Source organism: Artibeus jamaicensis, unplaced genomic scaffold (assembly GCF_021234435.1).
Source record: "Artibeus jamaicensis isolate MK-2021 breed Jamaican fruit bat unplaced genomic scaffold, CSHL_Jam_final contig_477, whole genome shotgun sequence".
NCBI lineage: Eukaryota > Metazoa > Chordata > Mammalia > Chiroptera > Phyllostomidae > Artibeus > Artibeus jamaicensis.
The window spans coordinates 2,773,389-2,845,477 of NW_026521854.1; the positions used below are offsets into that span (position 1 = coordinate 2,773,389).

General features: G+C 42.5%; 1 protein-coding gene and 1 pseudogene across 1 annotated transcript; both read left to right on the plus strand.

Annotated features, from left to right (window-relative positions):
• The first annotated feature begins 9,718 nt into the window (after window positions 1-9,718).
• STC1 (stanniocalcin 1) lies at window positions 9,719-21,144 on the plus strand. The gene is made up of 4 exons (XM_037152827.2): window positions 9,719-10,068; window positions 12,065-12,207; window positions 12,892-13,103; window positions 19,346-21,144. The coding sequence occupies exons 1-4, from the start codon at window positions 9,951-9,953 to the stop codon at window positions 19,614-19,616; spliced, it is 744 nt and encodes a 247-aa protein (XP_037008722.1). The 5' UTR covers window positions 9,719-9,950; the 3' UTR covers window positions 19,617-21,144.
• Window positions 21,145-31,090: 9,946 nt separating this feature from the next.
• Window positions 31,091-31,486, plus strand: LOC119054779 (thymosin beta-4-like; annotated as a pseudogene).
• The last annotated feature ends 40,603 nt before the right edge of the window (window positions 31,487-72,089 follow it).

A 72,089-nucleotide genomic window follows, 5' to 3' on the forward strand; every position in this document is an offset into this window, starting at 1 on the left:
GTGCTCCTCCTCCCCTTTCTCAAGGCAAGAAATTAACCTTCAGTCAGAGGTTGAGCCATGCCCTAGCAAGAAGCAAGGCTCAACAAGAGCAATTTCAATGGGACAACAAAAGGGACACAGACAAGGGCAGCCTAGATGGTGCTATTTAGGTGTAGTATTTCAGACAGCCAGAGCAAACTGAAGGAGCCAGCAGCAATTACCAGAAGAAGCAGAGAAATTCCCAAATCCCAGCCCTCCTAAATATCTGGGTGCAACCTGGCCTGACAACCAACCCCAAATCACTGGTAGCAATAGGGACACCCCAGCTGGAAGAGAAAAGCCATTCAGGAGAGCCTGGGCTCCTCCCTTCCAACTCTGGTCCAACAGTCAATTTGGAAAAGTTTGGATCAGTTGAAGGCAATTTTCAGGAACCTGAAGAGAGAAACATGCTTTCTACTGTTTTTCTAAATATACTTATATCTGAACAAATGTGTCGTTTTCTTCTACACAACACTACTTATTAGAATTGTGTTCTCAAGAGTCAGACAGACCCAATATTGAATGAAGACACAACTTCTTAATGATGGGGCTTCCATGAGCTTCACTCTCTTTGTAGGTACAGCATGCATAATAATAGCTGTGTTACACCCTGTTATGAAGATTAAATGAGATATATCCAACCTAGAAAGTCCTGTAGATACTCCCATAATGATGGGTCTAGCTAAGAGGCCAGCTGTAAAGAACGGACTGTGGGGTTGTGTAGATAATAAAGCTGGTTCACAGCAGCACCCAGGGAAACTTACAGAAGGCCAGTGGCAGTTAATGGGTTTAGAAGCAGCATTTCCCAAAGTTTGTTCCAAGGAACACTAGTCCTATAGGACATTAAAAGTAGTACTCATCTTTTAAAACACTGTCTGAGTAACATATTTAAGAAACATTAAATTGTACAATTTAAAAGCTTTCCTATTGTAGGATTTCTGAGTGACTTTAATATGTTGATGCTCATGGAAAACCATGCCCACAAAAATGCATTTGAGCATGGGGTCCTTTTTCCTTGGTGCATTTTATAGGACAGTTGCCTCTTGGAACTGCTGGTTTAAATGAATGGATCTCAGGGTCCTGTCTGGTAACTCCTTCTTAAACCAAAAGCTCAGAAGCAACTTGTTCATTCAGCACTATAGGACTGTCAATGTAAGGAGCATCCAAACATGTAGCGAATATATCGACATTTATTTGAGTCAAACTGACAATTTCTGGGAAGCAAAATCTCAGCAGATTGAGAGGATGGAAGTTTTGCAGCTGATTTTATACATTAGAATAAAAGGAGGAGAAATAAAGAGTATTGACAATGAAATCCATTAGTGGAAGATTAAGGAGATGAAAGAAAGCAAAGCAGGAAAATCTCTGGGATTGGATAACTAGACAATGTAGAGGAACACACAGTTCTTTTACACTGGCTGCTACAGGATAGTGCACAACCAACATTTATAGCACAAATGCAGGCAACAAACAACAACCAGGAGATCTGTGGCCTCGGCTCCAGTGCCCGGCAGAGTCTAAAGGTCTGGAAAACAACATTTCTCTGATATTTCAAAGGTATGTTCTCTTTGATGCAAAAAAAGACAATAAACAAGCTCATATAAGGTCAAGACTGACCTTTGCTGAGGCAGCTACAGGCCTAGAATGTGACTAGCCACCACAACCCGCTTCTACTTAGGAATTTTGTGTTCAGACCATCCCATGTGGTTACTTTCCACCTCCATTTGCAGAGCCTGCCATGCTGGTCTCCTCAGGCTTGTCAGCATCATAAGGTGCCCAGCGACTCTGACTTCTTCAAGCTCCTAAAGATGATTGAGAACTGGGGAGAAAATTTGCTGGTTCCAAAATAAAAAATGCAATAAGAAATCTGAAACATATTTAAGTAAACATGTACAAAATCTAACATTATGCCAAATAGTCAACTGCTGTTCAACACATCATATATCATTACATAAAAATATATTTTTCATGGACTGTGGGTACATCATAACATGTTTGTTATACTGTGATTTCAGGGCTCCATTAGAATGAGAGCCTATCAGTTTCCAAGGCTGCTGGTGACCTTGATAAGGGCCCTACCTTTAAACCCCATACATACGCCGTATGATGTACAAACAAACGCATACACACCCTGGGGCTGAAGACATTTCAACTAAGAACCATGAGTACAGCAGTCACATTCAGTCACTTAACAGTGAGGTTTTCGGGGTCCCCCTGACCTTCCACAAGCCCACAGTGCCCAAGGAGTCTGGGGGTTTAGATCCTTAACCATGTGCCAATCCTTTTTGGCAATAGCCACAGAACCCTACAGCAAGGGCAGCTCCTTCTCAACAAATCTACCACCGCCCTGTGAAGAGCCATTCAAGGCCCCTATTTTACAGCTGATGGCTTTGCATTCATGGCTTCTAAAAGGAGCTGTGGGCTTCAGTGGTTCTTGCCAATTCATGGCAAAAGGCAACATTTCAAGGAGTGTGGGGGGAGGGGTATGAGAAGGACTAAGGACCTTCTAAAAAGGACTCATTTGTTTGAAAGGAGACAGGCTAGGAGAGGTACAAATCCTCAGAGCCGTGTGGACAGAGACTGAGGGACAGAATGCAGCTCCTCATACCCCGTTCAGGTCCCTCACTCCAGTGTGAGGGAAGCCAGGTTGAGAGGAGGATCTTGTGCATGAGGACAGCTGAGTCATAAGCAAAGGGATTCTGTAACTCTGTGTCTTTCTCTAGGGTCTGGAAAGACATCGAGACTCATAGGATAAGTCTAAACAATCAGTCCATTTCTCTACCTGAAGAAAATAAAGAGAGAGAAGTTATGACTAAAAAGCACCAAAACATTGACCCTTCCTTCAAATCGATCTGTTTTTCAAGGTCTGTTCAACATCATAATAAGAAAACTCTTTTCTCTCTTCTAACGTTTGAGTTGAACAGTGTGGCTCATTTCTCATTGTTTTCCGCATCTCCAAAGTCTGCTGTGAGTGATCTAAACATCAAATGAAGAATAAGTGCCCCCAGTGGGCACACAAAACCACACACACACACACAGGAAAATGCCCTTCCTTTGTTAATCTAACAAGAGAAACAGTTACAAACAATGAATTACAACAATGCAAAAAATATGAAAATAACCAGCGAGATATTAAAATTTGCTCTCTGAAAAGAATAATGCTCCCCAGCGCCACATCTTTTGAGCTAAATGTCCCTGTCATAGCACAGCGACTGCCCTGATACATTTTCGCCCTTATTTCCCCACTTCCTCTGAAGCTCTGGTTTTTTCTCTCCCTCCACCTTCCTATCATTGTCACTGGAGAATGCAAAGGGACTTGTGTGAGAAAACACTTGCCTGACGACCAGAGAGTGTGTTTCCTTTGCACTGGATTTCCATTTATTCCACTAAACTTTCTCACAATTAATTTTTTTAAAGGGCTGAGAGAGTTAATTTCCCAAGCAGCTGACGAAAACCATGTTCCATGAAAGCAAACAAAATGGCACTTGGTGACCATTTTTGCTACCATTATAAACCCTTACAGTTTACATTCTGACTTTCCATTCTGCACTTTATTACTCCGATAGAGTCATCAGAATATGTTGATACTCCCATGATACTCCCATCCAGGGTCAGGAACTGGTTCATCTTCATTGCACTTTAGCCTAAAGCGTATTAAATGCAACTTGATTATAAAGTGCATTTGGATTGCCATAATAAATTTCTTGGCAAGATTTCTAAACATCAAGTAAAGAAATCTATAATCTCCTAGTCTGGCCTCTTTGCTGACTTGCCAGGTAAATCTGTATAAAAGCTGTTCCCCTCTCCACACCCCTCATTCTCAGCCAATAAACTAGTAATAATAGATTTGTGTAGTCCTCAGGAATGGCTACAAGACACTGCTTTATACTTGGACAGCATTTTGCACATGACAAGCTGGCTTTAGGTTAAATATGTCAGATTGATGCCTCAGCAAGATTGTTGGGGTGGATTTTGTTTTTATTTCTATTTTACAAACTCATTGGCATCATCCATCAGTCTTAGTTGTTACAGGTCAAGTTCAGCCACGTGTATTTGCTGCCTTGGGTTCAGGTGCATGCTGCCATGCTTTGCCCCACACGCACCGTCTGCAGTCTCACAGAGCGAACACCGCTGCAGAAACAGACAGCTTGAGGAGTACGCGCCCACAGATGATGGGCGGGGTGGCTGCGAGTGCTGAGCCCTGACCTCTAACTGGAGGGGGTTGCATGAAACTCTGGGTGGAAGGTTTTCTCACGTGTCTGTGGGGTGACAGGCCTGCCCCACTCCAATTCTTGCGTCTAACAGAGTACAGAGGACTTCGTCACAAAGGTGTTTGAGGCAGGACCAAGAAGCCAGAGAGCAGTCATGCTCTGGTATGCTGCTTACCCCCCAACACCCACACTCCCCTGGAAGACTTCCAAGCAATAGAATAGGCACCCAAAGTGTCAGAAATAGACAAACTTGACCTCTGCTCGACCTCTGTCTGAAGACCACAGGGAGAAAGAATGCTAAGTAAAAGAACAGGTCACAGACATTTTGTTTCTTCACTAATGAGGAGTGATGCTCACCACCCCAGGGGAAATAGAATCCCTTTGTTAAACCAAGGATCTCAAAGTAACGTCATGTGTTACCTGATGTACAGTCCTATCTGTCCTGGAGTTAGGTACAGATGCTGCTCTCCCCCAGCACTGGGGCAGAATACTTCAGGAATTGCCTGCAGCTTGTTTTCCCCTCAGGCAGTAACAGGGTGGGATGCAGAAGGGTATATGCTACAAAACTCCCAAATGTGCCGGACATGCTCACCAGCTAAGTTACAGGTGAGGGACCTAGACGACAAACGTAAGTGATCTCCCTACAAAGCATCCTGAAACAATGGTCAGTCTAATGGAGCCAGTAATCTCCCTACAAAGCATCCTGAAACAATGGTCAATCTAATGGAGCCAGGATTCACAACTTTTCTTTTCCAGTGTAAGAGAAACCTCTAGTGGTTGGTTGGTTCGAGCGCCCTCGTGTGTCCCCGCAGCATAACGTTCTTTCAGGTCTGCCAAAGGGCTATCGCTAATGGCAGACTCAATGACACACAGATCACATCCTCTTCATACTTGTTTCAGGAGCCTTGTGCGACACCGAAGACTTGCGGGTTGCCCTAGGACTATGAATTTGTCCTCCCTGATATACAGTGACATCGTAACTGGAAAAAAAAAAAAAAGAGAGAGAGAGAGAGAGAAGAGAAGCCGGTGAACACCGGAGTAGAGGCTAATTTCAACTTGCCTGCTCTGGTTTAAACCCATCTATTTCTTATTCCTCCTGCCCCTCCCCCACCCCGAGGGGCAGCGCCTTCGGCACACGTACTCCTCCTTCACCGCGGTGCTCACGCCCCCGAAGGACCCCAGCTACTTCTGCAATAAGCAGATCCCAGGAGACCTAGCTCCCCCCTCCTCACTTGCCCATGGGTAAGCCATTCTTCTCTCTGGACCCGACTCTTCCTGTGGGAAGACAGGGCAGCAGTGCTTCTCGCAGGATGAGAAACATCTGCAGTAATGCCTGGCCCAGAGTAGATGGACACCCTGTAAATGTTAATTGAATCCAAACCTGTAAACTCGATTCCAACCCACTTGCTGTATTATATTTCCAGAAAACAGACATTCTTCCTCAAATGTAACATTCATGCATTAAGAAACAGCTTGGGAATTCATGGAGCACAGGGAAAGGTCAAACATTTCCCTGCATTTCCCACACCACCTGCCCGCTTGCCAGGCACTCAGTAACCCTCCACAAACCCCACCCCCACCCCCGGGGCAGGGGGGGAGAGGGAGTTAGCCCTCCTGCTCTAGTCTCTCACTCTCTTTCTTTAGCAGAGCTTAAAGCAATTTAAGGCAAGTAAAGAGGCAAGGATTCACACAGATAGTTGAGACTGCACACAAAAAAACCTAGTATCTTCTTCATATAAAATGGAAATGAAATTTTCCCCTCATCTTCCTCCTTTCCCTTCCTCCTTTTTCAATTAATTATTATTATTATTTTTTTTAGGTTAGGAAGGCATGACTCAATAATCCAGCGTGCAGTCAGGCCAGAATTCCTGAAAAAGAATGACAATGTCACTCCAACCTTGGTCTCTATATCAGACCAACCTAGATGGGTCTTGTGCTCTGTTAACAGCAAAAGAAGTATTTACACACCACACTCCTGGTCTCCTCTAAGCAAAAAGGCATAGAGCTGTTCACTGCTTAGCCTGAAGCCAAACGCAACAAAGCCTTGGAGATTCTTGGCTTAATCTTCTCATTGAACTCTACCAGCCTTGCTCGGGCACAGCCAGGGCATCACTCTCCCTACCCCACTCCAGCTTCAGGTGTTGGCAGCTTCTCCCACTCACTTCTTTGCACTTTCCTTACTTCAGGGCAGTGGCAAGCTCCCCTCCCCTCCCACCATGCACCTGGGGGCACCTCCAATTCACAGAGCCAGGGTTGGGAGGGTTCTTCATCTGTCTAAAGCCGGTCAAGGTTTTTGTTTGATCAGTCCCGTCTGCTACCTTACCAGAATGCCAGACAGTGTCTGCCTAATGGAGGTGCTAGAGAGTCCTGTCAACTGAAAGTCAGAACCAATAAGTGAAGAAGGAATGTACATCATCTCCATTGTCATGAAACTGGGAAAAAGGTTTTTTTTTCCAATAGCGTCCTTAGGTTAATTAAGAATTTCCATTTCATTTAAACTAACTTTCTTATTTTTCTTCCCTTCCTTTCTTACTGCTCTCATAGTTGTCCAGGGTCTCATCAACACATACTGATATTACTGACTATTCCTGTAACTTTCATTCTTTTCTTCCTCCAAACTATCCTAAGTAGCATCAAAAGATTTCTCCAAATGATAATCTCAACACATCATCTAACAATTTCTACTCAAGAACCCCTGCTGGCCCCTGTTGCTTGCAGGATAAAACCTGAACTCTGAAGTCTGATATTCGAACTCTTTGGTATTCCCTCACACCCACCCACCCCCAGGAGAAGTTACAAAGGAACTGGACATCCCCTTCAGAGTTCCCAAGACTCTTCTATCATTGCTATATTAAAGTTCAAGACAAAACTCAATGACCGTGGACATTCAAATGTCCATGAACTTCTGGGAAGACACCTGACCTTGGGTATCTCTGCTTAGACTCCAGGTATGTCCTTTGATATTCTCAAACACACTGACATTAGTTATATTCAAACCAATATAGCTGACCACTATTGCCTTTCCTCAGATGACAGCTTATCTGTTTGTCACTGGGAGACACTTTGCACACCCAGTAATGAACGCCCAGGCACATGACTGAAAGGTAAAGAAATAAGGAAGAACGATAAATTAACATCAGAGAAAGCACAACGCACATCCTGACACTTGTGGGACCATGGGTTCTCTGTGAACACAGGGGAAAGAGAATGTGGAAGGTGGGGAGGAAGTCTCTGTCATTTCAAGAAGCCGATAGGCCAACATGGAGCAAGTCCAGTGAGAGAAAGCAACAGCACAGCATTTAATGGTGAAGAACGGTGAAGAGCTGAGGAACAGAAACCAAGATCCTTGGAGGGAAATGCATGCATCCATCCTCTTCCTCTTTTTCTAGAAGAGAACATTCAGCTCTTGTATATATCACCATACGTCTGCCTAAAGCAATGCGATGAGCCACTGAGACTTCCATATCATGACCTTCTTTAAAAAGAAAGTACCGTGGCTTTTCCTGAAATTCCTAAAAAGCAATAAATAACACCAGTTTGCATCATTCTCTTGCTGATTCTTCCTTGAAGATCCTTGCATGAAGCCTTCCCCCTGTCTCTAGCCAATGTGGACCATGCCCTTCCCTTACCACGCAAGGTTTGAACTTCTTGAACCTCCAGGAGATAGGACTGAGGTTGACCATCGTCCAAACTTGACTGCAAGCACCTCAATGACAAGAACCATCACTTTTCTTGCCTCTGTATCTCTCCTCTTTTACTCTCCCAACTGACCTCTTATGGTCTACTCACTCAGCCTAGACCATACTTGAGAAATAGCGATCAGGTTAGTTAATACAAATGAAAATGTGCTGACTGTATCGTGGAAACTGGAAATTTCTTTCTTTTTCTTAGATCTTTCCTTTACCTAATTTTTTTTCATCTCTCTATGCTTTCCAAACAGCCCTTTTATTTGCAAGGGTGGCCACACTTACTGAGCAAGACCACTCCCCACACACCTATAGAGCTGATTGTAGTTAGCAGAGTTGGCTCTCTTTCTTCAACCTTTGTGGGAGGTTTTAGCACTTAACCTGAAACTGCTGGCTGGCTCTGTTTCTGTGAAAGATCATCCTGCCTGTGTCTGTGTGAATCTCCAAATGGCCCTTTCTCATTTACCTCCTGAAAATTTTTAAGATTTTTTTGTTCTCTTTTGTTTTTGTTTTGCTTAATCCCCACACTTCACCCAGCCCTTAAACACCACCTCTCCACCCTGGTAAATCCTGCCCTGGATTATTCACCTCCTTCACAAGTTAGGGACAAGATTCACTGTTGCCTACAGCCCATTTGTAAGAATATAGGCGCTTCTACGCTAGGCATGACTCGTGATGCTGCTGTAATTTCCCCATTAAGTTTAGACCTTATCTGTCTTCTCTCCTACACATTCTGGGCGTTTTGCACCCATTCTTCTCAGTCCTGCCACCCCCATCCCTCCTCTAACCCCCAAGAAATGAACTGGCTTCCCCAGTGGGTTTAGACTTGCATTGGCCAGCTTATTGTTTCAACATGACTCTGAAGTTGCTGGGCTTGAGTGCACAGTTCATTCGTTTTCCAGACATTCACGAGGTCTCCCTGCTGAGTGTAGTGTATGTAGGTGTGCACGTGGGTACCTATGATAACTAACAGTCCTGGGAGTTTGCAATCCTGCTGGTGACTAAAGAGATGGAGTCATGTTTCATTGTGTTACGAGAGAATCATAGTGTTAGAGGCCCAAGGGATGCTAGACCCCAACCTTGACTTTTCGCAGCTTCGAAAACAAAGGCAGAGCAAGGTGAAAGGAACCAGGGTCATAGAGCTAAGCAGTAGGGAAGCTGGGGTCACAGCTCAGAGCTGTCCCTGTTCATGGGGCCCTTTCACTCATGTATGTCCCTCCTTGAGGGCTCCTAGATGTGGGGGAGAACTCAGGATTCTCACACACAGCCAAAACTGCATCACAGACCTGCGCACATGTATATGCTGAGAAGATGGGGAGGTAACATGTATGTAGATTACAACACAGAGAATGTGCTATTACAATTAGAGTAAAACCTCTCTAACGGGGCTGAATAAAAATGCGGAGAGCACACTCCCCACCCTGCCCGGCCTCGCTGCCCATTCCCATCCCCCCAGCTCATTTTTTTTAAAAAGATGGATTTCCAAAACACCTGGCTGAGATTGTCCTATGATTTTCCTTTAGTTCAAGCAATACAATGTTATCCTTGAATTCTGTGAAAATAGCTTTTTCACACATCTATGCACACACAGTCACACACACATATGAAACATTGGCAGCAGGTACTTTTAATTTGCTGGAAAATATTTCTAAGAAGTCAAATAGCTCCAGCCCAATGAGCGTGCCCTCCGATTGGCTAGCCAGACCAGTTGAGGGACCTGATTGGTCGTTGATCCTAAGGACCGATAAGAACGGCTTATAAAACCCCTGGGTGCAGCTCCTGGGCCCCCAGTTTGCAAAAGCCAGAGGTGCAAGAAGCAGCGACTGCAGCCACAGCAGCAGCCACAGCAGTAGCCACAGCTGCAGCGGAAGCGTCAGCAGGAGCAGCATCAGCAGCAACAAAAAATCCTCATCAAATCCTCACCTAGGCTTTCAGTGTATCCAGATCCACATCTTCCCTCAAGCCGGGAGAGGAAAAGAGGAAAGGGGGGGAGAAAAAAAAAAAACCCAACAACTTAGCGGAAACTTCTCAGAGAATGCTCCAAAACTCAGCAGTGCTTCTGGTGCTGGTGATCAGTGCTTCTGCAACCCGCGAGGCGGAGCAGAATGACTCTGTGAGCTCCAGGAAATCCCGGGTGGCAGCTCAGAACTCAGGTAAGCGGCAAACCCAGGACCGGTTTCTCCCCCAAAGAGCTGTCCTCATTTGCCTCTCGCTTTTGCAACTGTGTCTGTGACGGCTGATCTTGATAATAAATGTGTTTCATGCCTGATGGCAATAAACTGCCGGTGTAATCCAATAGCCTTAGGAAGTGGAGCTCCTTTGTTTAATAAATTGCACGCAACTAACTAACGAAGAAGCTGGGCGCTGTGCTGAGGGTATTTCATTGCATAAGCCTAGCCTGATTGCCTGAAATCTGGCACGTACCCTTTTGGGGGGGAGGGGGCGGGGAAAGGCTTGAATGTTGGCATGCTTCAAAGCGCTCTCTATACTTTCCAGAAGCTGAAGCTGATCTTAAGGTGAGACATGATTTGGCTCATGCCCCTCTTTCTTCATCCGTGAGACCCTATAACTTGACTTCCCCACCCCTTCGGAGAACACACGGAAAGCTCCCCCTGCGGGCTGATTTACAGAACCAGAACCTCAAGTCTGACAAATCCAGAGCAGATTCAGAGAAAACCCTACACATCCCACCCCCAACACTGCTCCTTCTCTTCCTCCAGGCTCTCCTTTGGGCTCCATTCAGTCGCTCTTGCAGCCCGTGGCCAGCAAGCCCCTTGAAAAGGGCTATTTGTGAAACGTAGCAGCTGTTTCTCCAAGGGAAAGGTCTCACTCTGCCCCAACTCCTGGAGCAGTCAATTGTGTGTAAGGTTGGCCTTCCAAGGAAAAGAGTCCTTAGGACGCCGGCATTGACACTTCTGCCTTTTGACTTTGCTCAACCGCCTTGCTCCTCATCCATTGCTGCCCTCGCTCCCCCAACTGTCAGCAAATATGGGATCGCAGGTGTCCAAACGCTGCAGACGACGCTCCCCTCGCAAGAGCAGGTCCCTGCCGAGAGAAGGGCTTTGCTTCACTTCCTTTTGTACTTAGTTGCTATAGAGATGCAGTGATTCGCAATTCGAGCTTGCCTAAAACAATAGGAACCCCAATGCATATTAAAACTGCTTAAAGCAAAGTTATAATTTGAACCCGTAGAAATATATAATTAGGGAAATGACTTGTAACATCCCAGAGGCTGCGGGTGGTGGGAGGGGGAGGGGGAGTCTAACTGAACCATGCTTTTGATCTCGGAGGAGAATCCTACGGTGTGAAGGCCGCAGAGCATTTCTTGCAGAGCTGCCTGCCAGAACACCCCCCTTCTGTAGGAGAGAAATTACTTTTATGGGATCTTATCCAGAACGTAGAAAGCCTCATGCAAGTTCTTTGCGGTTTTCTCCCAGTCTTGCACAAGGGGTGCCTTGGCCTTTTTATTCCACACCTGTGTTTCTCTTTTCTTAAAATAAAATGACTTTTAACATGAGAGACATTATATATACCTCTAAGCACTGTCCTGGGGTGGGGGTTTGGGATGAAACAAGAACAGATCAGATTCCTTTCTGCCAATATGAAGGTAAGTTAAAAGCCCTAATTGGGAAGGGACTCCGGGCTAATTCTTCTCTGGCCATTTAGACTAAAATTCCACCCTTATTACTCTGGAGTGCCTTTTCGGGAGCCAAATGAACTCCCTGGCCTTTCCACCTCCTCACGCGGAACCACCAGCCATCGCTCTTGCCTCCTCTGCTTTCAGGCTCTGAGTGATGCCGGCTGGCTCTGCAGAGCTGCTCCCAGCTCTGTGCGCGCCCAGTCCGGCCTTCCTCTCCAGCCACCCAAACCGCGTGGCTGTGAGGAGGCAAGAGCGTGTGTCTCAGTGGGAAAGCACATTCCCTCTCCTACATGTGCCCCAGCTCTTCCAAGCCAGAGGGATCTGCCTGCCCCACCCTTTCTCACCCCAGCCTCCTCCCTGCTCTGAATGGGTCTATCTCCTGGCCCCATCACAGACATCTACAATAAGTTCTCCTGACCCCGTGTCCTTGAGTTTTTCCAGCAGACCAACTTGACCCCTTGGGACCACCTCACCATCTGACCCAGATCGGATGGCCTTGTCTCTTTCAGCTGAAGTGGTCCGCTGCCTCAACAGTGCGCTGCAGGTTGGCTGTGGGGCTTTTGCATGCCTGGAAAACTCCACCTGTGACACAGATGGGATGTATGACATCTGTAAATCCTTCTTGTACAGCGCTGCTAAATTCGACACTCAGGTAATAAGACCTTGACCTTTTACTCCCACTGGCTGCTGGTCTTTAGCAGTGTGTTAGACTATTGTTCTTAGGAACCAGTCCCATAGGGAACCAGTCCTCCTCCTTAGCCTCCCCACTCCAAATCCTCGTCTCCAGTGTGTACACACACACACACACACACACACACACACACACTTTAGGCCAGAATATATGTTGTGTATAAGACCCCCACCCACCCACTCTAAGACCCAGTTGCACCATGCTGACAGAGGCTGTCTGACAAGGAAGCAGTGATGAACAGAAAACCTCTGCCTCTTCAGGGGGAAATACAAATGTTCTTCTAACAAAGAAGTTATATGACCTAGCATCCCAGCTTATGGTTTGAGTTATCAAGGTCTCAGTCCCAAGAATACAAAGACATATCATGGCTATTTTTAAGCTGCAGGGTGGTTGTTTATGGTTTCTTTCTTCTTTTTTTTTTTCTCTCTTTTGTCTCATTTCATTGCTGTGGAACTCCACTCTCAAGGTAGTCTCAGGGGGTAGGGACGTTTTTTATCCTGGCCACGCATACAGTTTTCTCACGGCAAGGACACGCAGATGGCCATAGACAGTGCCAAGAGCCCCCTTAAGTTTTACACGTTGTATGCCCTGTCCTCTGTCATCAGCTTGAGCTAAAGCTTTTCCTCCTACCCCTTTCCTTGGCAGGGAAAAGCATTTGTCAAAGAGAGCTTGAAGTGCATCGCCAATGGGGTCACCGCCAAGGTCTTCCTTGCCATTCGGAGGTGCTCCATTTTCCAGAGGATGATTGCCGAGGTGCAGGAGGAGTGCTACACCAAGCTGAATGTGTGCAGCATCGCCAAGCAGAACCCCGAGGCCATCACAGAAGTCGTCCAGCTGCCCAATCACTTCTCCAACAGGTATGAAATGAGTCCACTTTTCTGCAGTGAGGGTGGAGGAGGGAGTGGCTGGCTGGCAGAGCCAGACACAGGAGGGGGGTTCAATTGCCACAGTCATACTCTTATTTTAGCTTGCAGCCTTCCCAGCTTTTGCAGGAAAAATGTGTTTGTGATTGGTTGTGACAGCTCAAGCAGGCTGGGTTTATTTTTTTCCCTGTTATAGGAAAAGTCTTCCCATGCAGCTAATAGAAAGCTTCATCTGCAGCATCCCTGGGTACATTTTCATGGTCAGTTTCTTGCCATACGCCTGAAGGGAATTATGAAGTTTATGGAAACAAGCTTTTGAGACATCAAATTTGGCTGAATGACTGTGCACAGTACAATTGACCGTTATAAAAACCCTGGTCAAATGTCATAATGCAGTCTTTTAAAGCTGCACACATTTTGAATCCACCCCAAGCCCAGTCAGGCATTTCATTAGGTGGCCCAGAGCAAGCCACCCTTTCCCAGGACTGCCACTTCCTCTGTGAGAGGTGAAGTGGCTGGACTGGACGACACCCACGTTCCCTTTCAGGCCAGGGTTACACCCCATTATTCTAGACCGAGATTTCCTGTGATGACGTTCTGGTGACTGCCCCAATCACATGCTCATCCTAGTATTCTAATGCCACCCAAAGCCACTGTACTGGTATTACCCCAGGATCACACGTCTCTGTAGCCCTAACACACTGTCCTCACCAGCCTAGAGTAAACACTTAGCATGGGGGATGGCTAACATCCTCATTGCATCACCTCAAAAGACTCCCAGCAAGACCCGGGCTTCTCCATCTGTGACCAAGTTAACAGAAGTGATGATGGGGCTAATGTGGAGGTATAGCAGGGGTAATCCAGCCAGCGGTCAAGTTCAGCCTACCGTGATGGCCCTGACCCTGAATTAAAATTTGACTCCCAATCCCGAAGCACTATGATTCTTTAACTCTCCAACCAAATCCGCACGTGTTAAGAAAGATCAGTCCTGTTTGTGTTATTCTGACCACCTGAGAGCTAATGCAGACTGACCCTGATTAATTTCCTAGCCATGTTCTGCCACCCTTGTTCAAAAAGTGACCACAACCTAGTCTTTTGGGGGCTTCCCAGTGATTTAGGCACATACGGAAAGGCACCTAGAAGATGAGAAAAGTAGCTCCTCCTCAGGGAAAGTTGAAGCCCCTGACACTAAAACTTTGTAAAATGTCCAATTCACTCTGAACTACAGGTCAGTGCTCTTCAGAATTTGGTATCAGTTTACAAACATTGTTTGTTCGGTCCTTGGAAGCCACTCTGTCATGGGTCCTAACTGATGTCCTCACAACAAAATCAAACCTAGCATTTATCTCAAGTAGCCTGTCTCTTTATATTGACCTTGGTCTTAAAATTCTCTCCTAGGAAGATTCTTATTATATCTGGGGAGAAAAAAAGAACCTGGCTAATTGCTGGAGACCCCTTTTACCATAAGGAAGAGAAATACAGAATTTTTAGTCTGATGTGGGGCTACAGAGAAAGGATATTATTTGTGTAGTAGCTGGGGGACAGGGATATGTTAGCAGAGCTATTATTACAAGCTTAGCTCATTAAGGACCTGGTGACAACTCATGATCTATAATATGGCATGAAAGCCATTTTGAGGTGGTACTAAACTCTGTTTTAACTGAGGCGGCACCTTCCATCATGGAGGGAGAGGTCTTTTAGAAAGGATGACTCAGATTCTGGACTGGTGATCCTGCCCATCTAAGAAGAGACTAGTACTCCTTTTAATCAGGCCATTATTACTTTCAATAACTGTCTCCTCATCACCTCTAGAAAATGGTCACAAGGAGTCTTGTTATCTCTTACTTTAATCTTAGGGGAATCGCAAATATTAGGAAAGTGGGAAAAGTGGTCACCCCCTGGGAAACCAGGACCTTCCATGCAACTTTTACCTTTCTCCAATTATTTCACTTCCATGGGCTAATATTATTCCTGCTGAGAACTGTAGAGATTTCCGGTTCCACTCTGGGCTTGATTTGCTCTATTTAAGCTCCTCGCCCTCCTGAAACATCCTGCTTTCCCAGCCTCTGTCCCACCACAGATACACGCCAATGCACGCCAACTGGCACCGAACTGCAAAAGGAAGTAGTTACAGGTTCATTCCACTTTCCTGTGACTTATCTAGCCTGAGACTTGGGCCTGGGAGAATCCAAAAGCCTGTGACTGGACCAGGAGCCAGAACAGGGAAGTTTTCCATGAGCGAAATGTACTGAGAAGAGAAAGCATAGCTCGAGTGTCCCCTGGCTGATTTTGCAAACAGCACTTCCAACCAGGAGAAAAGCAGGCAAAATTGATCAGGCAGGTTGAACAGCGGGAGGCTTGGGAAGAGTTAGACCAATCCACATCCAGAGTGGGAAAACTGACAAAGCTTCCAGCTCTCTAGGGCACGGATAGGGAACAGGAAACAGAAGAATAATATTGATCAAGGGAAACAAAGGCCTATTTATAAACCCCACACAGAACGTTCCTAGGCAGTATGTGTGTATTTGGGTAAGCATGGCTGAAACAGTAGCTATGGAGAATATCTGATCTTATTCTTTCATGAGAAAAAAAAAGTTAGCAATGGAATTTTTAAAGTAGGAAGGAAGAAACATACTTTTAAAAGTCCCTCTAGGCAGGGTGGCCCAATCACTTAGCCCGCTGGGTCTTTGCAGCAGACCCCACCCCCCCATAAAGATGAGGAAAGAAATCTTAAATAGTTCTGACTCTTCCCGCAAAGGTAGGCCTAAGACAGAGCTTCAATGTTTGTTTGTTTTTTAATTGTTTGGTTTATTGTTTATTTGTCTTTTTTGTGAAATTGAGAAGGAACATAAACAGGATGTCACAGCTAAAGATGACCATAGAGGTTATCTAGACTAACTGCCTCATTTTACTGATTAAAGAACAGAGGCCGAGAGAGGGGAGTGACCTGCTGAAGGTCGCACAGCTGGTAAATGACAGAGTTGGGCCTAGAACTCACATGGCCTTGAGCCAAGCTATTTGATTTCTACTTTAAAAATGGCAGCCAGGCTACATCCACAATCTAAAAATAGAATACCAACAGAATTGAATAAATGTGCCCTGGAGTGAGCAACAGTTAGATTTGTGTACATTCTCTCCTCAAAGAGAAGACACAGCTTACTTGGTACAAGATAGTGCTCACTAAATTAGTGACAATTGCTAAGGCAACTTTTACTGGAGGCACAATCTCTTCACTACTCTCACGTACTGGCTTATAGACAGGAAAGGTCTATCTCATTGACTCACACAATTCCAGAGGTGAATGCCTTATGCCAGCTCTTAATAGAGATGCCCAGGGTTAAGCTATGCTCGCTCTGACAAATGGAAAGGCGGACAGATTATTCCCCACACTTGGAGGAGTGGCTACTGGAGCTAGGAGCATATTCTACTCCAGGGAGCTTCCTTAGCCTGCCCTTGTTGTGTTAATAAAGCTCCATGAGAGGCAGCTAAGGGTAGATTTGGGGGGAGTCACTAAGGGCAATCAGGTCAGCAAAGGCCATTGTCAAGAAACACCAAGTGCAGATGTTCCACCTGGGCTAGCAGAGAAAGCAACAGGAAAGACAAAAGCCCTCAGAGAGCGAGAGTAGGTTTGACGAAGTGGGGCCAGAGCGACTCAGCTGGTCCCCAACAGGCCAGGCCAGCTATAGAAGTTGTGTTTCCTTCCTGGTGTCAGACTTCTTCAGCCAGACAAGAGCTTGCCATGTTGATCTAAGGAAAGACCATCTTCTCCAGCCCATTTGGGAAGTCATCTGGTGTGAATAGTTCTTTCTTGAAGTGGAAGGTTTAACTTCTGAGTCATAAAGTCCATATTGGGGGACAGGAAAGCAAGGGTCAGAAACTTCATTCTCTAGGATCTAATCACCCTGTGAACTGGACACAGAGGTCCAGGGGGCCCATGACCTAGCAGAGCTCACAAGTAAAAAGACGCCTGGGGACCTATGTGAGTATGCAGACTTCTGAAGCTATTGGTACAAAGTAGCTCATCCTCAGTTTTTCCAAAACCATTTTTCTACCCACTACCCTCCAAGTGAGATCTACTTTGACTCATGTGCTCTATAGTTCCAAAGGGTTGGAAAATGTGTTTCTGTGCCAGAGAATCTCAACTTGAAAAACAGCTGTATATAACCCCTCTGCATGGGAAGGATGGAGCTAGGACTGTCTGAGAGCCAGACAGGACACTTCTCTTTCAATCTCCAAATTTATTCTGCTCACTCACAGAAGGGTGACTGCTTTCATTCATTACCCATATTCCACACTATTTACTACTCATCCTTGAAAGGACCTCTCTGGGGGGTTAAGTCATTCTGGAAAGATGCTCGATTCTATGCTCTGTGAGGTGACATAAAAATAAGCAGCTTTCTCTTCACAGAAGATCTTATGGCCCCAGTGACCCTCAGTTTCCTCTGAGGAAAGGGTCTCTCCACAGAAACTCTGCAAATACCTGTCATCAGGACAGTCTCTTATTAGTGAACATGGAGCTAATGGGTTTTGACAACCGTCACCACCTCAAAATGGAGCAAACACATCCCAACTCAAATTTGAACATCCCTGGACTGTCTTCCCAAAGCACAGGATGAATCATTTATATGTTGTAAATATTAGACACTATAACTCTTTCTGAGCCATGACATGTAGCTGCAGTGTCGAGATGCTTGAAGAACTTGCACCAAAGATGAAGGTAACTTATACCCAGCACAGAATTTGGGCTAAAACTTACCAGATGCACAGATAATTTTTCTTGTAGCAATCTCACCTTATGGGAGAGAGTTATATTTTTAAAGCTCCATTGCCTCTGCGGTCACAAAATTAAATCAACAAATCAACAGTGAGTGGGCAATATTGACCTATGATGCTGACATGAGAGGAATACAAAGAACAAGGACACAAACCCCGCTTTCAATAAGGTTAGAGTCAGACCAGGAAAACAAATGCAGCAAATGCTGACCTGTGTGAAGCTAACCAAATATCTATAAAATGCCCCCCCGCCCCGAAAAAGGAAGGGCCAGTTAAAGCTAGACCAGTGAGAGAAGGCTTCTGGAATTACTGAAGCACGAACCATTAACAACCACTGATCTTTCCATTTACATGTCCTCATTGCCTGGGATTTGGCCCTCTCACTACAATATACCTTTCAGGAATTTTGACAACTGAAGACAGAAGATTTCTTTAAAGACAGAAGTTCAGTCTGAATATGTACTCATATGCCCATATACCTGAACACACACCAAAAATAGGAAAATTGCAAAGAGGCATCAAAATAACCACAAATTTTTGTGTAATAGCTGTTTTTTACTTTTATTGAATTTATTGGAGTGACATCAGTTAATAAAACTTCATGGGTTTCTGGTGTACAATTTTATAACACATCACTTGTATACTGTATTGTGTGTTCATCACGCCAAGTCCAGTCTCCTTCCATCGCCATTTATCTCCCCTTTACCCTCTTCTACCTTCCCCTAGCCCCCTTCTCCTCTGGTATCACCATGCTGTTATCTGTATCTATAAGGTTGTTTTGTTTGCTTGGTTGAGTTTTTTTTTTCCTTAATCCTTTCACTTTTGTGACAGCATGGGTGGACCTAGAGGCCATGATTCTAAGTAAAATAAGCCAGTCAGAGAAAGACAAATACCATATGATCTTACTCACATTGAACAAAATAAACTAACAAACAGAATCAAAACAGACTCATAGAGAAGAGACTGACAGCTGGAGGGGAGGGGTGCTGCAGGGCTAGGTAAGAAAGGTGAAGGGATGTTCCATGACTATTAATATGTGTGGAGTGTTGGGCTCAGCTCATGATAGTTGACTTAAGTCCTGCTTCTACCAGTGTGTGACCTTAGAAAGTCACTTCAGCTATCCTGCCTGCAAAATGAGGTGATGAAATAGTCACTAAATGATCTCTCCACTCCCATCTAGCCCTATAATTCTGTTTCTAAAACTTTTTTATACATTGCTGACAGCCTACTATCCAAAGTCAGGTCCCTGAACCCTAAACATGGAGATAGACCTGTCTTGCACTGTGTGGTGAATCCAGGAAGCACTCACACTAAGAAGATGGCACAAAAATCGGAAGATGTCTAATATCTACTTGGGTCCACCAGGTCTGGCCATTCGGGATGGCATCAGCTGGAGCCCCATGTAAGTCTGGTCTCACCTGTTCTCACTGATGATGTGTCCCATTTTCTCTTCCCTACTGCAGATACTACAACAGACTTGTGCGCAGCCTCCTGGAGTGCGACGGGGACACTGTCAGCACAATCAGAGACAGCCTGATGGAGAAGATTGGGCCCAACATGGCCAGCCTCTTTCAAATCCTGCAGACGGATCACTGTGCCCAAACACAACCGCGAGCCGACTTCAACAGGAGGCGCACCAGTGAGCCCCAGAAGCTGAAAGTCCTCCTCAGGAACCTTCGAGGTGAGGTGGCCTCTCCCTCCCACACCAAACGCACCTCTCACGAGAGTGCATAACCCGGGAGAGGTGTGCATAACCTCACCAAACTAGCATCATTGAAGGGTGTTCACACACCAACTTTGAGTGTACTGTGCCTGCTTTGATTTTTTTAAAAGTAGTTCCTATTTTCTAGCCCCCTTAAAGAAAATTGCATGAAACTAGGCTTCTATCACCAATATCCCAACATTCCACCATGGCAGCATTCCCACAAACAGAATTCTCTGTGATCTCTCTGCCTCTCCTCAGGAGGAAAGACCCTCTTTGATTCCTTTCCTCTACCATGTTTTTTCCCAGCTCCCCTCAAAACTACTCTCAAACACACAAGATTCATGTAATCCCCCAGTCATTGTAATTTGAAGATGTGGAGCCCTTTAGAATGGTTGCCCCAGTAGAGTTAGCTGATAAGAAGCAACTTAATTTAAATGCATGTCTTAAGTGCTCATAAAGATGTTAAATGGAATTCGTGTTATGAATCTGTGCTGGCCATGGACGAATATGAATGTCATGTTTGAATTCTTGATCTCTCATGAGCTAGTGTCTTAATGGTCTTGATCCTCCAATGTCTAATTTCCTTTCCGACACATTTACCAAATTGCTCAAGCCTGGCCATCCCCCCAGGCTTTGAGCCTGCCTCTTCTTGCATCTAATGAAAAACAAAAAGCTAACATCTTTATGTACTGTAACTGCTCAGAGCTTTAAAAGTATCTTTAACAATTGTCTTAAAACCAGAGAATCTTAAGGTCTAACTGTGGAATATAAATAGCTGAAAACTAATGTACTGTACATAAATTTCCAGAGGACTCTGCTTAAACAAAGCAGTATATAATAACTTTATTGCATATAGATTTAGTTTTGTAACTTAGCTTTATTTTTCTTTTCCTGGGAATGGAATAACTATCTCACTTCCAGATATCCACATAATAAATGCTCCTTGTGGCCTTTTTTATAACTAAGGGGGTAGAAGTAGTTTTAGTCAACATCAAAACTTAAGATGGGCCTGTATGAGATAGGAAAAACCCACAGGTTTATCTGAAGGACCCCAGGTAAGATGTTAATCTCCCAGCCCACCTCAACCCAGAGGCTACTCTTGACTTAGACTTATCCTGAAACAGCTCTGTCACATCCAACTGGGAATGACAGGAACCAAAAAGAACATCCCTTTGGCTTGGACCATTAAGAGTGCAATAAGGCCTACTATACCCTGGGACGTGGCAGTTCTTGACTTGCCACCTTTCATCAGTGCCTGGCGCTCTGGCAAACTGATGATTAGGTGGGAGACTTTCCATGAAATCAAACAGGAATGAGTCAAGGAGCCTTTGGGTCTTTAGTTTGGGGGACTTGGGGCTGAGGGGGTAAAAATAACCCTGGGCTGTCCAGCCTTAATAGACTTCTCTTACATTTTTGTCCTGTAGCACGCTGCCTGCCAAAGTAGTCCTGGCAGCTGGGCCATCTCTGTAGGATTACAAAAGGAAAAGACAAAAAAAGAGGAAGGAAGGAAGGAAGGAAGGAAGGAAGGAAGGAAGGAAGGAAGGAAGGAAGGAAGGAAGGAAGGAAGGAAGGAAGGAAGGAAGGAGAGAGAGAGGAAGGAAGGAGGGAGAAAGGAGGGAGGGAATAAGGAAGGAAGGAAGGAAGGAAGGAAGGAAGGAAGGAAGGAAGGAAGGAAGGAAGGAAGGAAGGAAGGAAGGAAGGAAGGGAGGAAGGGAGGAAAGGAGGGAGGAAAGGGGGAAAATGAGCTGGTGGTTGGATCATTTCTGCCATGATGTTTACAAGATGGCGACCACCAAAGCCAAGTGATTAACCTATCTATGAACAACAGTAGTTTCTCAGGGTCACTGTCCTTGAACCCAACAGTCCATTACGAGCATCACTGCCCTGCAAGGTCAGTGTTGACAGAGGAGGAGGGAGCAGGGGTAGGACTGTAGGGGCCACTCCAAACTCGCTTAGGTAGAAACTATTGGTGCTTGACTCTCACTAGGCTAAACTCAAGATTTGATCAAATTGAGTGATAGGGATCCTGGTGGGAGGAGGGAGGGCACATATCCAGAAAAATGAAAAGCAATACAACTTTACCATAAAGCCTTTAAAACCAGTACCGTGCTGCTCAAGGACCAAGAGCGACTGCAGCAGACCCAGCAGCAGCAGCACAAGCATTGCTGCCTTTGTCCCCACACAGCCTCTAAGCGTGCTGACATCAGATTGTTAAGAGCATTTTTATACTCAGAACTGCCCTATCCCCAGGTCCCCAAACATATGGACACTGCCTTAGCCTCTTGGAAATCAGGTAGACCATACTCTAAGTTGACTCTCCCCCTCCCTCCTTTCCTCCCCCACCCCCCAGCCCCAGGCAAGGCTGACTCCTCCCAACCAGAAAAGCTCTTCAAGTGTGTGTGCTGTGTCCATTTTGCAAACCCACAAAACCAGGACCCTAATGAGACAAGTAGTACATGAGTATTCCTAGCAAAATTCTCTCTTACTTCAGTCCCGAAGATTCTCTTTTTTTGCTGTGACCTCTTCACACCATGGTAATTCCCCTTTTCTCCCCACAGTGATATTCATATATGTATCTCTAATACATATATCTACACATCCAAAAAGAAGCAGTTCCCACAATGTTGCTAGTTTTTTGCTTCTCTTTCCCCATCCCACCCCTCAACTGCCCCGAAACCTCCCAAGCTTCATCTTGTGTTCCCTGCACAGAGTGATTCGGGCTGACCTAGACCAGTTTGCATGATTCTTCTCTTGTGATTTGGTTGCACTTTAGACATTTTTGTGCCATTATATTTGCATTATGTATTTATAATTTAAATGATATTTAGGTTTTTGGCTGAGTACTGGAATAAACAGTGAGCATATCTGGTATATGTCATTATTTATTGTTAAATTACATTTTTAAGCTCCATGTGCATATAAAGGTTATGAACATATCATGGTAATGACAGATGCAAGTTATTTTATTTGCTTATTTTTATAATTAAAGATGCCATAGCATAATATGAAACCTTTGGTGAATTCCTTCTGAGATAAAAATAATAATAAAGTGTTACATTTTATTGTTTTTCCCCCAATGTCTTTCATTGTTATTCTTTTAAAAATTCTTGAATGAGACTTTCCGAGCATGAAGTTAATGGCTAATTCATTTCTTAGAAGTCATTCATTGACCCTAATCTAAAGCATAAATATGTAAATGAACATTGTTTAAAATCAATGTTTTCCCAATTTCCTTAAAATCATTTAGTGGCTCCCATTACCTTCAGAGTAAAATTGCAACCCAAATTCTTCCTGCTCTCAGAAAAAGCTGTATGGTCTACACTCTGCTCAGCTCCCCACCTCAGGATTCGCCTTTCCCCCCAGTTAATGAACTCTACCCTCCAGCTGTTGGTTCTGGAAAGGTTTCACTCCCTCCTTATAGGCCTACACGGAGGCTGCTCTCACTCTCTAGAGGACCTTGTCCTTCACCCTTCACCAGACTGGAAGCACCTTTGCTTGTCACCACTGCATTCTTTGCACCGAAACAACGCCATACAGCATACCCTGAATACTTGAAAGGAATGATTCAGAAACAGTTGAAAGAGGGGACAATTGAGTCACTGTGACAAGGGATACAGATAGCTCAGTGATGACGAGGGTCCAGCTCCAGGGTCAGACTTCTGGGATTTGAATTCTGGCTCTGCCACTGTTTACTTATGATGTCAGATATACTTAATCTCAAAATATATCAGTTTGGTTTCTTCCTTTGTAAAATGAGTATGGTAATAACCTTCCAGAATGCTATCAGAAGGAGATAAAATAAGCGAAGTGCTTACGGCGTCTCCAATAAGCTGTAATGCTTAGTAAGTGTTGGCTGTTATCAGCATCACAAGTAGAGGGGATGAGAACAAAAGGAGGGAATGGAGAAAGGTTCATGGATGAATGCCATTTCGTTGGGTCTTGGAAGACAGTCACAAGTTCAGTCTCAGCAAATGAGGGGAGGGGAATTCTCTGATATAGTTTTTTCAGGTAGTTTATTTTTTTAATGAGTTAATTTACTAGCAGATTAATTAGTGGCTCATAATTGAATGGATGGATTTCCCCATATTTTAAATTCAACTGGGAACATTTTTCTCAATATCATTCATTTCTAGCTCCGAACTACATTTTCCCAAGTTCAGGTGTACACAGGACAGTTAACAAACACTACAAGAGGTATCACTCTGAGGCCAAAAATGTGTTGCCCTTGCTTTTGTCTGACCTGGCCAAGGAAAGAGACTACATTTATTTCATTAAGGTCCTTCCTCCTCAATCTTAATCTATGTCTCTTTATACAGAGAGGCTATGTATCACACTCCAGTGTAATGTTTCAAAATGTAGACCTGGGGTTTCTACAAACTGAGTTCAAATCCTCATTCCTCCAATAACTTGGCAGCCTTGGGACAGGTGTCTAATATCTTCACACATTAGGGGTTTCTTTACCTATGAAAATATCTCTAGGAAGCAGAGATACATAATAGGCCCTACCTCCCAGAGGGGTCATGAGCATTAAGCAAGTTCCACGTAAAGCATTTGAAACAGTGTCCAGCATGTAGCAAGTGCCTCCACATAGCACATATTGAGCACTGAGAAAAGGCAGTGATTACCATTTACGCTAATACTGTCACTGTCATTTAGATTCTCTTCCCACCGCTGACACGGGTCTTGAGGTGCCATTTTGGATGAAGGTTTCTATTTTCTTTAGTAGATCACTAAACATTACTTTTTAATCAAGATTTTATCAACTGGAATGCTAAAATATTGCCACTGATCAAAAGATGGCAAATTATGATGTATGAACACCTATGTCCTAACACCAAGCTTAGGAAATGAGAGAGCTGGCACCATCTCTGTGTGCGCCTCCAGGAACCCTTTACATGTTAACAGTCCATGGCTGGACCATTTGGAAACACCATGGCTTAAAAGGATAGAGTTTCTCAAATTATTAAAAACATACTTTCAAATATGTTTGATTCCTATCAGCCTTTCAAAAATTTCTATCCATTTTTCAAAAAAGATCATGGAATGGTCTCTGAGTCTGACATAAGAAAAGGAAAAAAGGTCAGGTCTAATGGAACCTACAAAAATGCCACACCAGCTAGCAACATAGCCCCAGAGTCAATGCTTCTCAGATTTACCGAGGATACAAGTCACCCAAGCACCTTGTTGAAATGCTTCGGTGTCTCTGCGTGAGGCCCCAGAGTCTGCATTCCTAACGTGCTCCCAGGTGATGCTGATGCTGCTACTCCATGGCGGATGCTTTGAGTAGCAAGGTCTCAGCTGTTTCAGCATAACTGAACCAGTTGTTCAATGCTAGAGACCTTCACACAACCACTGCAAGACTGTTGCTACAATGCAAGTGCCACCATTTCACATCCTTGCTATAATAGCTTCCCATTGCCGAGAAGACAAAAATCAAGCATCCTGACTTCAAATTTAGGCCCCTGAAAATCTGGTCCCTTCTCTCCACCATGCACCTTCAATTCTATTAATGCTGACTTCTTATTTTCCCCTCAAAGACACCATGATCACTTCTGCCTCATTAACTTCACGTTTATCATTCCTTCTGAAGAATATCCTTCTGTGCAAGGTTGGGACAATATTCACAAATCAAATGTGATACATCACATAAAGAAAAATGAAAAAAATCACATAATCATATCAATAGATGCAGCAAAAGCATTGGATAAAATTTAGCATCATTTATGATAAAAACTCTCAGCAAAGTGGGGCTAGAGGGATCATACCTCAACATAATAAAGACCATGTATGACAAACCCATTGCCAGCATCATACTCAGGCAAAAACTAAAAATGTTCCCCTTAAGATCAAGAATAAGACAAGGCTATATACTTTCACCACTCTTATTCAACATAGTACTCTATAAAATCAATAAACATATCCTTAGGTGAGAATTAAATACCTATATTTAAAAGGTGTGGTACATTTACACAATGGAATACTACACAGCCGTAAAAAGAAGGAAATCTTACCTTTTGCACCAGCATGGATGGACCTGCAGAGCATCATGCTAAGTGAAATAAGCCAGTCAGAGAAAGACAAATACCCTATAATCTCACTCATACGTGGAATCTAATAACAAAATAAACTGACCAACAAAATAGAAACAGACACATGGAACAGACTGACAGCTGTCAAGAGGGCAGGGGAAAGGGGGAAACTGAATGAAGGAAGGTGTGGGGATTAGCCAAAGATCATATATGCATAACTCAAAGACACAGACAACAGTGTAGTGATGGCCAGAGGGAAGAGTGGCGGGGGCTGGGTGGAGGCAGGCAAAGGGGGAAACATGGGGACATCTGTAATAGTGTCAACAATAAAAATAAAGAAAAAAATTTCGAAGACAATTTTGAGTAAATGGAAATAGGTATCATCCCTGTCACATTCCCCATTTAATTAAAATGGTTTTAATATTTGCCTATTTATAATAATATTTGTTGCTGCCTTTTTCATAAAAATCTTTTTCTATACTTCAGTACCTATTTCTATTTTACTTAGTATTTTAAGGATGGCTGAGTCCTATGAAGATTTGTTCAGTATCTACTGATAGAATCACAGGATTTTCTTTGTTAATCTGTTGTGTAATGAATTATGTTACTCTATCTCCTGATATATGACTATACTTGCACTTTTGGAATAAACACTATTTGGTCATAGAAATATATATATATTTTTCTACCCAACCCCTTTTTATTCACCAAAGCCCATGTTATCATGGCCTTACTCAGCATGACCAAGCTCATAGCAAATTGCACTGCAGACTGCTGCAAAAAGAGAGGACTTAGTCATCCTTACATGTCTAGTGCTTAACACAATAAACTGTCATGCACTAAGCAATTTGTGAATGGAGGAAGGAAGGGGAGAGGGAAGGAAGAAAGAAGGGAGGGAGGAAGGAAATCTTCCCACCAAGAACAACTAATCCATGACTTTTCCTCCAGTAGGATGCTGAGGGATAGAGGGCACTTTGCCATGGTGAGTAGAGAAACCAACTCCAGGTGCCATATCTGTGTCTTGAAGTCCACCAGCTTGTAACAAGACCACGTTAACTGTATTTCTTTCCAGCACTAGCCCTGATAAATCTTTACACTTGCTGTCATGTTCTCCTTGTAACCCAAGTAACAGAAGAGTTGTCAACTAACATGTTTAGATATTTGCTAAGTCTGTGCAAGGCATCAGACTAGACAGCTGAACCCAGAAGGAATATGACCATCTGCAAGTCAAGCTACTTCATGTTTTCTTGTATTTTGTCATGTAGTTATTGTTATAATACTCGGGAGTTCACTAATTCTTCTTCCCTATCCTCAAGCTTCACCATGAACTGCATTCTCCATGGTCTTTCAATTTTTTTTTTTTTACCTCAAGGAACAACTTGAGGGCCCCAAGTGAGATATTGGCTAAGCCCACCCTACCACTCAACTATGAAATACCAAGAGAAATGCACATCACTCCATTTTGCCAATCGAAGCCCAGTTATTAAGTATCAACTGAGGACCCATGTGCTACTTGGCACTGGAGGCAGTGTATAGCAGACTAAACTGAGAAGACACTAATCCAAATCATTGCTTACCAATTAAACGCATCTCTGTTCCCTACTCTGTACTAAGAGATTTGTGGCTTCCAGTTGAGGACAGAATGCTATTCTGAACTCGAGCACAATTAAGTCACACTGCAAGTGTACTCTGCCTTAGAAAAATGTCCCACAAGAGACTGTTGGTGATTCCAACATTTGCTCAAAATTTTGGAACTAATTCCAAAGACAGCCTGCTGACCAGTCTTGTGATTTCTTGCAAGTACAATCACTCTAGGCCATGGCTCACTCCTTCCACACAGCCTGAGTTCCTCTCCTCTCATCCCCTATCCATCAGAAACTGCTAGGACTAATGACAGTGGTGCCCCACTACTCGTTGTTAAATCATTCTGGAACTCATGGCAAATGCTGAAACCAAAGAGTACCAAACTCAGCACTGAAACATAGCCTCTTGTGGGGCAACATGAGTTCTCTTGCTAGAATTCATACAAGTTCTAGCAAGTACAAGCAAGCATCAAGTGCTGAAACATTGTTTTCTCATCAAAATGTGATGAGTACAGGGTTTGACAAGTTCTAAAGCCAATGAGTGTGCTTGTATTTGGAAATCATGGAGCTTACTAATCCCTTCATACTTTATATCCTGGTCATCCAAAATCGCCAGGTGAGATCTAACCCTCTCTGGCATCAAGCCCCTCCCACCCACACATGGTCAGATGGCTTTGCTTTATGTCCCTCCTCCCTGCGTTAACCTCCTACTTCTCTCCTTCCAAACTCTGCCCACTCCAGGGTAAATAGAGCCTACTACATCTCCACCCTCTCTTTCAATATCCTCTTCTCTTTCTTGTCTTACCTGAACGCTGGCTCTTCAAAGAACATTGTCCCCTGCAATCTTCCCAAATGGTGGCTCACTTTTCCAAATCTTTGGGGTCCATAGACTTCTCCCACTGCTGGTCCAGGACTATGATTCTGCCACTGTCTATAAAATTCTAGCCAACTGAGGCTTTGACTATAATGATCTGATCGTTTCCTCCCTAAGGAACATTTATATGCTGAAATGCTAACTCCTAAGGTGATGGTCTCTGGAGGTTGTTAGGTCATGAGGATGGAGCCCTCATGAATGGGATTAGTGTCCTTATAAGAGAGATGCCAGAGAGCTTCCTCACCTCTCCCACCATGTGAACACCCAAATCTGCCAGCAGCTTTCCAGCCTCCAGAACTGTGAGAAATACATTTCTGTTGCTTGTAAGCTACCTAGTCTCTGGTATTCTGTGGTAGCAGCCCCAGGGTACTAAGACATAGGCCGTCTGGCTACAGCACTTTCCTCCTGTCTTTGTCACTGTTGTCTAGCCCCCAAATACCTTAAACTCAGGTTGACAGGCATGGCCTCTCATACATAGATAATGTTGGTAACAGACTCACGGTTTCCCCTATCATTCTCCAGTCACATCATCAGTCTGGACAAATTCAACATTCATGAACCCTAGCCAGGTAACTCAGTTGGTTAGAGCATTGTCCCAGTATGCCGAGGTTGTGGGTTCAATCCCCAGTCGGAGCACATATAAGAAGCAAACAGTGAATGCATAAATGAGTGAAACAACAAATCAATGTTTCTCTCTCTCCCCCTCCCCCTCTCTCTCTAAACTCAATTTAAAAAAAAAAAGAAAAGCACACTCATGGGAATGCTTCCCCCAGGGCTCAAACCCTAACCCTCTGCCAGCCCCACCCCACATGTGCACCTGGAACCAGCAGGCACACGGCAGCAGGGCTGTGTGTGGTTTACTCCGCCAGTGACTTTTTCCAGCTTCCAGTATCATTTGTTTTTCCCAGAATCTAGACACAATTAACTGTAGCAAGACAGTCCTCAGTAGTATTTAAGCCTCATTTCAGGTTCTTTAAACTAGCTCGGCATTTATAAATGGGAATTTTCTATCAGGCCAGTTAAATATGTTGAATATTGCTCTTTCCTGAAACTGGCACAATTCTATAATCTTATATCCAAAATTCCTTCTAACTGCAATGTCCTTTCCCTTAGAGCTAGGTCCCAGGCTCATTTGTTTGCACTGCACCAGTTCTGTAACCTTACTCCAGCCTCCACGCCTTTGACCCTTCTATATCCTCCCAATCTTTCAAACCCCTCCTATCACCGTCCTCTCTCTGAACAGCCTTGAACCCATGGTTACACATGTCAACCATGCAACTGCATCGCCCTCAAATAGCTTGCCCCATCAATCTCCTGTTAACTGGAAAAATCCCAACCCTGGAGTCTGCCTTCTTAGTCAGAGGGGAAAAATCATAAAGCCATACACAGATCTGGTACCACTTAAAATTTGTCAGCTTTATCTGGCTGGTGTAGCTCAGTGGACTGAGCGCAGGCCTGCAAACCAAAGGATCGCTGTTCAATTCCCAGTCAGGGCGCATGCCTGGGTTGCAGGCCAGTTCCCAGCAGGAGACACATGAGAGGCAACCATACATTGATATTTCTTTCCCTCTCTCCTTCCCTTCCCCTCTAAAGATAAATGAATAAAATCTTTTAAAAAATTTGTCAGCTTTAAGTTCATCAGGACCCCCAGTGTTGCCTGGGGATCTTCTTATCCATCCCTATCCAGCTCCCTTTTCTACTATCCATAGCAATGATTAAAACCTTCTCCAGTGCATCCAAACTTCCCACCCTGCCACCTCTAACCCCCACAAGAAAATCTGGCCTACTACAGGCAGAATAGAAACCACCCCGTGGAAACTCCCTCAGTACTCTATCCACACCTATTCTTTTTTTATTTTTCTTGACACAAAAGGTACAGAATTTTTTGTCCTGTGTCAGAATAATGAATCCTCTTGAGTTCTGCATCCCAATCATTCCCCCATAGTGAAGGGTTTCAGGGCCCTCTTCCATATCAGCAGCCTCTCTCTCCCTCTCCACTTCCTCTCTGAGTCATGGTCCCTGGTGTGTCAGCTGCCATGCTATCTTTCCCATCCCTTTGCAATCAATATTCTTTAAAGAGACATCTGCATTCATTTTCTACATTTTCTTCACCTTCCATTTACTCTTTAACTCTTTAGACTCTGGCACCCACTTCACTGAAATGACTCTACACTAGGAGAAAATACATCTTCTTGTTAAATCCAAAATTCTAATCTCATGTGATTGATCTGCACCATTTAGCACCAATGAACACCTGCCCTCCTTAAAAGACCTTCCAGGACAATGCTTTTTTTTCTATAAATGCTCCATCTCAGTCTCTACGTTCCTTCCCATCCCTCAAATACCAGAGTTCCTCAGCTTTCTGTCCTGGCCCCTCTTTTCTTCTTGCTCTACTTATTCTTTGTTGGAAGTACCATCTACCCTCAGATTGCAATTCTTGTTTATGAGTTAATGCAAGGTGGGGACCCCCCCCCCACCAAAACAACAGAATTATCTTCTGGAGAGTGGGCCCCTTGTGGGACAGGCTCTCTCCACTAGGTGAGTGTTCTAGGAACCCATCTGTATCAGTGTATCATCTGGCATTGTTGTGAGAGAGCCTGCATTCAGCTTTAGTGAATTTTTTTGCAGACTCTTTCAACACGTTTGCCCACTTCATGTGCAGTGATTTACAAGTGCACCTTCCTACACATGCAGAGTGTTCAGCATTTTTTGACCAAAACGGCATGACCCCGGGAGCCCTACCCCTATTCACCTGATCTTACCACAAGTGACTTTTTTGTTTCACCAGATGAAAAAGTCCCCAAAGGGAAATGTTTTGCCAATGTGAAAGAGATGAAACAAACAAACAAAAAAACAGCAGAAGCACAAGAAGGCATCAAAATTAACAAGTTCAGAAATTGTTTTGAGCAGTGGAAAAAAAAATCTCAATATGTATATTGCATCAAATAGAGAGTACTTTGAAGGTGCCTGAAATTTAAATATATAAGAATACATTCAGCAATGGTCACTGAGCAGGTTGGACTCTTCTCTCATTCCTGCACCTCCCTCGGCTTCCTCAGCAACCATGTCTGACAAACCCGATATGGCCAAGATTGAGAAATTCAATAAAGACAGAATTGAAGAAGACAGAAACTCAAAAGAAAAATCCACTACCTTCCAAAGAAACGAGTAAATAGAAGAAGCAAGCAGGCGAATCATAATGAGGCCTGCACCACCAATATGCACTGCACATTCCACAAGCATTGCCTTCTTATTTTACTTCTTTTAGCTGTTTAACTTGGTAAGCTGCAAAGAGGTTGGATCAGTTTAAAGGACTGTGCTGCCTTTTTTCACATCAGAACTACTGACAATGAAGGCTGCACCTGCCTCTCCCAACTGCTGCTCTAGCTTACAGGGAAGGAAAAGAACTTGTATGTTGGTGAAGGAAGAAGCTGGTGGGATGACAGTGAAATCTAGAGTAAAACCAAGCTGGTCCAAGGTGTCCTGCAGGCTGTAAAATCCAGTTTAATCAAAGTGCCATTTTTTTGTTAAAATGATTTTAATTATTGGAATGCACAATTTTTTTAATATGCAAATCAAAAGTTTTAAAACCTGAAAATAAATATACATATACATATATATATATGAATAAATACACAACTTTTTATAGATAAATTCTGGGGGCTTGCGGAGTTCCCGCTCATAACTCTAAAACTCTATATTTTCCTTCAAAACTCTAAGCTTCCCCCATATCCAACTTACTTCCAACTGGATATTCCCACTGTGATGTACTATAGCCACCATAGATATCCAAACATAACATACCCAAAACTGAGTCCTTCAAACTCTTTCATTCTTCTCAAAGACATGGGTTCCTCTTCTGTGTTCCCAAACTCATTGAATGGCATCTCCATCCACCCAAAATGCAGATGCCATCTCTGCCCCCTCTCTCCTCAGCCCTGTCAGCAAATAATAACCATTTATTCCCCTAATGATCTCTCTAATCTGTCTACTCATCCACATTCATATTACTACTACCTTGGTTTGAAGCCCCTTCTGAAGAGCCTCCTAAACTCTCACATTCTAGGAATACCCTGCCTTTGCCTCCAAACCCATTCCCTACCTTGACGCCAAAAGACACTTTCCAGAGAGTGAATCTGATTCTGTCACTCCACTGTTTTCAAACCATCAAGGGCAACTCTGAGACATCAGGAAAAGATGCATGCTGCTTGGTAGGTAATATGAGATGGTAGGTACTCTGGCCACCTCTTACTTTTCAGCCTCATCTCTTGCTAACCCATTTAGCCCCTATCCTTCCCCTCACTGTGAACTCCAGCCATGTAGGTTGTACAATTTCACACATTTACCTTGCTTCCTTGACCTTTGTTAATGTTATTGTATTAATTCTGCAATAATACTTTTTAGTACCATTCTATCACACAAAAGCACACAATACATATTTCCATGTCTGGCTAACTGCTATTCATCCTTTGGGACTCAGTGAAATTATCACTTCCTCCAAGAAGCAAGCCTTCTGTGATTACCTAAGACTAAGGTATTCTCTCTCCTGTTTTCAAAGCACCTGGTACCTACTTCTCTACTAGAGAGTTTAAATTGCCTGTTGACATGGTCTCTTTCTTTCACTGGGCTACGTGCTCTTTGAGAGTCAGGTCAGTGTTTGCTCTCAATGCTTATGACTACTGTACAGCACAGTGCCTGGCACATGATAGGCACCACATACTTGCTGGATTTAATTCAATAAGAGTTCGTCATAGATAAATTAATTAAAATGTGGCCATTCTCTTTCCAGAAGGTTTTGTTTGGGACAACAGCAAGCACATGAGAAACACACATTGCTCCTAGCATCTACCAGCATACACACTCTGGGAGGAAAAGTGGCAAAGGGAACAAGGAAGCCAGTTCCGAAAGGGAAGATACCATAGGTTATTGCAGATGAAAGAGGTTCAAGACATGTACATTTTTACTCATCTAACTGGAAAGATTCTGTAAACAATAATTTCCAGTGCTGATCAGCGTTTGAAGAAAGCAAAACTGTCGAACACTACTGTTAGGAATACAAAGTGGAGCACCTGTGGGGAATATTCTATCAATACTGGTACAACATTTGACAGTTTTCCAAAGCCTTTAAATTATGAATTCCACATACAGAAATGTAGTGTAAGAAAATATACATATATAATATTTTACTGCAGGGATATTTACCACCAAAACTTTTCTGTTAAAAAATAAACAAAAATTATATATATAATAGATTGATTCAAAAATTGTGGTGAAATAATATTTAGTCTTTAAAAAGGATACAAAACAAAAAAATTAAAAGGATGCAAAGAAAACGTTTTAAAATATAAGTGAAAAAACACAGCAGTAAAAAATGTACAGTACGATCTCATTTTTGTAAAAATAATTACATATATGTGTATATACACATACACCTATGCTTATATGAAACTTAAAAGGTTACAGAGTTCCAGGCATAGGTAGAAACCCCTCACTCCCTCTCACAACCAAAAGGAGGATAACCACCAATCTGAAATCAATAAACAACCAAAAGCACCAGAAAAATCAAACTGCATGGAACTCCAACAACCAAGGAATTAAAGAAAAAATCAACCAGAACAACCAGACCAGCGAGGCTGACCCCTCCTGGCAGGCAACTCAGAAAAACCATGGGGAGGCAGCTGAGGGGCAGGGCTGACTGCTGAGCTTGACAGAGGTGCACAGGAGGGACTGACTTAAGGGGAAAACTGAGACTCACAGCTGACTGTGGGCTACAGCTGGGGTTGCCATGGTGGGAGATACTTCCAGTCTGACTTGAGAGTCTGTTGGAAGGTGCACTAGAGATGAGCAGGCAGCTGCATTGCTCCCTGCCTGGCCCCTCCCCCACAGGCAGCACAGCATAGAGGGTCACCCTGCCTGGGTGAATACCTAAGGCCCCACCCCCTTACAACTTATCAGGTGTACCAAGAAAAACAAATACGGCTCAAATGAAGGAACATAGCAAAACCTCAGAACTAAGTGATGAGGATATTGCCACCTAACTGATGGAGAATTTAAAGCCCTGGTAATCAAAATGCTCACAGAACTGATTGAGCTTGGTTGAAAAATGAAAGATACCCAAAATGAAATAAATTAACAAATTCAGGGAACCAACAGTGACAAGAAGGAAACCAAGATTCAAAGCAATGATTTGGAACAAAAGGAATAAATAAACATCCAACTGGATCAGAATGAAGAAACAAGAATCTAAAAAAAATGAAGAGAGGCTGAGGACTCTCTGGGACAACCTGAAACAGTCCAATATCCAAATTGTAGGGGTGCCAGAAAGAGAAGAGCAACAGCAAGAAATTGAAAACTTATTTGAACAAATAATGAAGGAAAACTTCCCCAATCTGGCAAAGGAAATAGACTTCCAGGAAGTCCAGGAAGCCTAGAGAGTCCCAAAGAAGTTGGACCCAGAGAGGAACACACCAAGGCACAGCATCATTAAGTTACCCAAGATTAAAGACAAAGAGAAAATCCTAAGAGCAGCAAGAGAAAAGGAGACAGTTACCTACAAAGGAGTTCCCGTAAGGCTATCAGCTGATTTCTCAGAAGAAACCTTACAGGCAAGAAGGAGCTGGCAAGAAATATTCCAAGTCATGAAAGGCAAGGCCCTACATCCAAGATTGCTCTATCCGGCAAAGCTTTCATTTAGAATGGAAGGGCAGATAAAGTGCTTCCCACATAAGGTCAAGTTAAAGGAGTTCATCATCACCAAGCCCTTATTACATGAAATGTTAAAGGGACTTATCTAAGAAACAGAAGGTCAAACATATGAACAATAAAATGACAACAAACTCATAACTATTAACAAATGAACCTACAAGAAAAGAAAAACAATGAAAACCAAAACTAAACAAACAGCCAGAGCAGGAACAGAATGAGAGAAATGGATATCACACAGAGGGAGTTCAGTGGGGAAGGGAAGGGAGGAGGAATAGGGGGGAAAAGGTACAGGGAAGAAGAAGCATAATTAGTAGGCATAAAATAGACAGGGAAAGATAAAAATAGTATAGGAAACAGAGGACTCAAAGAACTTATATGTACAACCCATGGACATGATAATGTGGGGGTGGGGATGCTGGAGGGTTGGTAGGACGGGGTGGAGAGGGGAGAAAGGGAGAAAAATTGGGAAAATTGTAATAGCATAATCAATGTAAAATACTTTAAAGGAAGAAACTGAAAGGTTACATAATAAAATGCTGATAGTGATTGCTTTTGTTTCACAGAGTTACTTGCCATTAGGCTTTGTTTTCTGGGGGGTTGGGGGTTTAAAGTCTTCAGTATTTTACAATGTATTATTTTTTTAAAGATTTTATTTATTTATCTTTAGAGGGGAAGGGAAGGAGAGAGGGAGAGAAACATCAATGTATGGTTGCCTTTTGTGTGTCCCCTGCTGGGAACTGGCCTGCAGGGAACCAGCCTGCAACCCAGGCATGTGCCCTGACTGGGAATCGAACCGCGATTATCTGGTTCACAGGCCTGTGCTCAATGCACTGAGCTACACCAGCCAGGGCTCAATGTATTATTTTTATAAGACAAAAATTAAAAATTAAAGAACCAAATTAAAATGCAGGCCTTAAGCAAATTAGTCACTTATTACTGTAAAACTACTCTATGTGACCTTGATGAAATTGAAATATCGATACCATGTTCTCACCACATATAGTTATATAAATGGCCTCATTAACATAGTCAACTCCCTTTAATTCCCAGCTGTTCATATATAAATCCAATTATTTTAACATTTAAGAGATATGTGTGTTTTTCAAGAAATTCACCAAGTCACGCAACTCAAGGTCAAGGCAGTTTATGCATCATGCAACATCATTCTCCAGATCCTCCTCAATGCCAGGCTCTGCACTCATCACAGTCCAGGAATATTAACCCTCATCATCCCTACAAAATAGTAACAGCTTGTAATTTTGTCTGAATCTTTTGTGAGTGGAAAGCACTTCTCACCAGGGTGCACATTTGCTGCTTCTTTCCACAGGACAATGAAGCCACCAGGACAGCATATGATTTTAGCTGTTTTCCCAAATAGGAGAACCGATCCACACCTGATCGTTGCCCTTGCCCCACTTTCACCTTAGCCCTATGACCAAAGGCAACCTTTTGCAAAGCCATCTGGCTTTAGGGGAGGTTCTATCTGCACTCTGGGAACAGAGCAAAACCAACCATCCAGCTCTTGATTAAACCATTCCACAGTCTTCATTATTCTGCTGAATAACAAACCATTCTATATTCTAATGAACTAAAATGACTTGCCTTATTAGACTCTAGAGGAGAAATAGCAGACCTGGAAGTGAATTTGTATGGGACCCAAAGCCACTCTGTCATAAACTGTCAGAGAAACAAGGCTTGGGGGTCTGCAACCCCCGAGTCAGCACTATGGCCTGACAGGTGGGGTTGGAAGTCAGTAAAGAAGGACACTGGAAATCTGCATATCTCATATAATCTGGACTATAAGGTTGTCACACCCCAAAGGACTATCCATACCCTTCCCCACACCATTCATCTTTTAGGAACATTCACAGAAGCAGAATTAGCAGGAGTGCCAGCTCTGTGGCTGCTGCCAGCTGCAGCAGTGCCCTCGTTCCCAGCTCATCACCTTGCCTTTCCTGCAAAAGCCCTGCTTTGCCAGCCCACACTCTGGGCCTCAGGCTCAAGGGCTGCGGGCTGAGTGTCTATAATCCTCCAACCTTTCTTGAACCCTCTGACCCTTCTCTGCAAGTCCTGCTGGGCTCCAAAGGCCAGTCCTCATCACCTCCGCCATCTGTTTCCTTTCCCAACTTATGAGCTCCCTCCCTGTTCTCCTGGAAGAGCAACACGTTAAGTAGCTTCACTGGGTCTTTGAATCTTGTTTGAACAATGGTAGACTCGGTCTACTCAGATAGTGGAAATGATCTCCCTGGAAGATAAATTCACAGGCCATTTACCAGAGTGGCTTCAGGGGCTTGGCTGAGAGCCGGTGTCTCCTGCTGCCAAAACCTCGTTTCTCCTTTTGTTCCACTTTCTTTTCATTTAAGGCTAATGTTCCTGAGCTTCTTGAAACAGGTGACTCAAGCTATGTTAATAAAGGCAGGTATGATAGCATCTTCCATGACTTCAGCTCTCAAACACCAGGGAGGAAAGGAAAAAGTCCTTTTAAGTGACCACATCCTCTTAATCACATTCCAAGGGAGAGACCGCTTATCCTGATTTTAATTTTTCAATCTCCTTTCATCTCTTCCTCTAAAACTATGGCTCAGAGACAGATCACCTATGAAGCACTTATCAAAGAATATTACTAACATCTAGTGGGAGCTGGCTGGAGTATAGGGCAGATTAAGAGCAAGGACTGAGGTGGGGGTGACAATAGTACCTATGATTACACTCTATATGCTGTAAGCCCAAGTAATTCATAAACACAGAACTTGAGCAAATTCAAATTTTAAAGTTATTTGAACAAAGCATGGCCTGAAGTTCACCTCTCTTAGTATCCTCTGGGGTAGGGGGAAAGCTAATTGAGCAAAATGCTTAGGCTAGACAAACTTTGGGAGAGTGTGTTTAACTAACTTAGGAAATTAAACTGCTTGCCGTCTCTGAAGAAGTTCTGATTTAAAACAAGTCACTCTTACCTGTCGCTTTCAACCTTGGTTGGTCAATACATTTCCCATGATATGAAAGTCAAACTTCTAGAGATTTGGCTATCGCTCAGTGTTGCTCAGGGTGACTGATTCATGAACCACCTGTGCCAGATGTACCTGGAGTCCCAGACAGGTCTAGGCTCCACTTCCCATTGGCTCTCCATCATCTCAGCCCCTTCTCTAAACAACCTTCACAACCTCTGATGGGGTTTAGAGTTTGGAGTCTAGAAGCACTTACAGCAAGGAGTTTCTGGACAGCTGGATACATACAGGTGGTCTAGTCGACTTTGACCTACAAAACACTTGGATCCAGGAACTGAGCTAAAAAAAAAAAAGAACTGAAGAATCTTGGTCATCCAATATCAGAGACCCAAATATTGCTACCTGGACAACGATCAGTAGCACTTTCAGTTACTAAAGAGGAAGGATGGGCCCAAGGAGACTTCTAGATCAAACGCTAGGAACTGAAGACAGGAGCAATGACTACATCTTGTTAGCAGAGGATCAAGTCCACAGATAGAAATCCTAGAACAAAATTAGAACCCAGCTACAGTGCAGGTGATCAGTAAATATAGAAAGAGTTGTAGTTAGCAGCAAGATGGACATGATAGGATGCTAAGGTATTCTGACAAAGGGGCTTATGACCAAACACCATGGTTCTTGAGCTGGTACAAGATGTGTCCTCATAAGCACACAAGCACATCCACTTAACAAGAGTGAAGCAATACTAATTAAGACCCCAGGCTGCTCCCAACATCAGGTCACCATGAACTCAACATGAATCAGGAGTTTCTATAACTATGCCCTGTGTTAAAGGCACAATGCCCCCATGGCTAGAATTTATCATCATGGGGAGAGAAGACAGAGACACAGGCACTTGGGAGAAGAAGGAGCTTACATCGCTTTACACCCCCAGGCTGAGTATTAAAAAGGGCAGGATAACTCATGTTCGCCCAGTGTGCAAGTTCCAGTTAACAAGACACTCGGGCCCAGGGCCAGGGAAGCAGGCCCACCTGCAGAGGAAGCATTCTCAATGGCTAGGCAGGCGGTTGAAGCAGAAACAGGAGCTTTTCCCTCTCTCTGGTTTTCTCCACCTTGTCCAAGTAAATCAGTATTTCAGGCAGCATGAAGTGACATAGAATTCACATGTTCTGAGAACTGGCTGGAGCACAGGGCTAGTTGCTTTCACACGTGCTATTCAATCATCCCAACAACACTTAGGAGTGAGTCAGTTTTACCCCATTTTAAAGATCAGAATGCCAAGATCCGGAGAAGTTAAAAGATCTTCCCAAGAATTTTCCAGACAATTTCTCATGCTCAAAGCACTAGTCATATATTTTTCAGAAGCCACTTCTTTTACAGTAGAAAAGAAATCATATAAAGACTTCACTGCTTTTTGATTTAAAAAATGGGCTATAGAGTGAAATACACATGTGTACATGCAAACACGGAAAGCCACAGCCTCAATCTTCTATTTAGTTTGGGGAAAGAGAAAAGAATTTCCTGTGGACATTTTTTTGGTGCACCCAAACTTGTATGACTCGAACTCTGAAAGAAAACTACTGTGATTAAAACATACACCAGATCTGCCTAAGCACGAGAGCCCACTCACCCTTGAACCCAGTTCTGTCCAAAACCAGCCCATGCTTTTACTCTGACACCCACTGCATTGCTTTACTCATGTTTCTTCTGCTGGAGGACGCCTTCCGAGCACCCTCCACTTGTTGGGATGTCACTCAAACTTCAAGACCCAATTCGATTCCTACCTCATGCTGGAAACCTCAAGTGAATCATTAGCCTGCACTACCCTCTTCCTTTTAACCTTAGAGTAAGGAGGGGCAAAACTAAGCAGTCAACGCCATAAGAGGTGTCTGAGGCCAAAATCAGAGCTGGCGCAAGTCTAGACTGCCAGGGAACTAGAAGAAGGGAATCCAAACACAAGTTACAGCAGGCAAAATAAACCTACAGCTAGCCCCAGATCTAATTAGCAGGCCAGGCAACAAAAGACAATAGAGCTTTGCAGAACACATAGAGGAGGAAGAGCCCTTGAGTTGACCCCAGGGTCAGAGATGTCCAGCACTAACAGAGAGGCCAAGTGTGGGAGCAGGTGATGGCCTGGTCATTCCAGAGTCAATCCTGAGGTTGCCCATGAGAACCAGGCATCTTCTGCCACTGGGGAGCTTTGTCTACCTTCAGAGGAAAGCAACCATGATTTCAACCAACACACCTCACCCAGAGGCAGAAAGGTACCCAACATGATTTTTTTTTACAACTTAATTTTAGGATGGGGAATGGCACTGCTGGTCCCCAAGTCTCTGCCACTACCTCCACACCCATGCCTGAAACACTTTGGTTGTGGAGTAGAACATCATGGCTTAATTTAAGGATGATTCTTAAGACTCTATCAACAGAGAAAAAGAAATAGAGTGTGTTCCCTAGAAACAGAGTGTGAGAGGCAAGAGAGCGTGGCTTCGGAAGGGTCAGAAAACACAGCCCTCATGGCAGGCAAAGGGGTGTGGAAGGTGCAAGCGAAGAAAGTTGGGACACTTCACAGACTCCATGTTCCCTTCATCGGCACTGCTCTAGACAGTCCCTTCTGTCTCATCTAGTCAGAGCCAGCAGGGGGTGGGGTGATGAGCAGGGTCACTGGTCAGTATTTGATAGAGGCTGCGTGTGCCCCTCCCACCCTGGGGGCCACCACATGGGACCTAAGAAGCACACAGACAAGAACAGGAGAAAAGACACGCTCTCAACTGAGTTAGGAGCAAGCCGGCACTGAGTTTGCAACCTGGATGCATCCACGACAGTCCTGGCTGTCACGGCCTTTTTTTCTGTGGTGTTGGACAAATGCCAAAACCTCTCTGTATGTTCATTAATTCATGAGCAAGATGCCTAATCTCTGTCTCATAAGAATGCTGTGAGAATTAATGACCTTATTTAAAAAATTAACAAAACTATGTAAAATTTCTTTGTATACCCTAGAGATGCTGTAAAGACCAGGTGATCTTATTTAAAATACAGATGTGTATTTCCATTTGTATGAGCCAGTATAAGACCATTCGGCTTTACAAAGCAGTGGCTATTTGGTTATTTAAAAAATAAATAAATAAAGGAGGAGCCATGGCAGGTGGGGAGGTTTCTACACTGAAAACAGCATTTCCTATATGTGGTCAAAAATTAACATTAAGTACTTGGTTCTAGATTTAAATATCAGTGACCTTTATTGGGGGCTTAGGACGTGTGTGCTTGGTGCCATACTACACATGTATTATCCCGTTGAATCCTCACAGCAACCCACTGAAAAGGTTTTACTATCGACCATTTCACAGATAAGAGAACAAAAACGCTGAGAAATTAAGCAACTCGCCAGAAAGGTAGTAGCAGAGACAGGACTGGAACCCCGGGACTGCTCTGCTCCTCACCTGTCTCTCCCCACACTAAGCCGTACTGCCTCCCCAGCGACTCTGTAGACCCCACAGTACATGCAGTGTTTGCAGAGTATTAAATGCCAGACAAACCAACCTGGGAAAGCAGCTAAGGGAGAAGGATTAGAAATCTAAATGCCTATTCATGTTAAAAACAATAAATGAGATGAATTATCTATAAAATTAACAAATCCACAGGAAAATAACATGTGATGTGTAAAATGCTTACTTGCATTTGCCCTTCCACTCAGTTCACTCTGTAGAGAAGGGAGTCCCGCCAGAGACCCCCCTCTTCAAACCCTAATATGCTGCCCACCCTTGGACAGGTCACTTCCCTTCTCGATAAAATTATGGTTCTGCCCTGATGGGGCAGCTCTGTTGGTTAGAGTATTGTCCCAATACATGAAGGTGGCGGGTTCGGTACCCAATCAGGGCACATAAAAAATCAACCAATGAATGCATAAATCAGTGGAACAATAATTTGATATCTCCCTCTCTCTCTCTCTCTCCCCCCGCCTTCCCTCCCTTCCTGCCTCTCTCTTTCTAAAATCAATCAATAAAAAAGTCATGATTCAATAAACTCTGTCAGAGAGCCACTCAGTGTGGGACACCAAGCAAGCAGTCTCTTCCAGCTGTCAAGTTCTATGGCTCTAAGAAAGCACCTTCAAAGCATAGAGTGCAGTGCAATTTGCCTAGTGGAAATTACAATGTTCAGTTCTTTCCAACACCTAACCTATTGCTGAGGACAAGAAGAACTGAAAGTGACTCTGACCTATGCTAAATTTGCTCCTCATTGCAAACCTAACAAGCCCTGACTAACTTTCCTCTCTCTGACATCTCAGAGACCTGATGATTAACACTCCATGCTCCAAAGGGAGCAATCGCCTCTGGCCCCAGGGGGAGCTGCTGACCTTGAGCTTCCTCCAGACCACGTGGTATCCACCTGTTTCCTCTCTCTCAGCCATGTGGTTCTCAACACACCGCCTAAAGCCCAAAAGCAGAGAACAGTGCAATCCCAAGCTCTATCAGTGGAGCTGAGTGTGGTCAGCTCTCAGAGCAGAGCCAGGATCCTCCTGTTCCAGCCTCCAGAGCCAAACCAGAGACCATGGGGGCTCCCCCAGGCCATCTGTGGACTCCATCCCACATCTCAGCCAGGAAGTATATAATGTCTGGGAGGGAAGGGGAGGCATATTGCGCTCCCCAGACAGGAACTATAGAGGAAGTCAGGAAACCAAAATGTAACCATCCCCAGAGCCAATACCACCTGCACGACTTTATCTGAGGCCAGCCTCAAGCTTTTGGAAAATAGGCAACTGCCCATTCAGTGGTCAGATTTTGGGGATACTGAGAAGGGCCCCCCCACACATAGTGAGAAAGACTGTCTTCCCTGCCAACTTGCTAATGTTTAAAATTCCAGGACGCCAGCTCTGCTCATAGGCTTACAGTCCATGTTCCCATTTTGTTCTGTACTGCCACACTATCCTGAGAGCTGCCACTGAGCCAGGGGAAGTGGTCATTATAAGAACAACAGGTCCAGGAGTGAGAGTTAGGCATGGCTGGGAGTTCCCACACTGCCCTCTGCCCCCACACCAGGCCACCCTCCCCACAAACCATGGGACCCAAAGGTGTAAAGTATCAGGCCCTCTGCCTCATTCACTGTGATTGTCTTAGTCTTTCTAATTCTATCCTTGCCGTGGCTGGTTTTCCCTGACTGCTCCATTTAACATCCACTCAACTTCTAACCCTTTCACTTTTCTTTTTCATTTCTGGTCCTTGTTACCTTGGACTAGACAATGGGATTCTGCTTCCATGGTAACAGGGCAGGGGAAATATCACACATAGGCTTTGCAGTCAAACAGTGGAGTTTCAGCTCTGCCATTCATTAGCTATGTCAGCTTCAGCAATTATCTTAAACCCTCTAATCTTCAGTTTCCTCATCTGTAAGATCAGGTCACTAATACTGGCCACATAGGGTTATTGGGAATATAAGATGAAGTACATAAAGTCCACTGGGTGTGAGACCTATCAAGGAATCACTTCATAAGTTTTATAAATGTCTAATCACTATGCTGCATACCTGAAACTAATATAACACTGTACATCAACTGTAATTGAAAAATTAAAAATTATCTTTAAAAAACTATGTAAAGTCCAGAGGCTGGTCAGACCTCAGAAATAGTCCCCATTCCCAGCCAGGCTCTTCTGGACACAGTGGGGGAAAAGGGGAGGGGGACAAGGACAGCAGTTAGTCAGTGCCAAGGAAGAGATGGATGCTGTCATCAGATCCAAGGGGAGTGCAGGCACAGAAAGAGGAGGTGAGGCCAGTCACACTGCTGGAGAAGGCCCATGGCTTGGGTTGAGAATGAGGCAGGGGTGTTTGCAGCTTAGTCATAGTGGTACTAACCACACGATCCTTTAGGGAGGCACAAGAATTCAAAGTCCTGTTATGCCCTGTCAGCTCCATACATCTCAAGGTTTCCCTTCCTTTCCTGAGAGGAGAATGTTTGACAGAGGAGAAGCAAAGGTGAGGGCGCTGGACCTTAGAGGAAAGAAAAGAGAAAGGCATCCAGAGGCAGGAAAGGCTCAGAAAGGGGAGGATATAGCCACAGAGATAAACTGTCAGAATCTCAGTTTTCTATGTCTTTGGAAAGAACTGCAAGTTTTGTTTTGTTTTGCTTTTTAGCGCCAAACAGTAGATGAATCTTCTGTGCCCACTATCAAGCACAGGGCATACATGGATGAATAAATAAATACCACTTGCTTTCAGACTCTCAAAAGACTCTGTACACCCAGCACTACCCTTAACCCCTGGCCAGCATCCTGACACCATTCCACATGAAACCTCACATGGGCTGCAGCACCTGATGGAGGCACCTGTAAGGCACCTCCGCATCATCTGCCACTAGATTAGTCACTTAAACCTGCTCTTCCTTGTTTTTTCATTCCCTGACTCCACCCACACCCCAGCCCAAGAGGCAGCAGCTGGTGTCGTAGTTGGAAGGGAAGATGCTAGGACCAGTCTATATCAGCTCTAATCCTAGTGTGCCTAGTTGTATAAATTTGGGCAAATTACATACACTCTATGAGCCTCAGGTCCTCCATCTGTAAGAGGGAAGATGGCAGCTCCTACCTCATAAGGTTGTCACAAAGGTTAAGTAGTTCAATATAATAGATAATACATAAGTGATTAATATTTGCTTTCAGCCTCTTCCATGGCCTGACAAGCCATTTGAGACTCTTCGTGCTGAGTTTCTGAATGCATCTCCCCAGTAGGCTGTGTAGTCTACACACCACTTCAGTGCAAGCATCACCTGCTGCTTTAAGTAAGAAGTAGAGCCTCCACCAGCACTTGGACTGCACACAGCAAACATCTCCCTGAACACTGATGCATGCAGAGCAGTTATGCTCAGCCTCGCTCAGCTGTAGGTTTTGATCTGAAAATGGGAGCGGTGGAGCAGACCGGTGGTTCCTAACCTTTTCTGCATTATGCATACCTTAAAAATCTGATGAAAGCCATCAATTCCCTTTTAGTCTCTACACTAAGTACAGTGTACACTAAGTCTAGTACAGACTCTACACTAAGAACTTCTGGACTGGATGATTTCTGAAATAAAATTTTAGTTCTAAAACTCTGTAAAACATACATGGACAAAGCAGGTTAAGAAAATCAGGTAACATGAAGAATGACATTAATCTGTTATACACAGTTAAGTCTATGCCAACTATTAAAATTTTTTCCTGTATCTATCCAATTTTCCCAAAACCATTTATTGAATAGACCACCTTTATCCCATTGTATGTTATTGGCTTTTTTGTCAAATATTAATTGACTATAAAGGCATGGGTTTATTTCTGGGCTCTTTCTTCTGTTCCATTGACCTATATGCCTGTTTCTATGCTAGTACCATGCTGTTTTGATTACTATGGCCTTGTTATATAGCCAATTATTATAATCTTGAAATACCTCTAGTCTACTAAATGTCATCTGCCCCAAAGCCCTAATACCTCTCTGCTCCTGTTATTCTGGCTACTCTGGGCTACTCTCCAGATCCTAAAGACTTCCTCATCACCTCACAAAAAGGGTAAGTACCTGACACAAAAGGAGGGCATTTGGAACCCTGGGATGGCATCATTTTGATGAATCAATACCTACTATTTTGAATATCATTCCTGGTATATAGTAAACCTTCAAAAACGGTGCAGACAAAAATGTCCTAGGGGATTAGAGGATGTCAGAAAAGTTTCCTAGAGAAGGTAACTTCTGAGCTAGGCACTGAGTTAGTGTAGGATGTGGAGAGCATGGGGAGAGGAGCCCACTCCAGACACAGTGGTAGACATAAAGGAGGCAAGGCATGAGAAGCACTCAGTGGGCAACAGAGAGCCCATCTAGGTGACCATGCAACATTCATCAGGAGTTAAGATGGAACAGCAGGTAGAGGTCAACCTTTGGATGACCTTAAATGGCCAAGCCAAGGAGTTTGAAATTTGCCCATAGTGCAAAATCAGGCCTATCCTAAAGAGAGGAAGAACTGGACTCTTAGCTGGGATTTTCCCCCTAATCTAGCCCCACCACGTTATTGGGAAACTCCTTGACCTCACAGAGTGAAATTAAAGATTCAGAAAATACAAGAATGTATACGTGTATACAGTAACAGCAAATTCTTGTCAAAAAGCCTAGGGACTTTTTGGATGTGTCCTGACTCTACATCATTTAGCATCTCAGAGTGTCTAATGCCTTTTCTACCTCCAGAGTTACTTGGTACTAAGAGAATTTAGGCTTCTATATATGATTTTCTCCTAAACTTTTTAGACTTGGGGGTAAACACAGGAGTTTCTTTGACTAGCATACAAATGATCACCTACTTCATAGTTCCCACTTGTTAATTTTTCTTAGTATTAGGGTCAGTAAAAATGTCCAGTACAAGCAGCCACTTTTCTCTACCTTTAGCTCAAAGCAGTTGATAAGAATGCATAGCTAGTAGAGACATCTCCAAGTTTGGCTTGGTGCTCAGTTTTGGGCATAATGGATATGAAATGGGAAAAATAAAAAATATTACTGGATGGAGCTGTACCTTCCATACTGTAGTATGCTCCTTATTTCCATCCAAAGTACTCAAGATTGAAGAGAGAGGAGCAAAGAGAACGGTAGGACAGAGAGGCAGAGATAGAAAGGAGGGTAAAGAGAGGGCAATAAGAGAGGACAGGAGCAAAAGAGAAGGAAACAAATTAATCAAATTAAAGGGTTGAATAAACATTTGCTGGCAGGTTAAGAAGTAGACATAGAGGTCTTACATCTATGACCCCAGATTATCTAAACACTTCAAACCATGAAGGCTCCTGCCTTCAGAGCTGCAGACTGTGTCCCAGCACCCAAGACTGGCAGGTGGGTGAACACAGGTCTCAGAAATGGCCAACAGACCAGCCTGCAGAGGATCTCTAGCTCATTGGATGCTGCCAAGACACCCCCTCACAGATCAAGATTCCTACCCACCTGTTTCTTCCCAAAGCCCTGCCCTGGCCAGTGTGCCAGCTCACCAAGTCAACAACAGGCGGGGCTCCCATCTAGCACACGGGAGTTCAGTCAGGATGGCAGAAACAGAAGTACCAGAGGGTGAGAGCAAGTCGAGCTGAATCTAGAGGATGATGGTGATGAACCCCTAGGACCTGGAATCTGACTTCAGATCCAGATATGGGAGATAAATCCAAGAGCTGGGAGGCAAGGTGAGGCAGTAACAGAGGGGGAAGCAAGACAAGAAGCAAAGTGAGCATAACAGAAAGAACTGCCTTCACTGGAGCAGCCTTTGATTCCATGTTTAGCTATGAAATGAGGAGTGGGGAAGGTGGCCTGGTCTAAACTCACAGGATTGGGCACATATCAGGAATATTAACCCCACCCTTCCTTGCTAGGAAGGTCAACACAGTCACAGTTACTTGTCCATGTGCACACATTTTTGTGTGAATACATACACACACAGGCTGAACCTTGGCACCTCTAGTTTTAGACCATTAACTCCTCATCCAGAAATGACTACAAGCTACCAGCTGGAAAAACATATATCCTATGTCTTGATTTAATACCCACCATTATTTGGGGACTTTAGAGTAGTGTCTTTTGTCTAGCCCTTGGATTTTTCCCACTGTCAAACTATGGCTGATGTGAGCTAAACTTCTGGTGGTTTGGAGGATAATATGAGAGAACGCATTGTGAAAGTACTTTGGAAAAGCATACGTATTATATCAATATAAGAGATTGTATTATTAAAGCAGCTCTGTGGGCTACTTAGTGTTCAGTGCTTTCTAGCAAATCCAAACTAATCCCAAGAATTAAACCAATGGCAACACATCTATGATTATAGTCAAGGTATGAATTTTGATTCCTAGATCAGCTCACACTGACTTGATTCAGGTTCTTCTCCACCTTCAATGAGTAGATTTACCCTAGACATGTCCAGGGGGAAAAATTCAAAACACACAGTCATGTTTGAATTTAACACGAACACCAATCTTTTCATGTGTGTATATATATATATATATATATATATATATATATATATATATATATATTCCAAACCATGAGTGGGACATATTTATACTAAAAATGTATCCCATTTACCTTAAATTCAAACTTAAATGGGCCCTGCATTTTTATTTGCTGAATCTGGCAACCTTATTTGACTCATATATTGGCTTCTTATCTCCTTCTGAACCCAACCGTTTTCAGTATATCAATAATCTTGGCCAATATTAAAACAGAAAGGGAGACATCAGCTACCAATTTCATTCTTCTTGAAAACACAGAATGTCTTTTTATCTATATGCTGGTTTTATAAATATAGTCCAATATTTTTTTCAAAATGATACTTCAAAAGCAAAAGCTCAGAGCTTAGAAAGCCTGGCTCCCCAACTCCTTTCTTATCTTCACTCCCAGGCTCGGCCTCTCCAAATAACAAACACTGATCTCAGAACAAAAAGAGAACAAACAGAACTTTTACCTGTCTCAGTGCCAACTTTAATCCTGGCTTCCCTGATGCACCTTAGAAGCATGGAATCATTAGAATATTCAAATGATCAGACTACACCCCAGCCTGATTACATCACAATCACTTGGGGTGATTCTCATCCATCAGTAGTTCTCAAAGCTCTCCATGTGATGACCTTAATATGCATCCAGAATTGAAAACCACTCTTAGCCATTACATTCCATTTTCATAACAAGTCTGAGCCCCTGAGGAAGTGTTAGGGCGATTCAGGAATCAGGTGGTTGGGAAGGGGAGGAAGGCAGCAAAAAGAAATAAGATCTATTGCACTCTGCCTGTCCTCTAGCTCAGAGTTTTGATTTGTTCTTTCTCCTCCTGTTTTACTTTGGCTGCAACCACCTTTGCCATGGGGCAGATATATGACCCAAAGTTTGTCATCAAATCTCCCTAGTATTAGCAAATAGATTTAAAAGATGGGATGAAAATATGAATAATAACTAACACTTTAAGAATGTATGATATATTTTATCTTCATAACCACAGATGACACCCACAGTACAAATAAGGAAACTGAAGATCATAACATTTAAGTGAATTGACTAAGGTCCCCCTTAGTCAATTATATAGTCAATTATATATACACCACTTAGTTGTGCATATAAGTGGTCCAGCTAGAGCCAAGACCAGGTGTTCCTATGACACAGCAATGTGTCACCATGTACATCGGCTTAGAGTGTGACCTGTCCGATTCCAGAGAGCATCATTCACTGTACTATCACATAATGGTGACTCTAGAGGACAGCTGTACTCAATCGTCACAATCTAGTCTGGCAGCCCTAGATGGCTTTCCCAGAGACTGTTGATAGAAGTACCAAAGATCAGAGTTCTACCACAAGGAGCCTGATGTGGGGACAAAATTGCCCCCTGAACCAGGCGGTAAATCCCGTTTTTTTCCCCTACCACTATGGCAGGCTTAACTTCAAAAGGGTTAAATGGGGTGGGGGCTTGGGGAGGGAGTAATTATGAGCAAGGGTCAAAAACATGTCATGCAAACAGTACCCTCTCATAGCCACATCATGCTCAGCATGTCTCAAACTCTCCCCAGAACTGTTCCTCTCCCACAATAGCTTCTAACAGTTCATTTCGGCATTTTTCATGTGGTAATTCTAGCCAAAGGCCTGGAACTTATTTTATATCCACACCCATTCCCTCACTCCCTCACACACAGTAAGTCAAGATGTCCTGACATTTCACATCCTAAATAGTTCTCACATCTCTCTCCCTGAATGTCCAACCTTAGCTACCCCAAAGTCAGTCATTGCACCTCAACTCTATCCTCCACATTGCCACCACAGTGACCACTCTAAGTTGCTAACGTGACATATAATTCCCCATCTTAAAACACTTTAGTGGTTCTCTGTTGCTTACAAGATGAAATTTAAATGCTTCAGCACAGGACATGAATCTTTTCATGACCTGGGCTGCATATTTCTTCAGTATCACTCTACCATTTCCTACTGTGTCCACTATGCTTTAGTAAAATCAAGCTACTTGTAGTTTGTACCCTATATCATCTGACTCCACACTAGTATGTCTTTATTCATGGGGGACCTTTGACCCGAACCATCCACTCCCCACTACCATGCCTTCTTTATTAGGTAATGTTCTCCCAGTTGCAAAGACTCACTCAAGTGTCATTTCTTCTAAGAAGGCTTAAATCAACAGCCAGCATGGGTGAAGAGCCTCGATTCTAATCTCCCATAGCAACGTCTGTCTTAGCTTTTATTATATTGTACAGAAAGTGTCCTGTCTGCCTGTCCACATGATCTTCTCCCTCAGAAGGTCACAAACTGATGGCCTCTAGGCTAAATGCAACCCCAGATGTCTTTTGTTTGTTTGCGGTATGTCTTTTTTACCTCTGTATGATGCGCGAGTATTTAACAAACGAGTAAAACAATGTTCAACTTCTATCTAAGACATAGTAACAAAGACCATATTAAATCTCCTGCCTGAAACAATCAAATCAAACCAAACAAAAAGACAAAACATGCATAAAAGTTTTTGAGAAACTGGGCATCAAGTGATGGAGGACAGCAATCCCCGAAAGGTGGGAAACCAGTGAGGTGAGCCCACCTTTGCCCCAGTGTATTGCCTTAAGAGGGTTTCCAGGTCAGAGGAGAAGGGGAAGGGAAACTTTCCAGATCCCAGTGCACTCCCTGACCTGAGTACACTAAGCTGACCAAAGTGGTTAAAATTCACAGGACAGAAAATATCAGAGAGGAGAGAGGGGCACTGGGAAAACACTCTGCATATCTGCAGAGGGTCCCCACTGAGTATTCAGAGGAATACTGACCAGCACAAGCTTTTGAAAAGACTGCCTAAGAATAACCCAAAAGGATTAGGAGGAAAAGTACCCAGTAATCACATAAGGCCAAAAATATCGCCTATTGCTGACAGCCAGACTGGAAAACCTTAAAATTCACAATGCATTTGTTAGAGAACTCAAAAGGATCTTGCCTTGGTAATGACAAATAATTAGCCCTAGATGGAACCTCACTCTTGTACCACTTAAAAAATCTTAAAAGCCAGACACTAAGTGAATTAAAATATTTCCGAGAATATCAACTATGTACTAAAACAAAGGTTAAGAACATTTGTAAAAATACAAAGGCATCCAGCCTTTGGTAAAGTAAAATTCGCAAAGTCTGCAACCCAATAAAAAGTAACCAGGCATGCAAAGACACCAAAAATATGATGCCTTATGAGGAGAAAAGGCAATCAATAAAAAACACTCCAGAACTCACACATAGGTTAGAATCTGTAGACCAAAACATTAAAACAAACATAAACTATAACATTATTCTGTACATACAAAAAGTTAAATAATGATATGGAAGCTATAGAAAAAGACAATTGTAATGTTTACAGATTAAAAACTACAATGTCAGAAACTATAAAATATGTAGTATCAGATTAATAGTAGCTCAGACATTGCAGGTAAAAAAGAGGAGAGAATTTAGACAAAGTGATAGAAAGTACACAAAAAGGAACACAGAGAGGAAAAAAGGGAAACATCATCAGCAGGACGCATTTAGTTGTACTAACATACATGTGTGGAAATCCCTGAAGAAGGAAGGAGAAAAAAAGATTTTAAAAATTAATGGCTGACAAGACTATGTTCTGTTATTCTGAGCAACAAAATAAATTAAGTAGCACTGGGCTACAGCCCACAGTACAAAATAAATATCCACAAGTGAGTCCATAAGACCTCAATAAATAATTCAATAAATAAATAAATAGAAGATAATAGATAAATCACAGAAGAATCCTAAATTATTTACTTTTAAAAATTGCTCTCAAGGGGGTGGAACATATGTCCCCACTCCTTAAATGCATACTGTACACAAAGACTTTCTTTCAAAGCCTACAACATGTGAAGGGATTGAAAGGGCAACTTTACGGTGGAGAAATGTGAAAATGCAGCTTTGTATCCCAACCAGGTGATTGAGTGAGAAGTCACGTTTAGAGTGCCCATTGTTGGCCTGGGTGACATGGACTCATGGCCTTCCCGCCAAGAACACATAACCTTAGACTGACCATGGGACAAACATTATACAAATCTCATGAGGGACATTCTACCAAATACTTATCTAATACTCTTTAGAGCTGACACAGCCATCAGGAAAAAAAAAAAAGGAAAACATGAGAAATTGTCACACTCAAAAAGAGACCAAGAAAATATGACAACTAAACATAATGTGATCCCAGAACAGAAAAACAACATTATGTAAAACTAAAGAAAATGGGAATTGAATACGGATTTCAGTCAATATTGGTTCATTAATTATGACAAATGTACCATACTAATAGCAGGTGTTAATAATAGGAAAAACACATTATAATTTTTATGTAAATCTAAAACTATTCTAAAATAAAAAAAGATTACAGCAGATTTCTCTTGTAAGGCAAGAACACAACAAAGCAACCTCTTTTTTAAAAAACTAGAAGAAAAATATTGTTCACTTAGAATTCTATACCTGACAAAGTTTTCTCTCAAAAACAAAGGTGAAGTAGAGATTTTTTTTTATATTCTAAAGTTGAAATAATTTATCACTAGAAAACCCTCACTACAAGAAATGTTAAAGGGAGTTCTTTAGACAGAAGAAAGTAAAACTACATGGAAATATGGATATACGCAGACAAATAAAGAGCATCAGAAACTATTACTGTGTGTATTAATATGTAACAGTTTTCCTATTAGTTAAATATCTGTGACCCTGGCTGGTGTAGCTCACTGGATTGAGCAGGGCCTGGGAACCAAGCAACCACAGTTCAACTCCCAGTCAGGGCACATGCCTGGGTTGCAGGCCAGTTCCCAGCCTGGGACACACAAGAGGCAACTAAACATTGATATTTCTCTCCCTCTCTCCTTCCCTTCCCCTCTAAAGATAAATAAATAAAATCTTAAAAAAATAAATGTCTGTGAAGGTAATTAACTGTGTAAGTAAAAAGTACAACACTGTATTGTGGGTTCAGAATGTATGCATAGTTAAAATGTATGACACTGACAGAATAAAGGCCAGGAGAGAAATGAAATGATCACAGGGAAGATTCTTATACAGTACACAAGTGGTATAGTATCACTGGAAGGTAGACTGTGATAAATTAGAGATGCTTACTGTAAACCCTATAGCCATACTAAAATAACACAACAATAAGTTATAGCTATAAATGAAAAAAGAAGATAAAAATAAATTATACAAGTAGTCAAGAAATCCCCCCCCCCAAAAAAAGGCAGAAGAAGCGAGGAAAGGGAGAACAAAGAATAACTGGGGTAAACAAAACATACAGCAAAATGATACACTTACTTAAACATATCCACAATCACACTGAATGTAAATGGTCTGAACACCCAAATGAAAAGATACAGTATCTCTATCGCTTCTCGGACTTTTAACAGAGATCAAGCTGTATGTTTTGTTGTATGTTGTGTAGTATCTGTTCTTATCAGTAAAAAGATACAGTATCTAAATGAAATTTTTGTTTATTTTGTTTTCAATTTTTCCATTTTTTAAATTACAGTGACATACAATATTACATTAGTTTCAGTCATACAAATAGTGGACATTTACATAACTTATGTCTTCCCAATAGGTCTAGTGCCCATATGATACCATGCATACTTATTACAATATCATTGACTATATTCCTGTTATATCCCCATGACTAATTTCGTAACTGGCAATTTTTACTTTTTAACTGAATGAATTTTTTAAATGGCTTAACTATATGCTGCCTATAAGAAATGCAACTTAAACATACAGAGAGGATGGAGGTGCATGTGGATACACGGTGCCTCCTCACAAAACTGAAACAAGGACAACAACAAATTTAAAAACAAAGAACAATCAGAACTGCCAGAAAATCAAACTGTATGGAAGTCCAACAACCAATGAATTAAAGAAGAAACATTCATCCAGACTGGTTGGAGGGGCAGAGACAGATAGTCAGGGTGGAGAGGACACCAGCAAGGTGGCAGCTGGTGGAACAGGTGGTCCCACATTTGTGTGTGGATAAACCAGGAGGAACAATTGGGGAGTGAGATAGACCATGCAACAGAGGGTGCCAGTGCAGGGAAATAAAGCCTCAAAACCCCTGACTTTAAAAACCTGTGGGGTTGAGGCAGCAAGAGAAACTCCCAGCCTCGCAGGAAAATTTGTTGGAGAGACCCACAGGGTCCTAGATCATACACAAGCCAACCCACATGGGAATCAGCACCAGAAAAGTCCAATGTGCTTGTGGGAAGTGGGGGAAGTGACAGAAATCTGGCAGAGAGCAAAGCAAGCACCATTGTTTCCTCTCAGGCCCCTTCCCCACATATAGCACCACAGTCCAGTGATGTGGGTTACCATGCCCTGGTGAACACCCAAGGCTCCATCCCTCACTACGGAACAGGTACATCAAGACAAAAAAATGGCCCAAATGAAAGCAGAAATCAAAGCTCCATAAAAAAAATACAACTAAGCAATAAAGATCTAGCCAACCTATCAGATGCACAGTTCAAAACACTGGTAATCAGGATGCTCACAGAATTGGTTGAATTTGGTCACAAACAATATGAAAAAATGAAGGCTACACTAAGTGAAATAAAGGAAAATGCACAGGGAACCAATAGTGATGGAAAGACAACTGGGACTCAAATCAATGGAGTGGATCAGAAGGAAGAAAGCAACACCCAGTCAAAAAAGAAAGAACAAACAAGAATTCAAAAAAATCAGGAGAGGCTTAGGAACCTCCAGGACATCTTTAAACGTTCCAACATCCAAATTATAGAAGTACCAGAAGGCGAAGAGGAAGAGCAACAAGTGGAAAACTTATTTGAACAAATAATAAAGGAGAACTTCCCCAATCTGGCAGAGGAAATAGACTTCTAGGAAGTCCAGGAAGCTCAGAGAGTCCCAAAGAAGTTGGACCCAAGGAGGACACACCAAGGCACATCATCATTATATTACCCAAGATTAAAATGAAGGAGAGAATCCTAGAATCAGCAAGAGAAAAGGAGACAATTACCTACAAAAAAGTCTCCATAAGACTGTCAGCAGATTTCTCAAAAGAAACCTTACAGGCAAGAAGGGGCTGGAAAGAAGTATTCCAAGTCAAGAAAGGCAAGGACCTCTATCCAAGATTTCTCTATCCATCAAAGTTTTCATTTAGAATGGGAGGGCAGATAAAGTGCTTCTCAGATAAGGTCAAGTTAAAGGAGTTCCTCATCACCAAGCCCTTATTCTATGAAATTTTAAAGGGACTTATCTAAGAAAAAAAAGATTAAAAAACATGTATAGTAAAATGACAGCAAATTAACAATTATTAACAACCATACCTAAAACAAAAACAAAACTAAGCAAACAACTAGAACAGAAACAGAACCACAGAAATGGAGGGTTATCAACGGGGAGGGGGAGAGGGAAAAGATACAGAGAATAAGTAGCATAGATGATAAGCAGAAAATAAACAGGGGGAGGGTAGGAAGTATGGGAAATGTAGAAGCCAAAGAACTTATATGTACGACACATGGACATGAACTAAAGGTGAGGAATGTGGGTGGGAGGGGGTGTGCAGGATGGAGGGGAGTAAAGGGGGGGAAATGGGACAACTGTAATAGTATAATCAATAAAATATGTTTTAAAAAATTAGTGGTTTGATTGAAAGACTACAAACTTTACACCTAAAGATCAAAAGGCAAAGATTTCCACTCTCATCACTTTTATCCAATATATAGAAGGTTCCAGCCAGTACAATCAGGCAAGAAAAAGTAATGAAAGGCATCCAGATTCAAAAGGAAAAAATGTAAAACTGTCTTTATTTGCAGACAACATGATCATCTATATAGAAATCCTATGGAATCTAAAAAAGAAATTAAAGGTGACTAGAACTAATATGTGAGTTTAGTAAGGATACAGAATTTAAAAATCAATCTATAAAAATTTATTTTATTTCTATGTACTAAAGAATCATTAGAAGTAGAAAAATTTTAAATACTATTTACAATAGCATCAAAAGTATTAAAATACTTAAGGAAAAATTGACAAAAGATATGCAAGATCTATATACTAAAAACTACAGAATACTGATAAAAGATAATAAAAACACCTAAATGGAGAGATATATCATGCGCACAGGTGAGAAGACTCAATGTTTTTAAGCTGTGATTTTTTCCCCATATTGGTGTACTAAATCAATGAAATCCTAATAAAAATTCCAGCAGTTTTTTGAAATTGATGAATAACACAAATTCATATAAAATCCAAAGGTCCTGGAATCAACAAAACAATAATCTGGAGTTATCTTTTTGAAAAGTACTTTAATTACAAGTTAAATATTTTGCTAGACAGTTAGGCAAGTTAACTATGTCTTCTTGAGTAAACTGTGATAGTTTGTGCCTTTCAAGGAATTTGTCCATTTCATCTAAGTTGTCAATTCATTACCTGTAGAATCAACTCCCTCACACCTGATATTGGTACTTTTCAATGTCCTCCATTTTTTCCTCATTGGGTTAACTAGAAGATTACCAACTTTAACCTCTCAAAGAAACAATTTTAGAAATTAAGAATAAATTTGGAGAACTAAAACTAAATAATTTCAAGACTTAGTATAAGGCTACATGAGATAAGACAGTGCAGTACTAATGCAAAGACAGACAAACAGATCAATAAGAACAGAATAGAATCTAGATATAGACCCACATTTTGTTCAGAGAATTGAATGTTGACAAAGGTACAACCAGTTCAGTCAAAAAGAGAATAATCTTTTCAACATAGGGTACTAAAACAATTATATATATCCATATGCAAGAAGACCTTCAATACATATCTCAAACCATGTACAAAAGTTAGCTTAAGATGGATCACAGATTTAAAATGTAAAATCTAAATCTATAAATCTTCTGAAGAAACTATAGAGAAATACCTTTGTGACATCGGATTAGGCAAAGACTTCATATCCACAACAATAAGAACTTATACACAAAATAAAAATTGATAAATTGTACCTCATCTAAATTTTAAAACATGTATGTATCAATTATATTATTATTTTTTATATTGTATGGTGTTTAGATATCTTTGTAACCCAGGCTGGCTGGGGAAAGACTGTGCCTCCAATGGATACCTAATTCCTAGAGACACTAAACAACTTGCTAGTGAGCTCACCTTGGGCATACAATCCAGTCAATCTCATATCCAAACCCCCAATCACCTCCTTTATGAAACGCCAAGCTATTATCTTCTCTGCCCTGAATCAACATAGGGCCAGTTACTTGATAAGGACAGCCCATATGCCCCAAAGACTGCTGGAATTATTCAAACTAGCCAGTCCTGAACTGTTTACCCTGCCTTGCCTTTCCCTCGGAAATCCCAGGGCAGACTATAGCCTATCTTGCCCTCATTCTTTTCTTGCCTCTGACTGACCCAGGTACACCCCTGTGGCCTGCCTGGTGTACTGTGCCTCTCATTTCTAGGGGAACTGCAAATAACAATAAATTTTTCCTTCAATGCCACTGACCTCTCCTGCTGTTAGTCAATTGCCTTTATAAATTAAGACCTGGGCACTGATCAGTCTGCTCTTCAAAAGACTATGTTAAGAAGATGAAAAGAACAACTACAAGACAGTGAGAACATATTTCAAAACATATATCTGACAAAGAACTAGCATCTAACTTAAAACTCCTAAAATTCTCCAAACTCAATAATTTAAAAGTTTTTCAATAAACAAATGGGCAAAGATTTGAACATACACTTCACCAGAGAAGATCTATGGAGCACAAATAGACACATGAAAAGATATTCAATATCATTGGGGATTAGGGATATGCAAATTAACATCACAATAAGAAACCATCACACACCCACTAGAATAGCTAAAGTTAAACAGGCTGACCACACCAAGCTCCACTCACTCCTCAGATTTTAACGATCTCCTCAGGCTTCCAGCAGGAGAAGGGAAAAAGAACCATTTGTAAATGTGCCAGACCAGTCTTCCTAACCAACTGGAGTCAGGGAAATGGAGCAACCCACTCTCACCTGAGTGAGTGAAGAAGTGCTGAGAGACACACTTGTGAAGTTCAGAGTCAGAGGCACAGGCTCACTAACAGACTTCAGCCTGGTCATAGGACAGCAGAATACTTCCTCTCCCCCAACCCATCCTCACCATGATGCAGAGAGATCTGATCAGATCACTAGGAAGGAGTAGGGAGGGGCCAAGCGGCCTTATGAGGAGTTTGCCAGTGCAATGGTAAACAGCCTTGGACGGGATTGGCTGAAAAACTGAATGCTTCCAGAGTGCATGTAATTATGGGCTAGAAGATTTGAAATAAAAGAGGGCTCTCAAGGGATGTCTCTGGCTCTCTCTGGCTCTTGGGCTCTTTTCTTCGAAGATGCCTGGATGATTGTGCTGTAGCTGCCTGCATTTCCCAGCAGATGGTATTTTGGATGGGGAGGAATTCCAGGCACAGCCTAAGGCCCGGCTGGCCTGGCAGAGGGTGGCAGGATTATTCTTCTTTGGGTGTTCCAGAGAGGATGAGCTCTGAGGCAGAAATCTGCCATTCTTCCAAAACCACGTAGTTTTTGTGTCTTATATTGTTGTCATTTGTAAACTAACCCCAATATAAATAAGATCATTAAAAGGGGGGGGAAATGATAGGAAAACTCAGGTGTTAGAGTTTAGCCTTAATAGATAGGCGTAAGTGACTACTAATGCCTGTGGAAAGCTGTTATTCCAAAATTGTGAACCCTTTGAATAAAGGCTCCTTTTCTTCATCACTAGACCTTTGCTCCTGGAATTTTGCCCAAACAGTGGCAGTGGGCAGCAGGACCCCACTTGCTGTTCCGTAACAACCACATTACCAAAGGCCTATTGACAGCTGTTCCTTTTACCCAACAGATCACGTCCAGCTATCCCAAAGGAATATTTACAAGTTACATCAAAAGACGAAAAACACAACTGGAAGAGACATCAGGACCAGGCATGGAAGAGATGTTGGAATTATGAGACTGGGAATTTAAACCAACTATGAGAAATATACTAAGGGTTCCTGTGGATAAAACATATCATATAAGAAGAGATGGGCAATGTCAGCAGAGATAGGAATCCTAAAAAAGGACCAAGTATGGTATAGCCATGCAGTGGAATATGGTGCAGCTGAATAAATGAATGCACTACTTATCTCACAATGCGGAAAATCTCATAATAATTGTGCTGAGTCAAAAAGGCAGACAAAAAAAGAGTACATGGTGTATGATCCCATTCCTACCAAGCTCCAGAAAATGCAAACTATTGTATCGTGGCAGAAAGGAGGTCCCAGGTTGCCTGGGGAGGTGGGGCAGGGAAGAGCAGGAGGCAGGATCTCCCAAAGGAAATTAGGAAACTCTGGGTGATGAATGTCTTGACCGTGGTGATGGTATTACTGGTGCAAACACCAGTCAAAATATATCATATTCTATACTATAAATTATGGAGTCCATGGTATATTATTAAAAAGTAGGAGCATTTACATAAAAGTCCAGATTTCCAGACTCTCTTGAAAAATTAGAATATTTAGTAGGATCCCAAGTTCCCACATGGCAAGGAGCAGCTATAGCCAGGTAGAGCCAACCTCATTCATTGTTTTGCCACAGACACAATCAGTTCCCTGTTTTTGTCATATATATGCTATTTTCTTCATTCATTATTGTCCTAATCTCCACAGACAAATTAGCGTCTGCCCCATCTTTGTATTTTTAGCATTATCATAGTGGCTGAAACACTGTAAACAATCAATTGAATTTGGGTTTCCTCTCCCCATCCCCTTATGATAGGGAACTACTCATTTCCAAGATAAGTCAAAAATATATTTTCAAATCTCCTCAATCAGGAAGTAATATTCATCTTGCTTATCATTGATGGGGGTGCAAAATGTCACAGACACATGGGAAGAGTCTGGTAGTTTCTTACCATAAGTTACAGCAGCTGTGCTCCTGGCTATTCGCCCAGCTGACCTGAGCACCTGCATCCTCATAGACACCTGCAGGTGAATGTTTACAGCAGGTTTATTCATGATCCCCAAATAATGGGAGCAGCTAAGATGTCCTTCAATCAATGAGTGGAGGAGCAAGCTGATGAGTCCATACAATGGAATCTTCAGTGATTTTTTAAATGAACTATCGAGCTGCAAAAAGACATTGAGGAAGCTCAAATGCATATTGCTGTGTGAAAGAAGGCTGTATGATTCCAATTATAAGACATTCTGAAGAAGGCAAAACTATAGAAATAGTAAAAATATAAATGTTTTTCAGGGTTCAGAGGGAAGGAGAGGGGATTAAATAGGTGAATCACAGGGGGTGGTTTTAGAGTGGATAGAATATCCTGTGTGATATTTTCAAGGTGAACTGGTGACGCTATGCATTTGTCAAACTCATAGAAATTTTTATGGCACAGTGAACCTTAATGCGTGCAAATTTCAAAAAAAAAATCATTTAGGAGGTGTGGGGGTACCACAACAGAGTGCTTGATAAGATAAAAAGAATCTATTTTGCAAACGTATGAAACAGCCTCACAGAAGGGATTGGGGAAAGATGCTGACAGAACAGACTTTGGAAATAAGTGAAATCTGTAAGGCCAAAAGCAAAAGTAACTATGAATAGGTGCTGTGCCCTAGCTGATAACATTGTGTCCCATGAGGTATAGATAAACCATTCTGAAACCACTGTAAGGGTATACAAGAATTGAACAATTCAATAAATGGGTGGCAGATGGCTGGAGCCAGACCATCCCTGTCAGAGTTGGAGGTTACAGATAACCAAGGGAAGGAGGTTAAACTGTTCTACCTGGAACCAGAGTTGGAGATATCAGTATGAACAAATGTTTAGCTTAATACAGATACAAATGGGTAGATGCAAAAATATTTATAGACATGTGTATATAACAAGTGTGTATACATGCAACTTTTTTCTTGCTCTGTCATCTTACAAGGCTTAGAAGCAACACTTCATAGCAACGATCACACCTAGAACCCAAGACTTTCCTATCAGGACCCCTTGCTACTTCCCTCTGGCTCTTATATCTCTTTCCTGAAGTGTACCCTTGAGGTAATCTACTGCAATCCCCTCTTGTTTTTAGATAAGAAAATAGGATCCTCCAAAAAACAGTTTTCCAAAGTCTTACAGCCAATTAATGGAGTCCGTCCTGGAACTCCTTGCTGTTATCCAGTGACTGTCATTTATCAGGAAATTCCCAAAGTATGGGGTATCTGTGTGTTGCATTTTATAAACCAGGAGAGCTTTGGAACTGCTCTTCCTCCTAGACATTCCCAATAGCCCTTAGGGCTAGAAAGCAGTGCTGGAGATTAATTCACCCCAGTTCCCTTTTGTATTCATTTTAATAAAAACTGATTACAAGTTTTTATTAAAAAAATTTGATTTGACAAATTTGCTTTGACAGGTGTCGCATTTTCTAAGAGCACAAAGGAAAAACGGAATGGATTAGAGTTTGTTAACATTAAGCTCTTTAAAATGAGCAAACAGACAGAGGACATTTCAACTTGGCCCAAAACCAAAAAAAACCCCTGATTGACTGATGTGCTTATCTTCTTATTTTTAAGTTTCATTATATAACAAGGGAAAAATCATCTCAAACTTTCCTGGCCCTCACCCTTCCTGCTTCTCTTGCTTTCTTTATAGTTAAGCAAAGACACTCAAAAAATTGGCTCTTAAAAATGTCTTTAGAGAAAGAGCCTGTTTGTGAAGTTGGTGTTGCACTTTGCTTTCTGCTTTCTCTGGAGCTTTCCAGGTAGTAAAACTCAAATTTCATACAAATGGATACTCTTTTCATCATCCCACTTTATTTTGCTCCATTGGAAGTAATTACAATAATTCACAATTACCCATAAATCACCTTTTTACAATGGCACCGCCTCTCTGCTCCACGCGTTCATAATGTAACTTGAGAATAATGTTTTTCCCCAAAGTCTTGCATCAACTGATGCCCTGTTTTACCCCATTTACTCCTCAGTCTTCTCCAGCAAGCTGTCCAGTTCATCCAAGCTGACACCTCTATCTCCCTCTCCCACCCTACCCCATCTCTCCGTCTCACACTTGAGTGCTCCCGCACACACACACCTTGCTCACAATTGCATTCCCAATCTAGAGGCTTCCAACATCCCATGTGTAAATCCTGCCTACCCTCCAGACCTCGTGAATGTTTCACCTTTTCCGAAAACAGCCCTTAAGTTGCACTGCTCTGCTAACCCTAAGGAAAAAGAAGCTTAGTTCTGAGTAACCTCTGTCTCCCAAGGAGCTGATAATGTTCACTGACCCCATCTCAAAGATACTAGGTCAGTTCATTCCACAACAAGCAATTTGATCAGGCGGAGAATGTTGGTGTGACTCTCTGCCTCAATAATAGATTATTAGAACATAAATCACACATCTCACTTCCACAGTCTCAGTCAGCCTATTCCAACTGAGAGGAGAGGTGGGTTATAGGGGGAGAAACACAGGGAAATCCGAGCGTCCTCAAGTGAAAAAGCCCAGGGCAGAAGTACAGACAAATTCCCCAGGTACCATGTGTTCATGATAGAGTTTACAGATGCATTACAAAGTGATACACCTGAAATTTATGTGATGTTATTAACCAGTGTTATCCCAATAAATTTAATATAAATAAATAACTTAAAATTCTGACACTGTTCAATAAAATAGGCTCTCTCCTCTTATCTTGATGAGTATGTCCTCATAAAAATAAATTGAAAAGTATGGGTACAGCTAGGGTTTCAATGACCGAAAGTCAGAAAAATAACGGCAATAACTGAATGGTGTTATTACTGTCCTCAGGTATCCTGTTGCTGGCTTAGAAATGTAAGAGGATGTGAGGGCGATCTGGATGCAACATCTGTCACCCCATTGATCGCCAGGGTTGATCTGGCTGGCTAGGCGGGTGTCCCCTTCCTCCCTCACTGGTCCATGTGTGTCCCTCCCAAAGCCGCACTCTCAGTCAAAGTAGACATCATTCCCAACTGGAGGAGAGGACCAGTCTTCGGTCAAGGCTATATGAGTAGCTGTGCTCCCCTGATAGAGCTTCCAAACAAGCTTTCAAGAAATGATTAGTAAGAAAGTCATACATGACCCATTTATTATTTATCTATTCCACAAACTTTATTATTCTTTTAGTAAAACAAATGTTGTAATTGAGATTTTTACATGTTTGCAATTCTATTGACAATAAAAATAATATATAAAATTTATATTAAAGTTTACAAAATTCTAATGTATTTTCAATAAAAGTATAAAGTAAATGACCAAATTTTTTAAATGTGCATGATGTTTCAAAAACTATTTCTCCTAAAGCTTTCAAAATTGACCTATTAAGATCAAAGGAAAAAATTGAATTTTAATTAAAAAATTCAAAGTTTCTATACAAATTATTTAACTAAATCTGGCTTTAATTTTTTAATGTAATTACATCTTGCTATGACATATTTTATAAAAATAAGCCTACTCCCAACTCAAGGTCCATCTAGTTGCCAATGAGTAATTGGTATCACATTTCACAATGTTATGTCTGAGCCCTCACATACACAAATATAAGGGTATTTTTGTTTAAAATTGCAAAATGTTCTTCAGCTGCCATGAGCAACAGTTGCAAATATTATGCTAATCCATGAATAATCCTAAAACCACAACTTAAACCTGAAGAGGAACAAGAAATGGATACTGGGTACTATTGGAAAATGATCCTTTATTATGCCCAAACCTATTGCATACATGCTATCTGAGAAAATTGCTTGACAAAATAATTTTTTTTTGCATTTCCATAAGTGCTCCCATCACACACGTCTCATTCTCCTTGCAGCAACCTGCTCCAAGTCCTCAGAGATGCTTCATGGCATTTCATGGCAACTCCTTTTGGTTGTAAGACTTAGTGAAGGAGAACTGGAGAAATAGTTCCCTGGAGGTAGTCATGAGAACAAATGTTTAGCTTACATTTCATGCCCAGCACTGAGCACCAAATCCCAATTTGTTTTTGTTTGTTTGCCCATCATGCACAGGACTAAAAGCAATATTTTATATTTGGTATCATCCCAAAAATAAGAACTATTGGGTCCAGGAAACAGGAACATGGCACTATTTTAAAAAGGAAGCATTCAGAATGTAAGAAAAGAGCTCTTGAAAAGCATAACAGCCAAATTTTTTAATTCAACAAAAATATTGAAAAATAATGTTGAGGAAAGATCCCAGAAAGTAGGACAAACAGAGAAAGAGGGAAAATTGGTGAGGCAAGTAAGGAAGTGAGAGGATCATCCAGTGTATACAGCAGCCATCTCACAGGAGTTCTAGAAAAAGAAAACAGGAAAGTCAGCAATAATTATATAATAACAATAATTGCTAGGACTGAGAAATGTAAATTTTCAGATTGAAAACCCCCTTCATAAGCAGTGCAATGGATTTTTAAAAATTGAAGGTGCATCATGTGACATTTCTGAATACCAGGGACAAGAACGGAACCTAAAAGTATGTTCCGTTACAAAAGATGTATCAATGGCATTAAAATTTTACCAATGCCCTGACCAGTATGGCCCCACTGGTTGGAGCATCATCCCCTAACCAAAAGATTGTGGGTTCAGGTGCCATTCTGAGCACACACCTAGACTGCAGACTGATCCCCAGTCTGGAGTGTATGGGAGGCTACCAATGGACACTTCTCTTTCACATGGAGGTCTCTCTCTTTCCCATACTCTCTCCTTTCCTCTCTAAAAGCAATAAAAAAATGTCCTCAGATGAGGATTTTTTTAGTTAAAAACTTTACCAACATGTAGCTAGAAAAAAATGTAGCAATACCATCAAAATGTGAGAGGAAATTGATGCTAATCTAGAATTATGTCCCTATCCAAACTATCAGTCATGTATGTGGGTGAAATAAAGATATTTTAGACATTCAATGTACCCCCAAAAGTGTTTTCTCACATACCTTTCCCAGAAGCTACTGGGTAGCCCACTCTTCCAGAGTAAGGGATTAAGCAAACAAGAGGAAGACACAGACAGGGTCCAAGTAACAGGACTCCAAAGCACACGCCAGGGGAGAAGGGGCCCACAGCATGCCAAAGAAGAGAAGTACAGGGTGGCATTTCCGCAGGGGGCCAGAGAGAATGCAGCTGGACTGAAACGGTAAGGGAGGCTCCCAGAAGAAGGTCATCAGGAAGAGTAATGGAACACCTGGAATATTTAGAGGAGGTTTTCTGATTTGTTTCAGAGGAAAATTTGGGAAATTTAGTGACTGAAACAAATATAACTCAGCAAGTAAAAAAAGGGAAATAATTATCCCTGGCTGGTGTGGCTCAGTGGATTGAGCACCAGCCTGCAAACCAAAGCATTGCTGGTTTGATTTCCAGTCAGGGCACATCTCTGAGTTGCAGGCCAGTTCCCCAGTAGGGGACACATGAGAGGCAACCACACGCTGATGCTTCTCTCCCTTTCTTTCTCCCTGTCTTCCCCCTGTCTAAAAATAAATAAATAAATATATTTTAAAAAGTTATTTAAAAGAAAGAAGAAATGTTTTCCTGGCATACTATGTAGCCAGCTGTAATCATAGCAATAATAATGGAAATACTGAAGGATGATTTAACAAAAAACTATGAGCAAATCATATTGGAAAGGGGGGAGAATAACCAAAGAGAAGATGTGTGTGTGTGTGTGTGTGTGTGTGTGTGTGTGTGTGTGTGTGTGTGTGTGTGTGCCTGTGTGAGTAAAGACAATATAACAGTAAAAAAAAATTAAAAACACTGATATAATCATGGTATTTGGGGAAGGAAACAAGAAAAAGGTAAAAGAGTTGAGAGTTGTTACCTTGAAATTGTGAGAACTAGAAATGAAAAGAAACTGGTCAAAGAGGGTTTCTTCATTATATATCTAATATTATTTGTCGACCTTTTAAACCATGTACATGTTTCTTTTTGATAAAATTCACTTAAAAACTAAGTTGCATGGGAGGGAATGTGTGGGTTGAGGTTGTTTGTGACAGATTGTGAAGCAATTCTAGAAAAATGAAAGAGTGAAATGACCAGAGGTGAAGAGTAGATTATTTCTCAGCATTAAAAAGTCCACTTTAGATTCAAGGCTATAATTTTAAAGTGAGACTAGCCCTTGTGATTATATGTTTTCCTCCAAGCTTAGGGACAGACGCTAAGCAGAAAAGAGTTGCACATAATTAGCATTGAGCTTTGACCAAGTGAATATGGTAAAGTAAGAGTGAAAAGGGAATCAAAGATATGTATAAGGATTATAATAATTGAACATGGACTTGGGGATAGGTAAAGAGGGAATGTGGATCAAGGGGATGAGGGACAGAAAAAATGTGGTAGGACCAATGGATTGGAGGGTTGGAGGATTGGAGGTCCTTGGTGCTGGGCTATGAGAGAGGAGTGGTGTAGGTGAGGGGGCACGAGACAGAGACTGTGAGGATGTTGCAGTTATTGGTGAAGATGAGGTGGGAGAGTGAGTGACTGAGATGGGCCAAGATGAGACAGAGGAGAGCTCAAGGAAGTGGGGAAACAGAACTCACTTTGGGTAAGTGGCCATGAGTAACAAAAAAGAAAAACTGAGGAGATACCTGTTGATACCCACAATGGTGGCCATCACCTCATATTTTATGTCTGTGATTTTTAGGCCTCTGAGTTCATAAATTCAGGATGAAAAGAGCTCTTTCATTCAGTCTACAGCAAACCCTGTACATATCTAAAGGATAGGGTTGGGGAGTTTTTTGAAAATCCCTGCAGATAATGACAATAATGCCTTCAGTTCAGAGGCCCTTCAGTGGTTTTTAATGTCCTAAATAATAAGGTACAAAGTTGCTATCTTTTGTTCCTTTCAGGGGACATTACTGAGTTCTGCTGTGTATCCACTCCATCTTGTACCCAAAGATGGATCAAAGCCCACCCATATAGACCCAATACAAGTCCAGGAAAGCCTAGTGCCAAGTCCTGTCTTTATACCCATTCATACCACATCCATTCCTTCACTCTCTTCCTTAGCTCTCCAATCCCATGATTCACCACTGCAGACCCCAATCACCATGCCGGGCTCTCCTACTTAGGCCACCATGTTGTTACCCTTCAGTGTACTGTATCCAGTTATTGTGTCTTTGAACCTGAACCATGGCCACCCCCTATTTTGGAACATACTCAGAAGGCCAGGGCACTTGCGCATGTGAGTCATGGTGAAAGTTCGCATCCTGTCTCAGACACTTGTCTTTTTTGTCACATTCTTACTAAACAAGGAAGATGTGTTGAAAAAATAATAACTAAAGAGTACTACAGTTCCACTGACTTTAATTCTACAATATTATTTTTTCTTCTGGGAATAAAGATGAAAATGAATGATCCAAAACTCTTGCCCCAGGATATATGCTTATGTTCCATGTCTCCGTCCCCAAAGATAGTCCATTGTTTTTCATCAAACAGCATGTCTCAGCATCTGTTAGCATGTGCCCATCACTGTGCTGAGGGGTGGGATACAAAAGTTAACAGACACCGTGGGCCCTTAATAGTCAGAGATTACAAGTTAACCTTAGTACGGATTTCCTTTGTGTTTGGAATTGAAGTTTTTCCACTAAAAATAATAATAACAACTTTTTGCTCTATACCCTAATTTGATTAAATTAACAAAAATTACTCCAATCAAAACTGTGCTGTCAACTATCTCAAAATCTTTCTACAATTTTATAATTAGCTAAGGAGTTTATACAGCCTAACAAGAAAGTGAATTATTTCAATATTAAATTTACAACTTTTCTGATGATTATTTCAAGGGTATTTTAAATTATTTTTCCCAAAGAAAAATATTTAACCAATTAATGGGCTCTTTTTAAATATTTCATTGATTTTTAGCCTTTTATATATCTTATTTCCCCAGCTAGAACTGGAAGTATTTTTTAAATGTTCCTAGTACCGTTCACAATTCCCAGCCTCATGCTGGGTGTGTGTATGTGGAGATTTGAAAAAAAAACTTGTTTTGTCTGCAGTCATACAATCTTCAAGAAAGGTATGGGGGCATGATTATTTTCTTTAAAAGCTTCATGTGTTCAATCTTGTGACTGCCCAATAGCTATATAAGAGAATGTCCTTAATCTTAGAAGATACACACTGAAGTAATTAGGAGTAAAAAGGCACAATGTCTCCAATTTACTCTGAAAAGTTCGGGGGGGAATATATGTGTATATTCCCTGTGTGTGTGTGTGTGTGTGTGTGTGTGTGTGTGTGTGTGTGTGTATGGATAAAGCAAAAAAGCAAATGAAGAAAATTGTCAACAGTTGGTGAATCAGTAAAAAAGGGTATATAAAAGTTTCCTGTCCTATTTTTGCAACTTAGAATTTATATAAAAATTAAAAATTGCCCCCAAAAGTCAAATTTTAGAAAGAAATACACCCTGGAGTGGAAAGATCCACCTGGCTGTGCACTAGAAAGCAAGAGGGGAACTGTTTTGGAGTGCTGAGTTCCCAATGATGGACGAGGTGGTGAACCATCCGTAGTTTCAACAGGGAGAGAGCCCCCATGGTGAATGAATTTTCGCTTCTGCTGGGCTAGGTTTGGCTCTCAGACAACTCATCAGTCAGACTTTAAAGATCCCTGGGAAGATCTCAAGCGCACGTGTCTGAGCACTCTCTAAGACTGCTTCTGGAAGCTCTGCCCAGCCCGAGACAGGTCCACCCTTCAGACACTGTCCTATGGAAAAGGAAGTTCGGAGAACAATGAGTTATAATCACAAGGGAAATCAGATGGCTGAGAAGCTGGGAAACAGCTGACATCTCTGTCCTGAAAGCAATTCAGGGTTAGCTCCCCTCATGCTAGGCTGGCTCCTGAAGTCTCAAGCACTAACTAAGTCTCCCCCAATAAGTCACCACCAAATGCCAAAATGAGTCCACTCCTACGTTCCAGCTTCTGTGTATTGATGGGAATTGACAGTTCAGAAACCAGCACCTTGGTACCTTCTGCAAAGTAGCCTGACATCCCAGCTCCCTTCTGATGTAACCTACAGAGCTGTCCTACAGGGACCCCTGAAGCCTAGGGTGAGCTTACTGTCAAGTGGCAAGGAATTAAGTCAAGGAGCTTCAAGGAAATGTACAGATGCTCAAAGAAAGCAGGGTAATCCTGGGGCATGACCACAATGACAACGTCTGAGTCAAAAGTCAAAAAGTCATTCACATGCTGGGGGCCATTTCCTCCATCTCACCCTGACCCCGCTCCGCTGGAAGTCAATTCTCCACAGTGCACGGTGAGTCAGGCATGAGTACTTTGATTACAGCTCAGCTGATGTCATTCAAGAAAGCAGGGGGGTCACCCACTGCATCAGAGGAAGAGACATTTGACTGAGGCAGGTCCACCCTTCAGCCCTCTGGGGAGCCTGACATTTCCAGGACACGGAAAACAAACTTCCTCTTAAGAAGGAATATGCTCTCAGTGTGGGAAAAGAGAGAGAGAGAACAGAGAGGGTCAATACGTACTCACCCTTGGCTGAAAGCCCACAGTCAGGGAAACTTCTGTCCTATTCAAAAAGGTGAAAGCATCAAACTGCCCTCTGGTTCCACGGCAGATCCAAGTCACTGCACGTACGCAGAGGAAAATGCAGTCTTGACTCAACGGAGCCACTGTGCCAAGTAACCTTCTGACTCCCTTTGAGCTGAGCTGTTTCTTCTCTCAAGAGTTAACACTCTGAACATGTAACAACTGTCTGTCGAGAGGCTACCGAGTGTTCGGCACCAGAGTCATCCTTTGTGGTGGGGAGAGAGGATTCAGATACAATAAGGCCAGTAATGTACACTAGCTATTTTGTCACTGAAGCAAATATTGAGTGCTGTGCAGTGGATGTTATTTGAACCTCAACAGTCTTGTGCGGAGGTACTATTATTTCCTCCCCTTTATAAATGAAAAAGCTATGACACCGAAAGACTAAGTAATTTACCCAAAATCAAACAGCAAGTGGATGGAGAAGCAGTGCTGCCCAATAGGACTTTCTGCAATGAAAAAAACGTTCTTCACTGCCCTATGCAATATGATAGCCACCCACCACATACAGTACCGGAGCTCTTGAGGTGTTTTAGTGCGACTAAAACACAGAATGTTAAATTTTCATTCAATTTTAATCAAATTTCAACAGCCACCTGCCACTAGTGGCTACTACATTGGACAGCTCAGATCTAGGCCAACTCAGAATCAGTGTACTTAACCATGTGCTAAATTACAATAAGTAGGGTTGACCCTTACTTTCTTATAAATGATGGCAAGCCAAATTCATCAACATCATCCTTGAATGGGGAAGAAAGGTGCCATGTGCCTGTAAGAAGCATGTGAAGGGAAGGCATCTGTTGCAGTTACCAGGAAGAGAATGCAGGCATCCCTGGTCCTCTCCTGCAGGTACTGAAGGCACGTGCTTCACCTCACCTATCTCCGCTTGCTTCCCTGTCCCCACCCAGCCACCACCCTATCCCCTGGGCCTGTAACTGGGTCCACTGGTCCTAAGAACATGAGCCAGAACGCTTCTCCATCAGATGGGCATCAAGGAGGAGGCCAGAAAAAGATTCACCCCGGGCACCCACCCTCTCTGCACTCACACCCCAGAAGGCAGAGATGCACATGCTTCAGCTTGCCAAGGCACAACACAAGATGCGTGTCAGTGCATAATGGATTTCAGGGGAAAGAGTCAAGGACAAGGTATTTGGGCTGGGTGGCCTGCTAGGGATAGTATTAGGAGGAAGAAGAACTTGAGCTGGGCTGCAAAAATGGAGTGAAATTATAAAGTGCAAGAGGACAGCAAATGGCACTTGAAGTGGGGCAAGAGGCAGGAGCACAGAGACTGAGGGCAGTGAGCACAGGTGTGCTGAGTCGGGAGGAGTCATCCCAAAGAGGGCAGCAGTCCAGAGAGGTTTGTGAGTGGGGTGGGGTCACTTTTTGGCTAGTTCTGCCTCACTTCAATTTTGGGAGCTCTGCTAATAACAACTTTGTTCTCTAAGAATCAGAAGAGAACCTGGTAATTGGTCCCAAGCCACAAAATTTATTTAAATATATAGATTTCAGAAACGACCCCGAGAGATTCCGAGGGACTAGGGTGTGGACTGAAGTTTGCTTTGTTTTATTTTGTTAATCAGCAAATGGGGTTGATGAACCAAGATTTCAGGTACTGTCTTCTCCAAGCAAGAGTCTACTCGAATGCCCTGGCCAGTGTGGCTCTGTTGGTTGGAGCATTGTGCTATGGACAGACCAAAAGGTCGCAGTTTTGATTCCCAGTCAGGGCGCATGCCTAGGTTGGGGTTATGTCCCACTCAGGGCGCATGTAGGAGGCAAGCGATGTGAGAGAGCCATTTCTCTCTCACATCACTCTTTCTCTCCCTTTCTCTCCCTCCTTTCCCCTTTCTCTAGAGTCAATGGGCATGTCCTCTGCTGGGAATGAAAAAAAAAGGACCTATTCGACTGCAAGAAGTGAAAGTTTTCAAAGCTTCCATTTTAAAACTGTGCAGGAAGAATGACCCAGACTTTTGGGGGAGGCTCTTCTGAGAGGTCAAGCACCCCTTAGGAGCAAAAGCATTGCAGGGCAGGGGGAGGGCGGGGACAGCCAAAAGCAGCACAACTTCAAGGGGCCATGTTGGAGTTAAATATTGCATCATGGGGAGTTAAAATACTTTCTCTGATTTCTTCCTTTACAGTTGAGTAAGCTGAGGATTAGAATGAAGTAACTCACCCAAGTTCACGCAGCCACAGTCACAGACAGCTGACGGAAACCCCTTCTGACGAGGGTCCCTACCTCTGCTCTGTGACTTCTCACTGCATACCCCCACCCCAGAGCCCATCTCCTTCCTCAGTGTTGACTCCAGATCACCACCCGAAAAGAAAGACAAAACCTTTTCTTTGGGCCCTTTCATGCTATTCTCATTAAACCATTTCACTTGAGAGCAATTCTTCATTGAAAAGCGGGCGTTTATCTTCTGAGGGATGTGTCCTTTGTTGTACTAGCTCCACATTTTCCAAAGGCTCCAGAAGATCCAGGGGAAGATAAACCTCAGCCTACAAGAGAAACGTTATTTAGTGCTTATTAAAAGGGAAAAATGTAAATCCGTCTGTGTTCACCACCCCTGCGGGAAAAGCATGGAAGGGGGTCTTGTTTTCACTTTGAATTTCCCTCTGGTGAATGCAGAGCCTCTTCCGTGTGGTCTCCCATCCCGGTCAACACTTCCCTTCCTCCCTTCTTAAAGGGTCCCTACTCCTGAGAGCACCCTTCACCCGCCCAACCCTGGCATTCCACTGTGACAGCATTTAGACATCCAGCAGCACAAGGGCATTAATTCCCCTTTCTGCTTTTGGCCAACACAGTCCTATGCACATCTAACGTGGTGGGCACCTCTCACAGGCCTAGCCCCTTGAAAGGATAGAAA

What these genes read in the sequence shown, in the direction of transcription:
- STC1 (XM_037152827.2), top strand. Translation starts at nt 9,951, where the DNA reads ATGCTCCAAAACTCAGCAGTGCTTCTGGTGCTGGTGATCAGTGCTTCT. An exon ending in GGTGGCAGCTCAGAACTCAG is followed by an intron (nt 10,069 to 12,064) that starts GTAAGCGGCAAA and finishes TGTCTCTTTCAG; the next exon opens with CTGAAGTGGTCCGCTGCCTC. An exon ending in CTGCTAAATTCGACACTCAG is followed by an intron (nt 12,208 to 12,891) that starts GTAATAAGACCT and finishes TTTCCTTGGCAG; the next exon opens with GGAAAAGCATTTGTCAAAGA.